This window comes from Hypanus sabinus, chromosome 31 (genome assembly GCF_030144855.1).
Source record: "Hypanus sabinus isolate sHypSab1 chromosome 31, sHypSab1.hap1, whole genome shotgun sequence".
NCBI lineage: Eukaryota > Metazoa > Chordata > Chondrichthyes > Myliobatiformes > Dasyatidae > Hypanus > Hypanus sabinus.
In genome coordinates this window covers 23898569-23959516 of record NC_082736.1, presented here as the reverse complement: position 1 = coordinate 23959516, position 60948 = coordinate 23898569, and the positions used below count along the sequence as shown (strand labels likewise).

The 60948-nt window shown below is 51.5% G+C and overlaps 2 protein-coding genes across 4 annotated transcripts; one reads left to right on the top strand and one right to left on the bottom strand.

Moving 5' to 3' along the window:
• Positions 1 to 422: 422 nt before the first annotated feature.
• LOC132383962 (tetratricopeptide repeat protein 9C-like) lies at positions 423 to 27574 on the top strand. Of its 3 annotated transcripts, XM_059955179.1 has the most exons (5): positions 7524 to 7578; positions 8045 to 8101; positions 16387 to 16642; positions 20423 to 20605; positions 27113 to 27574. In XM_059955179.1, the coding sequence occupies exons 1-5, from the start codon at positions 7567 to 7569 to the stop codon at positions 27208 to 27210; spliced, it is 606 nt and encodes a 201-aa protein (XP_059811162.1). In that variant the 5' UTR covers positions 7524 to 7566; the 3' UTR covers positions 27211 to 27574. The 3 variants fall into 3 exon arrangements, with proteins under 3 accessions (XP_059811164.1, XP_059811163.1, XP_059811162.1); XM_059955181.1 differs by lacking the exons at positions 7524 to 7578; positions 8045 to 8101 and adding an exon at positions 423 to 449; XM_059955180.1 differs by lacking the exon at positions 8045 to 8101 and having other exon boundaries at positions 7359 to 7578.
• Positions 27575 to 28752: 1178 nt separating this feature from the next.
• LOC132383704 (uncharacterized) lies at positions 28753 to 43135 on the bottom strand. The gene is made up of 5 exons (XM_059954894.1): positions 42677 to 43135; positions 41499 to 41642; positions 34989 to 35328; positions 34483 to 34734; positions 28753 to 29998 (listed from the first exon to the last, which is right to left on the bottom strand). The coding sequence occupies exons 1-5, from the start codon at positions 43133 to 43135 to the stop codon at positions 28887 to 28889; spliced, it is 2307 nt and encodes a 768-aa protein (XP_059810877.1). The 3' UTR covers positions 28753 to 28886.
• Between the last annotated feature and the right edge of the window lie 17813 nt (positions 43136 to 60948).

Genomic DNA, 60948 nt, shown 5'->3' with positions numbered 1-60948 from the left:
CCATTTCTCACACCGTTCTCTGTAAACTTCAGAGACTGCTGTGCGTGAAAATCCCAGAAGGTCAGCAGTTTCTGAGATACTCAAACCACCCCATCTGGCACCGACAATCGTTCCACGGTCAAAGCTACTCAGATCATTTCTTCCCCCCCCCCCCATTCCGACGTTTGATCTGAACAACCAAACCTCTTGACCACGCCTGCATGCCTTGATGCATTAAGTAGCTGCCTCGTGATTGGCCGATTAGATATTTGCACTAACGAGCAGGTGTACCTGACACAGCGGTGGGGGGGGGGGGGGGGCCACTGCACGGTCATTAGAAGAAATTCGAGCCGCGAAGTCTCCCTCGGCTCCAGTGATGGCTGCGTCTCCCTTTCTTTGCAGATACTAAGCAGCTGAGATGCTGGCCTCGTGTTGGAGCAAAGCCAGGCAGATCATGAATGATCACAAGGGTACGTAGCATCCAAGAGCAGTTACTTCCCTCCCCCCCCCCACCACTGACCAGCAACCACACCCATTAAATCATCACTCTCGGCGGCCCCTGGGCACCCTCTATCCCCACCGCCGTGGACTGTCACTTCACACTTGCACTCCGCGCCTCATAACTACACTGTCACCGTCCCGCCGTGCTTTCTGAAGTCTGGCTGCTACCTAGAAGAATTCCTCGTGCCAAGAATCACTGTATAGCAGTTTCTGTCAGTCATCTTCTGTTTGGGCTCCCCTGCAGCCAGCATCGCTAAATGTACTTACCTTCAGTCTCTGTGTATATAAGCTCATTTTATATACCACACTCAACCGTTACTTGTACGTTGCCTTTATATTTATTGTGGGTTTTTTTTATGCCATTTCAGTGTAGGGCCCTCAGATTATTAACTGTATTTAACGGCATGTATAAAATGGCTTCTCCGTAGAGTGATGATGAAATGTCTTCTTTGTGGGTAACTAATGCTCTGTTTAGTTGGAATGTTTGGGTTATAATAACGGAACAACGTGTGGGAACCTGGAGTGAGCGCGCGGGGTTTTCGGGGAGGAGAACCGAGGAAGGAGGACGTGCCGGACGCGCTCTGGTTGACCACCGAGGTTGGTCCCGGGCGCCGGGTCGAGGAGGCCGGAGAGGATCGAATGGTGGACCGAAGACTTCGAAATTGAGCTCCAGTGGTGGTGCACAAACTGATTGAACGTTTTGAGTTTTGACGCCTTTTCTCTTTATATTGTATCGCTATTGATTACCTAGTTCCAGTGAGATACATAAAGTGTACTCTGTAAACGTACATGGTGTGCGGTCGGATATTGTGTGCGCGAGTTTGTACCAGGGTGCATTTCACAGCACCAATGCATACGGGAGACACGGTTTGGCGGGTGGACGGATTTTCCCTTATATAGACAATAGACAGTAGGTGCAGGAGTAGGCCATTCGGCCCTTCTAGCCAGCACCGCCATTCACTGTGATCATGGCTGATCATCCACAATCAGTACCCCGTTCCTACCCTCTCCCCATATCCCTTGACCCCGCTATCTATAAGAACTCTATCTAACTCTCTCTTGAATGCATCCAGAGACTTAGCCTCCACTGCCTTCTGGGGCAGAGCATTCCGCATATCCACCACTCTCTGGGTGAAAAAGTTTTTCCACATCTCTGTTCTAAATGGCCTACCCCTTATTCTTAAACTGTGGCCTCTAGTTCTGGACTCACCCATCAGCGGGAACATGCTTCCTGCCTCCAGCGTGTCCAATCCCTTAATAATCTTATATGTTTCAACCAGATCCCCTCTCATCCTTCTAAATTCAAGTGTACAAAAGCCCAGTCACTCCAATCTTTCAACATATGACAGTCCCACCATTCCGGGAATTAACCTTGTGAACCTACGCTGCACTCCCTCAATAGCAAGAATGTCCTTCCTCAAATTTGGAGACCAAAATTGCGCACAATACTCCAGGTGGGGTCTCACCAGGGCCCTGTACAGCTGCAGAAGGACCTCTTTACTCCTATACTCAATTCCTCTTGTTATAAAAGCCAGCATGCCATTAGCTTTTTTCACCGCCTGTTGTACCTGCATGCTTGCTTTCATTGACTGATGTACAAGAACACCTAGATTTCGTTGTACTTTCCCTTTTCCTAACTTGACTCCACTTAGATAGTAATCTGCCTTCCTGTTCTTGCCACCAAAGTGGATAACCTCACATTTATCTACATTAAACTGCATCTGCCGTACATTTGCCCACTCACCCAACCTGTCCAAGTCACCCTGCATTCTCATAACATCCTCCTGACATTTCACACTGCCACCCAGCTTTGTGTCATCAGCAAGTTTGCTAATGTTACTTTTAATCCCTTCATCTGAATCATTAATAAATATTGTAAACAGCTGCAGTCCCAACACCGAACCTTGCGGTACCCCACTGGTCACAGCCTGCCATTCCAAAAGGGACCCGTTAATCGCTACTCTTTGTTTCCTTAGACATACATAAGCCGATAGCGTGGGCGTTACATCAGAATCAGGTTTTATATCACCGGCATACGTTGTGAAATTTGTTGATTTTGCGGCAACAAACAGTGAAATAAATACTCCCAAAGCAAAAATTTAAAAGTAGGGTTCACGGGATCAACGTCCATTCAGGAATCGGATGGCAGAGGGGAAGAAGCTGTCCCTGAATCGTTGAGTGTGTGCCTTCAGGCTCCTGTACCTCCTCCCTGATGGCAGAGGGGAAGAAGCTGTCCCTGAATCGTTGAGTGTGTGCCTTCAGGCTCCTGTACCTCCTCCCTGATGGCAGAGGGGAAGAAGCTGTCCCTGAATCGTTGAGTGTGTGCCTTCAGGCTCCTGTACCTCCTCCCTGATGGCAGAGGGGAAGAAGCTGTTCCTGAATCGTTGAGTGTGTGCCTTCAGGCTCCTGCACCTCCTCCCTGATGGCAGAGGGGAAGAAGCTGTCCCTGAATGGTTGAGTGTGTGCCTTCAGGCTCCTGTACCTCCTCCCTGATGGCAGAGGGGAAGAAGCTGTCCCTGAATCGTTGAGTGTGTGTCTTCAGGCTCCTGTACCTCCTCCCTGATGGCAGAGGGGAAGAAGCTGTTCCTGAATCGTTGAGTGTGTGCCTTCAGGCTCCTGCACCTCCTCCCTGATGGCAGAGGGGAAGAAGCTGTCCCTGAATCGTTGAGTGTGTGTCTTCAGGCTCCTGTACCTCCTCCCTGATGGCAGAGGGGAAGAAGCTGTTCCTGAATCACTGAGTGTGTGTCTTCAGGCTCCTGTACCTCCTCCCTGATGGCAGAGGGGAAGAAGCTGTTCCTGAATCACTGAGTGTGTGTCTTCAGGCTCCTGTACCTCCTCCTTGATGGCAGAGGGGAAGAAGCTGTTCCTGAATCATTGAGTGTGTGTCTTCAGGCTCCTGTACCTCCTCCCTGATGGCAGAGGGGAAGAAGCTGTCCCTGAATCATTGAGTGTGTGTCTTCAGGCTCCTGTACCTCCTCCCTGATGGTAACAGTGAGAAGAGGGTGGTGGGGGTCCTTAATGATGGACGCCGCCTTTTTGAGGCATTGAGTCTTGAAGGTGTCCTGGATACTACGGAGGTTGGTACCCATGATGGAGCTGGCTGAGTTTACAACTCTCTACAGCTCACTTTGATCCTGTGCCCGTACCAGGCGGTGATGTCGTTCGAATGCTCTCTGTGGTACATCTGTAGAAACTTCTGAGTGTTTGTCGTCGTACCAAATTTCCCCAAACTCCTAATGAAATATAGTTGCTGCCATGCCTCCTTTATACCCGTATCGATATGTTGGGACCAGGTTAGACCCTCAGGGATGTTGACACCCTGGGACTTGAAATTCCTCACTCACTCCACTTCTGATCCCTCTGTGAGGACTGGTGTTTCCCTTCCTGAAGTCCGCAGTCAGTTCTTTGGTCTTACTGACGTTGAGTGCAGGGCTCAACCAGCTGGTACACCTCGCTCTTGTACGCCCTCGCATCATCACCTCTGAGATTCTGCCAGCAGTGGTTGTATCGGCAACAAATCTATGGATGACATTTGAGCTGAGCCTAGCCACACGGTCATGGGTGTAGAGAGAGTAGAGCAGTGGGCTAAGCACACACTCCTGAGGTGCGCCAGTGTTGATCGTCAGCGAGGCGGAGATGTTATCTTCAATCCGCACAGACTGGTCTTCCGGTTAGGATCGAGTTGCAGAGTTAGGTACAGACCAGGGTTCTGGAGACTTTTGATCAGAACTGTGGGAATGATGGTATTAAACACTGAGCTGCAGTCAATAAACAGTAGTTGCATTGCCCATGTGATCCAGGGCCAAGTGGAGAGCCAATGAGACAGCGTCCGCCGTAGACCTACTGTGGCGATAGCCAAATTGCGGTGGGTCCAGGTGCTCGCTGAGACAGGAGTTAATTCTATCCATGACCAATCTCTCAAAGCACTTCATCACCGTAGATGTGAGTGCTACTGGACGCTAGTCATTAAGGCAGCTTACCCTGCTGTTCTTGGGGCACTGGTGTAATAGCTGTCCTTTTGAAGCAGGTGGGAACTATCGACTGTAGCAAGAAGAAATTGAAAATGTCTTTGAACACATCCGCCAGCTGGTCGGCACAAGTTTTCAGAGCCTTGGGCCTGTCATCTGGCGAGGGTTCACCCTCCCGAAAGACAGCCTGACGCCGGTCTCCGAGACAGAGATCACAGCTGTAGTTTTATTCTCCCTCTCAAAGCGAGCGTGAAAGGCATTGATCTCGCCTGGGAGCCATTCTTGATCTTGGGTCTTACTTTGCAGGAAGTAATGGCCTGCAAACACTCCCAGAGCTGGCGTGCATCCGATGTCGCCCTCCTCCCTCTCCAGGAATCGTTTCTTGTCTCTTGAAACAGCCCTCCGCGAGTTATACAAAATGCTGGCCAGGCAGCATCTCCGGAAAAGATTACAGTCGACGTTTCAGGCCGAGACCTTTCAGCAATCATCCTTTTTCTCTTGTTGGTGATTGGATCTCCGCAAGTCATACCTGGTTTTCCTGTACAGACCCAGACTGCCAGACTTTAAAGGCCACAGATCTATAGTCCTCAGCAGTCTAGGAACCTCCTGGTTCACCCACGGCTTTTGATTTGGGTGTGTACAGTATGTTGTTGTGGGCACACGCTCACCCACGTAGGTTTTAATGAAATCAAATGCAGAGTAACAATCAGTTCATTCTCCTTCACACTTGAGTGCCGAGGAATGACAACAAGTAATCTTGAATCCCGAATTGCTCGAGGGATTGATTTTAAGAGCAGGGAGAGGGACTGTGTGTGGTTCTGGTCTTCTTACTTGAGGAAACCTCTGGAGGCAGTGCGGAGGGAGAATGTCAGGTTGACTGCAGAGATATCCCTTCACTAGGACAGGACCTTGGCCCAAAATGTCGACTGGTTATTCCACCATAGACGCTGCCTGACCTGCTGAATTCCTCCAGCGTTTTGTGTATGTTACCGAAGATTTTTAGCATCTGTAGAATATCTTGTGTTGACTACTCTGGGGATGAGGGGAGACGGCCCTTTGACCGCTGGTGGGATCGCTCTGCTGCGGAGAGGAGATTGTGCCTTTTGATTGCTGGTGGGATCGCTCTGCTATGGAGAGGGGAGACTGCATCTTGATCGCTGGTGGGAACACTCTGCTGCGGAGAGGAGATTGTGCCTTTTGATTGCTGGTGGGATCGCTCTGCTATGGAGAGGCTGCCTGTCACTGTGCTCGGAGAACGTTACCCAGGTTTTCTGTGTTTTGGATGTGGACTTGGACTGTAGACTTTTTTTTCAGTCTTTTAGTTTTTTTTACATTCTATGTTTTTCACCTGATCTTTCTTGCTTTTTGTGTGTGGGGGTAGAGAATTTGGGGGGTGGGGGGGTCTGATGTGCTTGTTTTATTTTGTGGAGGGGGATTTAGGGGTTGATGACCGTGCTGCCTTTCATTACTCTCTTGGTTTCATGACTATCTGGAGAAGGAGGATTTCAGAGTCGTATGCTTCTGATAGTAAGTGAATCTTTGAAACTTTGAGGGGGTTAGCCTATGAGGAGAGATTGAGCCATCTGGGAGGATAGTTGCTGGAATTCAGAAGAATGTGTAGATACCTGATGGAAATATTAAATTATGAAAGAGATAGATAATTTAGAGGCAGGAAAGTTGTTTCGACAGGATGGTGAAACTAGAACTAGGCGACGTAGCCTCTCGATTCAAGGGGAATAGATTTAGGATGGAGATAAAGAGAAACAGTAGAGGTTACCTCATTAAATATATCAATAAGTCGGAATCAGGTTTAATATCACTGGCATGTGTCGTAAGATTTGTTGTCTTTGCGGCCGCAGTACAGTGCAATACATGCTAATAGAATAAAAGGCTGGATTACAGCAAGTATGTGAAATAGTTAAATAAGTAGTGAAAAAATAGAAATAAAAAATTAGTGAGGTAGTGTTCATGGGTCCAATGTCCATTCAGAAATCGGATGGCAGAGGGGAAGAAGCTGTTCCTGAATCGTTGAGTGTGTGTCTTCAGGCCCCTATACCTCCTCCCTGATGGTAAAAATGAGAAGAGGGCATGTCCTAGATGGTGGGGGTCCTTAACAATGGATGCCACCTTTCTGGGGCACCGCTCCTTGAAGATGTCCTGAATACTACGGAGGCTGACTGAGATTTCGATGGAACTTACTTAAATACTGTGCAGTGGTTCCCCCCCCCCCATACCAGACGGTGATGCAGCCAGTCAAAATGCTCTCCATCTGTAGAAATTTGCACGTCTTTGGTGAGATACCAAATCACCTAATGAATCACCTGTCGTGCCTTCTTTGTGTCTACATCGATACATTGGGCCTAGGATAGATCCTCAGAGATATTGACAGCCAGGAACCTGAAATTGCTCACCCTGTCCTCTGAGGGGTAAAAACACAAAATGCTGGCAGAACTCAGCAGGCCAGACAGCATCTATGGGAGGAGGTAGTGACGACGTTTCGGGCCGAAACGTCGTCACTACCTTCTCTCATAGATGCTGTCTGGCCCGCTGAGTTCTGCCAGCATTTTGTGCTTTTATTTATTTCCAGCATCTGCAGATTCACTCGTGTTGCCTCTGAGGGGTAAGTTTTTTTTTACTCAGAGTGGTGGATGCCTGGAACGTGCTGCCTGGTATGGTGGTAGAGGCAAATACCCTGGACATTCTCTCTTCTCCCTTCCGCCACCGGGAAGGAGATACAGGAGCCTGAAATCACGTCAAGGACAACTTCTACCCCGTTGTTATCAGAGTGTTGAACGCTTAAGTTAGACTCTGGACCTCAGAATCTACGTCTTTATAATTTTGTACTTTATCATTTACCTGCTCTGCACTGCCTCTGCAGCTGTTGCACTTTAATTCTGCACTGTTACTGTTTTACCACGTACCACCTCAACACGCCGTGTTTGATCTGCACGAAAAGAAGGCGAGACAAACTTTGCTATCACAATCAACCAATAGCAAGTTCCCTTCGGTCCCCGCGTCACGTGATGGGGGAGGCCCGGGAACCTCCGGCTCGGCTTCGGCGGCCGCGGGACGCTTGCGCTTCCGGGTCGGGGTTGCGTGCCGGAAGCTGCTGAGAGCCATGGCAACGCAGGTGAGGGGGAACGGGAGCGGGGCCCCGGGGAGGGCAGGGCAGGGCGTGGGAAAGGGCCGGAGGGCCGACCCGGGTATTTCAGGCCGCTCCGGGCAATGCCCCCGTGTGTGTGTGTCTGTGTGCGCCTGCGTGCCGGACCGTTCCCAATTATGGAGGCTGCACCCACTCAACATGTTGGGTGGAGCAGGGTGCTAACAGTCAGAGAGAAGTAGAGCACAGAAACAGGCCCTTCAGCCCGTCTAGTCCGTGCTAAATCCAGTTAAGCTGCCCACCCCCATCGCCCTCCAGACCCCTGCCATCAGTGGCATGCAAAAGTTTGGGCACCCCCGGCCAAAATTTCTGATACTGTGAATAGCTAAGCGAATAAAAGATGTCCTGACTTCCAAAAGGCATAAGGTTAAAAATGACACATTTCTTTAATATTATAAGTAAGGAAGCATTTTTTTTTAATTTCCATCTTTTACAGTTTCAAAGTAACAAAAAAGGAAAGGGGCCTGAAGCAAATGTTTGGGCAGCCTGCACGGTCAGTACTTAGTAACACCCCCTTTGGCAAGTATCACAGCCTGTAAACGCTTTCTGTAGCCAGCTAAGAGTCCTTCAATTCTTCTTTGGGGGATTTTCGCCCACTCTTCCTTGCAAAAGGCTTCTGGTTCTGTGAGATTCTTGGGCCATCTTGCATGCACTGCTCTTCTGAGGTCTAACCACAGATTTTCAATGATGTTTAGGTGAGGGCCATAGCAAAACCTTCAGCTTGCACCTCTTGAGGTAGTCTATTGTGGATTTTGAGGTGTGTTTAGGATCATTATTCTGTTGTAGAAGGCATCCTCTTTTCATCTTCAGCTTTTTTTTTTACAGACAGTGTGATGTTTGCTTCCAGAATTTGCTAGTACTTAATTGAATTCATTCTTCCCTCCACCAGTGAAATGTTCCCCGTGCCACCGGCTGCAACACGAGCCCAAAGCATGATCGATCCACCCCCGTGCTTAACAGTTGGGGAGATGTTCTCTTCATGAAATTCTGCACCTTTTTTTCTCTAAACATACCTTTGCTCATTGCAGCCAAAAAGTTCTATTTTAACTTAACAGGGCTTGTTTAGATATTCCTTTGCAAACTTCTGACACTGGATTTTGTGGTGAGGACGCAGGAAAGGTTTTCTTTTGATGACTCTTCCATGAAGGTCATATTTGTGCAGGTGTTGCTGCACAGTAGAACAGTGCACCACCACTCCCGAGTCTGCTAAACCTTCCTGAAGGTCTTTTGCAGGCAAACAGGGGTTTTGATTTGCCTTTTTAGCAATCCTACGAGCAGTTCTCTCGGAAAGTTTTCTTGGTCTTCCAGACCTCAACTTGACCTCCACCATTCCTGTTTACTGCCATTTTTTAATTACATTATGAACTGAGGAAACGGCTACCTGAAAATGCTTTGCTATCTTCTTACAGCCTTTTCCTGCTTTGTGGGCATCATTCATTTTAATCTTCAGAGTGCTGGGCAGCTGCTTAGAGGAGCCCATGGCTGCTGATTGTTGGGACAAGGTTTGAGGAGTCAGGGTATTTGAAATTTGCATCACCTGGCCTTTCCTAACAATGACTGTGAACAAGCCATAGCCCAAACAAGCTAATTAAGCTCTGAGACCTTGGTAAAATTTATCTGAGAGCTCAAATCTCTTGGGATGCCCAAACTTCTGCATGGTGCTTCTTTCCCTTTTTTTCACTCTAAAATTGTACAAAACAAAAATAATACACTAATCTTGTTTAAAATGTTGAAAATAATATTTCATTTTTAATTTAATGACTTTTGGAGATCAGTTCATCTTCTACTCACTTAACTATTCACAGTAAAATAAATTTTGACCAGGGGTGCCCAAACTTTTGCATGCCACTGTATCTGAACTTCACTTAAGCACTGAAATCGAGCTTGCTTGCACTTCTTGTGCTGGCTGCTCGTTCCCATCCCCTGAGTGAAGAGGTTTCCCCTCATGTTCTCTTTAAACTTCTCCCCTTTCATCCTTAACCACGACCTCTGGTTGTAGTCCCATCCAACCTCAGTGGAAAAAGCCTGCTTGCATTTACCCTATCTATACCCCTCATAATTTTGTATACCTCTATCAAATCTCCTCTCAATCTTCTACATTCCAAGGAATAGTCCTAACCTATTCAATCTTTCCCTATAACTCAGGTCCTCCAGACCCAGCATCATCCTGTAAAATTTCTCTGTACTCTTTCAACCTTGTTTACCTCTTTCCTGTAGGTAGGTGACCAAAACTGCACTCAATACTCCAAATTAGGCCTCACCAAAGCCTTGTCCAACTTCAACATAACATCCCATCTCCTGTACTCAGTACTTTGATTTATGAAGGCCAATGGGCCAAAACCTCTACTTACGACCCTAGCCACCTGTCTTTGGATATTATTGATGCTTACATCACGGGTGGGGCAGAGTTTGGCACTACTGAAGGGACATTCTCAGGCTGGGATCTGCAGCTGGGGTTGCGGGAGGCTCCGCTGGGGAATTTTTGGGAGATCCCTGATCGGCATAATTTATAAAGTGTCAAGACTTGAACCCCCTCGGCACAGAAGGCCAAATGGGTCGGTTCATTGCCACGTGCACAGGTACGCCCTAGACGTGAGTGCAGTCGTAAAACTTATTTGCAGCTGCACCACGGGCTCATAGCCTCAGGTACACCACATGCCCAAGGAAGCCGTAAGCATGAATAAGTGCAATTTTCACAGGGAAGAATAAACACAGTTACTTCCATGTTTGTCCTGTCACTATTCTGAGGTACTGATTACGGTTGTGCCAGTTTAAGGACTGAATGGTTGAAGGGATGTGGTAGTTTATGTATCACTTATTGAAATAAAGCATGGAATAGCCCTTTCCCGGCCCTTTGAGCTGGGCTGCCCAGCAGCCCCTGATTTAACTCTAGCCTAATCACAAGACAATTTACAGTGATCAATTACCGGTATGTCTTTGAACTGTAGGAAGAAACCCTCACCATAAAGCATAGGAGCAGATTGAGGCCATTCAGCCCATCGAGTCTGCTCCACCATTCCATCATTGGCTTATCCTGGATCCCTCCCAACACACACCTGCCTTCTCGCCATATCCTTTGATTCCCTGTCCGATCAAATTTTCGCCTTAAGTATACCCTCAGACTTGGCCTCCACTGTAGTCTGTGGCATGGCACACTCTAGCTAAAAAGATTCCTTCTTACCTCTGTTCAAAAGGGTCACCCCTCAGTTTTGAGGCTGTGCCCTCTCCACATAGGAAACATCTTCTCCACATCTGCCCTGTCTAGTCCTTTCAACATTCGGTAGGTTTCAATGAGATTCCCCCGCATTCTTCTAAATTCCAGTGAGTCCAGGCCCAAAGCTGCCAAACACTCCACATATGTTAACCCCTTCATTCCTGGAATCATCCTTGTGAACCTCCTCTGGACTCTCTCCAATGACAACACATCCTTTCTGAGATATGGGGCCTAAAACAATTGACAATACTCCAAGTGCTGCCTGACTAGTGTCTTATTTAACTGCATTGCAGTTGGGGTTTCTAAATGACAATCAACTGTAATTCAATTCAATTATAAAGCCTCAGCATTTTCTCCTTGCTTTTATATTCTACTCCCCTTGAAATAAATGCCAACATTGCATTTGCCTTCTTTACCACAGACTCAACCTGTAAATTAACCCTCTGGGAGTCTTGCACGAGGACTCCTAAGTCCCTCTGCACCTCTGATGTCTGAACCTTCTCCCCGTTTAGATAATGTCATGGTTTCTCGTGCCCCACAAACGACCAGGAGACGCAGAAGATTCTTCAAAAAGTATTAAACTTTAATTTGCAAATCAAAGCTGAGACTGTCAGTGAGTTAGTCGCTGATTGCCCACCGATCCTTGTACATAGCATTTTTTTATAGCAATCTCCTGGTTTAGTTGCATTAGCATATCCAATCGGTCTATATCACACGTACATCCACCTCTATTGTTTCTACCCATTGACTTAATCATGTTCTAATCTACATCTCTTAGCTACCTCTCATTAACACACCATTGTCTTCTACATTCTTAAGATTTCATTCTCCTACTAAATTGGATACATGCATAGCAAATAGCAAGTTCAAAGCTGACTACATAGTTTTGGTTACACAGCAAACAATGCAACTTTTATACTCCAATAATAACAGTCTGCACTATTGTTCCTTTTATCAAAATGCATCATCATACATTTCCCAACACTGTTCATCTGCCACATTTTTGCCCATTCTTCCAATTTCTCTAAGTCCTGCTGCAATCGCATTGTTTCCTCAGCACCACCTACCCTCCACCTATCTTCATGTCATTCGCAAACTTTGCCACAAAGCTATTAATTCCATTATCTAAATCATTGACGAGCGATGTGAAAAGTAGCGGTCCCAATACTGACCCCTGAGGAACGTCACTAGTCACTGGCAGCCAACTAGAAAAGGCTCCTTTATTCCCACTCACTGCCTCCTGCCTGTCAGCCATTCCTCTCTCCATGCCGGTATCTTTCCTGTAACGCCACAGGATTTTATCTTGTTAAGCAGCCTCATGTGTGGCACTTAATCAAACACCTTCTGAAAATCCAAGTAAATGGCATCCATTGCCTCTCCTTCGTCCACCCTGCTTGTCGCTTCCTCGAAGGGCTCTAACCGATTCATCAGGCAAGATTTCCCTTCACACAAACCATGCTAACTTTGACTTATTTTATCATTAGCCTCCGAGTACCTCGAAACCTCATCCCTAATGATAGACTCCAACACCTTCCCAACCACCGTCACAGGGAGAACGTACGAACTCCTTACAGGCAGTGGCGGGAATTGAACCCAGTTTGCCTGTACTGTGAAGTGTTGTGCTAACCACTACGCTATCGTGTTGTTCCTGAACCTGGTGGTATGGGACTTCAAGCTTCTGAACCTCGTGCCCGACGGGATCTGTGAGAAGGTGGCCTGGCCCGGATGGTGGGGGTATTTGGTAATGGGTATTGCCTTATTGAGGCAGAACCTCTTGTAGATATGACTGATGGTGGGGAGGGGGGGATGTGCTCGGGATACACTGGCAGAGCCCCCTACTCTCTACAGCTCCTTGTGTTCCAGTGCACTCAGATTCAAGTACTGGCTGTCTGTTGGATAGTTTTGATGTAGTGGGCTGAATGGCGGGATCCCCTTCCCCTGAAAGAGTCACCGCGATTATGATCGCAAGCTAGATGAAGAGCTGTCTGGAGTAGACGGGGTATTGGAATTGGTTTATTATTGTCACGAGTACTGAGATTCTGGGTGACATCCCTTCCAAAGGAAGCGTAAGGTGCTCCTTCCCTCCGCGAGCCTGCGGTCACCCTGGGGCAAGGTGGCAGGGTGGAGAAACGTTTCTACCAAAGGAGGCGTAAGGTGCTCCTTCCCTCTGCTAGCCTGCAGGTCACCCTGGGGCAAGGTGTAGCACCTGCTTAGCCCCCGATCAGGGTCACGTGAAGTCACTGGAGCAGGTGGTGATGGTCGTACGAGCAGCCGGTGCAGATGACGGGCCCTGGTTCTGTGACCACTGACACCAGCAGACAATCTCTGAAGAGTATTGATAATGGCTGGGGGGGAATCACCCGTCTTGTGAAGACACTGCCCAGAAGTAGTCAACGGCAAACCACTTCTGCGGAGAAATTTGCCAAGAGCAATCTTGGTCACGGAGAGACCACGATACGACACGGCGCATACTGATGATGTAATATGACACAGCTCATAGTGATGACAATGATATTTTACTGAGATGCTGTGAAAAGCAGGTTATGAAGGGTTCATACAGATCAGATCGTTACACAGTGCACTGAGGTAGAACAAGTGAAACAGACTTAAATAAAAGCACAAAATCCTGGCAGGCCAGATAGCATCTATGGGAGGAAGTAGGGACGATGTTTCGGGCCGAAACCCTTCATCAGGGTTAAAAAATTGAGGTAGTTTTACACGGGCTGAATGTCCATTTAGGAATCGGATGGCAGAGGGGAAGAAGCTGTTCCTGAATTGCTGAGTGTGTGCCTTCAGGCTTCTGTTCCTCCCCACTGATGGTAACAGTGAGAAAAGGGCATGTCATGGGTGCTGGGGGTCCTCAATAATGGATGCTGTCTTTCTGAGACACTGCTCCCTAAAGATGTCCTGGGTACTTTGTCACTTCCTCGAAGGGCTCTTGGCATGCTGTCTGGCCTGCTGAGATCTTGCCAGCGTTTTGTGTTTTTATTTATTTCCAGCATCTGCAGATTCACTCGTGTTGCCTTTGAAACAGACGTAGATGTACTGTGGAGAGCAGTGACTATTTCATTAGGAGTTTGAAGAGATTTGGCATGTCAACAAATACACTCAAAAACTTCTGTAGATGTACCGTGGAGAGCATTCTGACAGGCTGCATCACTGTCTGGTATGGAGGGGCTACTGCAAAGGTCTGAAAGAAGCTGCAGAGGGCTGTAAATCTAGTCAGCTCCATCTTGCCTACAAAGTACCCAGGACGTCTTCAAGAGGCGGTGTCTCAGAAAGACAGCGTTCATTATTAAGGATCCCCAGCACCCAGGACATGCCCTTTTCTCACTGTTACCATCAGGGAGGAGGTACAGGAGCCTGAAGGCACACACTCAACGATTCAGGAACAGCTTCTTCCCCTCTGCCATCAGGGAGGAGGTACAGTAGCCTGAAGACACACTCAATGATTCAGGAACAGCTTCTTCCCCTCTGCCGTCAGGGAGGGAGTACAGGAGCCTGAAGACATACACTCAGCGATTCAGGAACAGCTTCTTCCCCTCTGCCATCAGGGAGGAGGTACAGTAGCCTGAAGACACACTCAATGATTCAGGAACAGCTTCTTCCCCTCTGCCGTCAGGGAGGGAGTACAGGAGCCTGAAGACATACACTCAACGATTCAGCAACAGCTTCTTCCCCTCTGCCATCAGGGAGGAGGTACAGGAGCCTGAAGACACACACTCAACGATTCAGCAACAGCTTCTTCCCCTCTGCCCTCAGGGAGGGGGTACTGGAGCCTGAAGACACACGCTCAACGATTCAGGAACAGCTTCTTCCCCTCTGCCATCAGGGAGGGGGTACAGGAGCCTGAAGACACACACTCAACGATTCAGGAACAGCTTCTTCCCCTCTGCCATCAGGGAGAGGGTACAGGAGCCTGAAGACACACACTCAACGATTCAGCAACAGCTTCTTCCCCTCTGCCCTCAGGGAGGGGGTACAGGAGCCTGAAGACACACACTCAACGATTCAGGAACAGCTTCTTCCCCTCTGCCATCAGGGAGGAGGTACAGGAGCCTGAAGACACACACTCAACGATTCAGGAACAGCTTCTTCCCCTCTGCCATCAGGGAGGGGGTACAGGCGCCTGAAGACACACACTCAACGATTCAGGAACAGCTTCTTCCCCTCTGCCATCCGATTCCTAAATGGACATTGAACCCATGAACACTACCTCAGTTTTTAGTATATATTATTTCTGTTTTTGCACAGTTTTTAAAATATTCAATATACATACACTGTATTTGATTTATTTATTTTTATTCTCTTCTATATTATGCACTGCATTGAACTGCTTCCTCCAGGTTAACAAATGTGACATGCTGGTGATAATAAACCTGATTCTGATTCTGAAACAGCCACAGAGAAAGTGCAGAGCAGATAAACGAAGTACAGGATCATAACGAGGTGGACTGTGAGATGAACAGTCGAATTGCACGAAAGCTGCATTCAGGAGTCTGACAATGGTGTGGTAGAATCTTCTTTGAGTTAGGTGTGCGCGCTTTCAGGCTTTTGTATCTTCTCCCCGATTTGGGGGGGTGGGAGGAGAAGGGAGAATGCCCTGGGGGGGGGGGCCAGGCAGTGGAGAGGTGTAGATGGAGTCCGCGGAGGGGCGGCTGGCTTCTGTGACGCGCTCAGCCACTGTGCTTTCTCCGGTGCATCAATGGGCACTGGTGCGGGTTGACAGGGACACGCCAGATTTTGTTAGCCTCCCGAGGAAGTGCTGAGCTTCCTTCGCTGTGACGTCTACGTGGTCGGCCCTTCAGTCCCAGGGACTTGAACTGCACCGAGCTGCGATGCGCCCGGATAGAAAGCCGGGCACTGGGGTTGGTTCTTGTCTGCGTGGAGCCCCGTGCTCCGCATTCTTACGATGACTCTGCGTGCAGAAGGGCTGGAGGTAACGCTGAGGCTTTGTAAGGTACTTGGGAGTATTCGTGAGCAGTTTTAGGCCCCTTGCCTGAGAAAGGATGTGCTGATATTGGAGAGAGTTCAGAACATTTTCACAAAAATGACTCTGGGATTGAAAAGCTTGTCGTATGTTGAGCTTTTGGGCCTGAACTCGCTGAAATTAAGTAGAATGAGGTTTGGGGGGGGGGGGGGGTTCTCATTGAAAACTTATCAAGTTGTGAATGCCTCGATAGAGTGGAGAGGATGTTTCCTAAGGTGGGGAGTCTAAGACCAGAGGACACAGCCTCAGAATAGAGGGGTGTCCTTTTAGAACGGAGACGAGGAGGAATTCCTTTAGCCAGAGAGAGTTGAATCTGAGGAGTTCGTTGCTGCAGGTGGCTGTGGAGACAGAGTCATTAGGTATATTTAAGGCAAAGATTGGTAGACTTTTGATCAGTGCGGCCGTGAAGGGATATGGGAAGGCAGGAGATTGGGGCTGAGAGTTGATGGGCCAAATGGCTTGGTTGTGATTCTGTGTCTCAATGGTCTAACGATCATTTAGATGGGGGGTGGTGTTGGGTCAGGATATGCCCGGGAGCGCCCCTCACCTGTCTCTGCCATTCCTCCTGCCCCAGGGTGAGCCGGAGGGTGAGTTCCAAGCCCGGCTGCAGCAAGCCGTCCGCTACAAGTCCGAGGGCAACCAATACTACAAGCAGAAGAGGGTTCGGGAGGCCATCAGCAGGTACCACTGGGCCCTCATGCACCTGAGGGGGCTGGACCCCCAGGAGCCCTCACCGGCGCAGGCCTTTGGGGCCGAGAAGGGCAAGCTCACGGCCGAGGAGACCGAGCTGCTCCACACCATCGAGTGCGACTGCTACAACAATCTGGCTGGTAAGCTGGCGTTCCCCCCCCTCCAGCTGCTGCTGGCGCTGACCCGACGGGCTGAATGGCCTGGTCTGTGCCAATCATGTGGCAGCAACTGATTACATTAAAGCATGCCGACACAGTCAAGAGGTTCAGTTGTTGTTCAGACCAAACATCAGAACAGGGAAGAAATCTACAGCCCACTCTTCATCGAGCCTTGTTACAACGCTCAGAGTGTTTTTTATTTCAAAGGAAAAGGTTTATTGATTACAATATTGTGCAGAAAAGGCAGTAATTTATCTGTGTTCCATTCTGCCTCATTAGCTTTAGAGAGGGTGCAGAGGAGAGTCGCCTGGATTAGGGAGCATGTCTTATAAGGACAAGTTGTGTGAGCGAGGGCTTTTCTCTCTGGAGTGAAGGAGGATGAGAGGTGACTTGATAGAGGTGTCCAATTAGAAGTCTTTGGGCAGAAATGGCTAATACCAGGGGCATAATTTTAAGATGATAGGAGGAAGGTATGGCGGGGGGTGGGTGGGGAAATGTCAGAGATATGTATTGTGCCCAGAGTGGTGGGTCCACGTCCTGGCAGGGTTGGTGGTAGAGGGAGATACACTAGAGACATTTAACAGGATCCTAGATTTAGGGCATGGATGATAGAAAAGTGGAGGGCTTTGTAGGGGGAGGGTTAGATTGATCTTGGAGTAGGTTAAAAGGTCGGCACAACATTGTGGGCCGAAAGGCCTGTACTATTCTCTTTTATTTACGTTCCTCGTGTTATTGGATCTGAAACTTGTACTGTTAACATCTCGGTGTGCAAAGCACCGTTGCCAAATGTTCAAGGCGTTTGCCGCCCAGGACTTTGATCTCCAGTGCTCGTGGGACCTCAGACTGCGGTCCTTCCTCATCGTGGCCACGCCGAGCCTCAGTGCGTCCTCCTGCAGCCTAGAACGTGTCGGCAGCGCTGGGGGACCAGATTCCTGACGGACCAAAAGGACCTCCTACACCAAGCCGACGATCTCCCAGCAGCACTTTATGGCTGTCTCATAAATGAATCCTTTCCCCGATCTCCTTAGTGTTTGAATGTGCTCCTGTGAATTTCCTCTGGATATGAAATCCACTTTATCATCACAAGATTACCCCATAACGTCAATTTGTTGAAGTTGTACAAGACAGAGAAACATAGAAAACCAAAGCTGTGCCGAACATGTTGCCTTAGAAATTACCTCGGGTTACCCATTGCCCTCTACTTTTCTAAGCTCCACATACCTATCCAGGAGTCTCTTAAAAGACCCTATCGTATCCACCTCCACCACCATTGCCAGCAGCCCATTCCACGCACTCACCACTCTCTACGTTAAAAAAAAACTAACCCTGGCATGTCCTCTGTACCTACTTCCAAGCACCTTAAAACTGTTCCCCTTCATGTTAGCCATTTCAGTCCTGGGAAAAAGACGCTGGTGAGGCCTAATTTGGAGTATTGTGTGCAGGGCTGGTTACCTCCCTACAGGTAAAGAGTACAGAGAAAATTTGCAAGGTTGTTGCCGGCTCTTGAGGAACTGAGTTACAGGGAAAGGTTGAATAGGTTAGGACTTTATTCCCTGGAGCAGAGGAGATTTGATAGATTTGTGAGGGCTACCTAGATAGGATAAACGCAAGCAGGCTTTTTCCATTGAGGTGAGGTGTGGGGAGGTCTAGAGGTCACTGCAGCACCTACCCCCATGTGTCCCACGTGTGGGCGAGCCTTCAGGGCCCGGATTGGCCTCAGCAGTCACCTCCGGACCCACAGTCACAAACCCTCCGCCTGACAGAAGTCGCGGTCGTCTTCGACTCCGAAGGACAAACAACAACAGAGGTCATGGGTTAAGGGTGAAAGGTGAAATGTTTATGGGGGACACTAGGGGGGCGCAAGTGTGGAAAAAGCAGACAGACAGACATACTTTATTGATCCCGAGGGAAATTGGGTTTCATTACAGCCGCACCAACCAAGAATAGTGTAGAAATACAGCAATATAAAACCATAAATAATAATAGGTAAATAATGCCAAGTGGAAATTAGTCCAGGACCAGCCTATTGGCTCAGGGTGTCTAACACTCCGAGGGAGGAGTTGTAAAGTTTGATGGCCACAGGCAGTAATGACTTCCTATGACGCTCAGTGTTACATCTCGGTGGAATGAGTCTCTGGCTGAATGTACTCCTGTGCCTAACCAGTACATTATGGAGTGGATGGGAGACATTGTCCAAGTTGGCATGCAACTTGGACAGCACCCTCTTTTCAGACACCACCGTCAGAGAGTCCAGTTCCACCCCCACAACATCAATGGCCTCGCGAATGAGTTTATTGATTCTGTTGGTGTCTGCTACATATAATAGTTAAGTTAAAATAAGTAGTGCAAGGACAAAAACTTTTTGAAAAAAAGTAGTGAGGTAGTGTCTATGGGTTCAGTGTCCATTTGGAAATGGCTTCATGGGTGTCTTCATGTTTAGCTGAGTTCCTACATGATAGAGTCGGCCATTTGAGTCTCTGTGGTTGCTTTGCACCCCTCGTATCTTGTTCTCAGCAACGTCTACGTTCTCTCCCCGAGACTCGGTGCACCGGTAGCACGTGTGTGTGCACGTTTGCACATTCTCCCTGTGACCGTGTGGGTTTCAAAATCAAAGCAGGGTTATTGTACATGTGACCACACAACGCTTTGAGATTAATCTCAAAGAAGTACAAATAGAATTTCTGAATTTTATTGCAAAATTTCATTATGCAATTCATAATGTTCTAAATTCCATATTTATGAACTCTATTATAATATGCTTCCCGGGTCTCCCCCGGGTGCTCCACCCTCCCACATGGGGTGATGCATGGGGTCAGTGGGCTTATTGGTTGCTGATAACCCCACCCACCTGTTTGAGTGAGGGGGTAAGGAGGTGGATCACAGTCAGTCAGCATAACTCAATGGGCCAAAGGGCCTGTTCCCCCTTTGCATCAAATCCAGCCTGGGTTAGGAGACCGATCCCCGCGCAGGGGCAGCAGTTGTACGCCGCACAGGCAAAACACCAGCAGGCCAGTCAGCGTCTGTGGAGGGGAATAAACAGTCGACGTTTTGATGAGACCCTCCATTGGGATTGAAAAGGAAGGGGACAGCAGCCAGAGTAAGGTAGTTGGAGGAGGAGGGGGGCAAGTACCAGCTGGCAGGTCATAGAGTTGTACAGTGCTGATACATACAGGCCCTTTGGCCCATCTCTGCCATGCTGAACCACTTAACCTGCCTACTCCCATCGTCCTGCACCGGGACCATCGCCCTCCACACCCCTGCCATCCAAACTTCCTCAAACGTTGAAATCGAGCTCGCACACACCACTTGTGCTGGCAGCTTGTTCCACACTCTCACCACCCTCTGAGTGAAGAAGTTCCCCCTCAAATTGCCCTTGGATAGGTGAGAGCTGAGACCAGGTGTGGGGGAAGGTGAAGTCAGAAGCTGGGAGGTGATTGGGGGAAGAGGCAGAGGGCTGAAGATGGAGAAATGTGATAGGAGAGGAGAGTGGACCATGGGAGAAAGGGAAGGAGACGGGACACCGGAGGGAGAAATTACCCAAAGTTAATAAAATCAATCTGAGAGGCCTGGTGGCAGTGGGGGAGGCCGAGGAACGCCATGTCGGAATGGAGATGGGTGTCCACTGGGAATCCCAGGCAGTGAACAGAGCAAAAGAACGGAACAATAATCGTGTGCTCCTCCCTCTCGTGGGGGCGTCTAGCGGATCAGGGGCGACGCAGTTTGATTACTGCCTCTTTCTGTTTCTCTCCCTCAACCCAACAGCCTGCCTGCTCCTGTCGGAGAAGGTGAACTACGAGCGTGTGAGGGATTACTGCCTGAGGGTGTTGCAGCGTCAGGGGGACAACAGCAAGGCCCTGTACCGGGCAGGGGTGGCCCTCTACCACATCGGCGACTACGAGCAAGCCCTGAGCCACCTCAACAAGGCCGCCAAGATCTGCCCCAACGGTAAGCTGGCCTGGCCCCCCGCGTCCGACCAGTGGGCTGCCTCGGGGACCCCTGCTCTTGGTGATTTTTATACATGACTTGGATGAGGAAGTGGAGGGATGGGATTAGTAAGTTTGCAGGTGTCGTGGATAGTGTGGAGGGCTGTCGGAGGTTACAGCGGGACATCGATAGGATGCAAAACTGGGCTGAGAAGAGGCAGATGGAGTTCAACCCAGTTAAGTGTGCGGTGGTTCATTTTGGTAGGTCAAATATGATGGCAGAATGTTTCTTGGCAGTGTGGAGGATCAGAGGGATCTTGGGGTCCGAGTCCATAGGACGCTCAAAGCAGCTGCGCAGGTTGACCCTGTGGTTAAGAAGGCGAACGGTGTATTGGCCTTCATCAATCGTGGAATTGAATTTAGGAGCTGAGAGGTAATGTTGCATCTATATAGGACCCTGGTCAGACCCCACTTGGAGTACTGTGCTCAGTTCTGGTCGCCTCACTACAGGAAGGATGAGGAAGCCATAGAAAGGGTGCAGAGGAGATTTACAAGGATAAATAAACACGTACAAACAAGCCGGATGAACTCAGCAGGTCGGGCAGCATCCATTGAAAGGAGCAGTCAACGTTTCGGGCCGAGACCCTTCATCAGGACACAAGGATTTACAAGGATGTTGCCTGGATTGGGGAGCACGCCTTATGACAATAGGTTGAGTGAACTCTGCCTTTTCTTCTTGGAGCAACAGAGGATGAGAGGTGACCTGATAGAGGTGTACAAGATGACGAGAGGCATTGATCGTGTGGATAGTCAGAGGCTTTTTCCCAGGGCTGAAATGCCACAAGAGGACACAGGTTTAAGGTGCTGGGGAGTAGGTGCAGAGGAGATGTCAGGGGTAAGTTTTTTACTCCAGAGAGTGGTGAGTGAGTGGAATGGGCTGCCGGCAACGGTGGTGGAGGTGGATACGAGAGGGTCTTTTAAGAGACTCCTGGATATGTAGCTGGAGCTTTAAAAAATAGAGGGCCATAGGTAACCCTAGGTAATTGCTAAAGTAAGTACATGTTCAGCACAACTTTGTGGGCCGAAGGGCCTGTATTGTGCTGTAGGTTTTCTATGTTTCTATTTCTGGCCAGGGTGCAGAGTTTGGGGGGGGGGGGGGTGTTGGGAATTCTGGTCCCACCAGAAGCCTCCTCTGTGGCAGCAACGTAATATGACAGTTAACGTAACATTATTACAGTGGCATCAACCCGGGTCCCATTCCAGGAGTTTGTACCATCCTCCCCCGTGACCGTGTGGGAAGGGGTTTTCTCCGGGTGCGTCTGTTTCCTCCCACAGTCCAAAGGCGTACAGGTTAGTAGGTTAATTGGTCATATGGGTGGTGCAGGCTCGTTCAAAGGTGCATCTGTTACCAAAGTATGCGTGCACGATACAACTCTGAGATTTGTCTTCTCCAGATAGCCACAAAACGAAGAAATACTTGGAACCTCAACCCCCCCCCCGCACAAAAATTGAACATAACGCGCCAAGCATCCACGAGAACATCAAAACCTCCCAAACTCCCTCCCCTCGGACAAAAAAAAGCTAACGAGCCACACGGTCAGGAGAATCGTAAGCCACACGACTGGGAAAAGTCCCCAGCCCGCAGTCCGATCAATTAACCACTGGACCTCGGAGATATCATCGTGGTCCCGTTAACCGTGCCGTTTCTCTAAACGTAAATGCATACAGCGCCAGGGTGTGACCTGAGTCTCGCTGCCTTGAGAGTCAGTACTGGAGAAAGGGGCTTGCCTGGAGAGAGGCGGATGGCAAGCTGCCCCCAGGAATTCCCTGCAAACGCAGCCCTAAGGAGTGTCGAAGGACAAATAGCATTGGACATCAGAATTGAACCCGGGCAGCTGCTGTCCCAGTTGCTGTCCATTAGGAACAGAATTAGGCCGTTCAGCCCATCAAGTCTGCTGCACCATTCCATTTTGGCTGATTTATTATCCCACTCAATCCCTTCCTTCTCCCCATAACCTTCGACAGCTCTACTAATCATGGACTTACCAAGCTCCGCTTTAAATATACTTGGTGACTTGGTCCCCCCCCCCCACCCCCACAACCGACTGTGGCAACAAACTCCATGGGTTCTCCGAATTCCTTTGGCGGCTGGGCTGGTTGCCGAGTGTGGCAAAATGCTTGCAGGCGTCTCGGCTCCAACCGAGAAGTCATCAACAGTACGCCGTTGAGAAACTCCTCTTCATCTCTGTCCTATAGAAGCGATGCTTGCATTCTGACGCTGTGTCCTCCCCCACTATAGGGAACATGAGATATACCCTGCCCCCAATCTTCTAAACTCCAGCGAGCACAGGCCCAGAGCTGCTATCAAATGTCGCTCGTGCATTTCACCCTTTCATCCCCAGGGTCATTCTCACAAGCCTGCCTCTCCGATGCCAGCACACAGAAACGTAGAAATCTCCAGCACATTACAGGCCCTTCGGCCCACAATGTTGTGCCGACCATGTATAGAAACTGTCTAGAAGTTTCCTACCGCAAGCCCTTTATTTCTCTTAGTTCCATGTCTCTTAAAACATTGTGTATTGTATCCATCTCTCCCAGCGTCACGGAACATACATTCCACGCACCCACCACCCTCTTGTGAAGAACATACCCCTGACATTCCCTCTGTACCTACTCCTAAGCACCTTAAAACTATGCCCCCTCATGTTAGCCCTGGGAAAAAGCCTCTGACTCATCATCTTGTACCCCTCTATCAGGTCCCCTCATCCTCCGTCGCTCCAAGGAGAAAAGGCCGAGTTCACTCAACCTATTCTCATAAGGCATGCTCCCCAATCCCGGCAACATCCTTGTAAATCTCCTCTGCACCCTTTCTATGGCTTCCACATCCTTCCTGTAGTGAGGTCACCAGAACTGAGCACTGTACTCCAAGTGGGGTCTGACCAAGGTCTTATATAGCCGTAACATTACCTCTCGGCTCTTGAAACTCAATCCTATGGTTGATGAAGGCCAATACACCATTTGCCTTCTTAACAACACTGTCAACCTGCGCGGCAGCTTTAAGCCTCCTATGGACTCGGACCCCAAGATCCCTCTGATCCTCCACGCTGCCAACAGTCTCACCATTAATATTATTCTCTCTTCAAATTGGACCTACTTGTTACGTACCCCGTAACTGGGTGTCTTACCAGCAAAGATAGAAGTGTCCATTGGAGTCTGGTGATACTATTTTCAACAATATTTATTAGCAAAAATATACAAAATAATATCAATGCGAATATGCAGAGAATATACGTTAGCAATACTAAACCTAAGAGTGCGGGTATAATAATAATCACTAATGAAACAAGCTCTATCTAGGGGATAATGAATTGTCAGATGGAAATATAAAGTTCAGTTCAGTTCATGTAGGTTGCGGTAGTTGTTTGTCGCTGTGTTTCAATTGTTGGAGAGAGAGAAAGATTGAGAAAACGTGCGAACAGTAACAGCTATTATCTTGCTAACCTTCCTTTACGATTTTGATCCGTCGATGTGTCGTTGTTATGGCCATTCACGTATGACCCCTCCGTCCTTTAGCTAGACCGTTCTTCCGTGGTGGACTCGTCACCCAGACAAGGGTGGACATACACACAAGCCCCCACCGGTCTCGCTACAAAACACTCTGAGTTAAAAATTACCAACCCTTTGTTCAGTCTCCGGTCTCCCACACTGTCTCGTGTGGTTCTGATGCTCACTAGCGTCTCTCCTGGTGCGTCTGAGGGGTGTTACCCCAGACCTCACTTTTATCCCCACTCACGGGGTCTCAGGTGTCAATCAGGTTGGGATGATGTAACCCATCAAACCAGCCCACTCTGGTTGCCCCCTGAGGGGTTTCAATGAATAGAACAGTACCAAGTAAACAATCCTTCTCCAAAAGACAATAGCAGTAATCAATGGTTCCGCTCCTCTTTTGCCGGTTGTGTCTCTCTCTCATTAACTTTCATGAGCTGTTATCAATAACACCTGCCCTGGCAGATTTCCTTTATCTCTCTTACTTCCTTGTTCCCAGCATCGAAATAGTAGTAATTTGCGATTCTCCAAAAGGGGGAGGGGGCATGGGCGACTCTGCACCCTTCTGCCCATCAGAGTTATTCATCCTTCGTAACATACTAAAATGACACTTACCTGGGTTGAACTCCATCTGCCACTTCTCAGCCCAGTTCTGCACCTTTATCGGTGTCCCGTTGTAACCTCTGACAGCCCTCCAGCCTATCCATAAAAACCCTCAACTCTTGTGTCATCTTGCAGACCTACCAACCTACCCTTCTACTTCCTCATGCAGGTCATTTATAAAAATCACAATGAGTAAGGGGTCCCAGAAAAAATCCCTGCAGAACAGAGATACAGATGTGGGGGACAGAGAGATTCAGACTGGGAGAGGGAAGAGATTGATTGGGACGGAGGAGGGGGAGAGGGAGGGATTCAGATGGAGGAGAGGGAGATTCGGACGGAGGAGGGAGATTCGGACGGAGGAGAGGGAGATTCAGACGGAGAAGAGGGATTCGGACGGAGGAGAGGGAGATTTGGACAGAGGAGAGGGGTATTCGGACGGAAGAGAGGGGGATTCGGACGGAGGAGAGGGGGATTCGGACGGAGGAGGGAGATTCGGACGGAGGAATGAGAGGGAGATTCGGACGGAGGAGAGGGGGATTCGGAGAGAGGAGAGGGGGATTCAGACGGAGGAGAGGGGGATTCGGACGGAGGAGAGGGGGATTCGGACGGAGGAGGGGGGATTCGGACGGAGGAGGGGGAGATTCGGATGGAGGAGGGGGAGATTCGGACGGAGGAGGGAGATTCAGACGGAGGAATGAGAGGGAGGTTCGGACGGAGGAGAGGGGGATTCGGACGGAGGAGAGGGGGATTCGGACGGAGGAGAGGGAGATTCGGACGGAGGAGGGGTATTCAGACGGAGGAATGAGAGGGAGGTTCGGACGGAGGAGAGGGGGATTCGGACGGAGGAGAGGGGGATTCGGACGGAGGAGAGGGGGATTCGGATGGAGGAGAGGGAGATTCGGACGGAGGAGGGGTATTCAGGCGGAGGAATGAGAGGGAGGTTCGGACGGAGGAGAGGGGGATTCGGACGGAGGAGAGGGGGATTCGGACGGAGGAGAGGGGGATTCGGACGTAGGAGAGGGGGATTCGGACGGAGGAGAGGGAGATTCGGACGGAGGAGGGGTATTCGGACGGAGGAGAGGGGGATTCGGACGGAGGAGAGGGGGATTCGGACGGAGGAGAGGGAGATTCGGACGGAGGAGAGGGGGATTCGGACGGAGGAGGGGGGGATTCGGACGGAGGAGGGGGAGATTCGGACAGAGGAGGGGGAGATTCGGACAGAGGAGGGGGAGATTCGGACGGAGGAGGGGGGGATTCAGACGGAGGAGGGGGGATTCGGACGGAGGAGAGGGAGATTCGGACGGAGGAATGAGAGGGAGATTCGGACGGAGGAATGAGAGGGAGATTCGGACGGAGGAATGAGAGGGAGATTCGGACGGAGGAGAGGGGGATTCGGAGAGAGGAGAGGGGGATTCGGACGGAGGAGAGGGGGATTCGGACGGAGGAGAGGGGGATTCGGACGGAGGAGGGGGGATTCGGACGGAGGAGGGGGAGATTCGGACGGAGGAGGGGGAGATTCGGACGGAGGAGGGAGATTCAGACGGAGGAATGAGAGGGAGGTTCGGACGGAGGAGAGGGGGATTCAGACGGAGGAGAGGGGGATTCGGACGGAGGAGAGGGGGATTCGGACGGAGGAGAGGGAGATTCGGACGGAGGAGAGGGAGATTCGGACGGAGGAGGGGGGATTCGGACGGAGGAGGGGGAGATTCGGACGGAGGAGGGGGAGATTCGGACGGAGGAGGGGGAGATTCGGACGGAGGAGGGGGGATTCGGACGGAGGAGGGGGGATTTGGACGGAGGAGAGGGAGATTCGGACGGAGGAGGGAGATTCGGACGGAGGAATGAGAGGGAGATTCGGACGGAGGAGAGGGGGATTCGGAGAGAGGAGAGGGGGATTCGGACGGAGGAGAGGGGGATTCGGACGGAGGAGAGGGGGATTCGGACAGAGGAGGGGGGATTCGGACGGAGGAGGGGGAGATTCGGACGGAGGAGGGAGATTCAGACGGAGGAATGAGAGGGAGGTTCGGACGGAGGAGAGGGGGATTCGGAGAGAGGACGGGGATTCGGACGGAGGAGGGGTATTCGGACAGAGGAGAGGGAGATTCGGACGGAGGAGGGAGATTCGGATGGAGGAGGGAGATTCAAACGGAGGAATGAGAGGGAGATTCAGACGGAGAAGGGAGTGAGGGAGATTCGGACGGAGGAGAGGGGGATTCGGACAGAGGAGGGAAAGGGAGATTCAGACGGAGGAATGAGGGAGATTCAGACGTTGGGTGAGAGGGAGATTCGGATGGAGGAGGGAGAGGGATGACGATTGAATTGTGAGGCCACAGCTCTGCCCGGCTGGAGGATGATGGTCCACCCCTTTTTCTGGCTGCAGATGCGAACGTGAGACGGTTCATCCAGCAGGCGGAGCAGCACCTGAGCCGGTATCACCAGAAGGAGAGGTCGATGTACAAGAGCATGTTCGGCAAATGACGGCGGAGCCCGGAACTCCGGGGGTGCCTCGCGAGCTTTGGTGAGCTTGTGACCCACGGACAGTCCCGCCACAGTACCGGCCTGAGGAGGAAGATTCACGAGTGCCTGAAGGCCCCTCACCGGAGTCCGCGCTACCGCGGAAGTCTGCTCTGTAATGTAACCTTCCAACTTCATCTGGAACTTTCTAACAGTCAGAATCGTGTTTGATATGTTTTTATTCCTTTACGGAGTCATCCTATTCCTGCCACCCACCCCCAAGTGAGTGATTACACTCAGTGGACACTTTAGCAAAGTAGCCACTGAGTGAACGGACCTTCTGTACGGCCTGAGACACAATCTGGTGGATAAAGCAGTTTTTATAGTAGCCATGGGCTTGCCTCCACCGTTTCATCGGGTGCTGCTAGGTACTGGAAGGGTTTTAGTAAGATCTGGCTTGGGGCTCTGAATGGGTGACTATCCTACAAAAGGCCGTTAGACGACGAGATCATTTGGCAACGCAAGCAGAGACAATTTATTTGTTATTGCACGTAGATTATCCAGGCCCGATCTGGGCCTCTCAAAGTTTCACACACACAATGCTGGTGGAACACAGCAGGCCAGGCAGCGTCTATAGGGAGAAGCTCTGTCGACGTTTCGGGCCGAGACCCTTCGTCAGGACTCACTGAAAGGAAAGATATCTTTCGGTTAGTCCTGACGGAGGGGAAACGATGGAGACGATGTGACGTTTATTCATTCATGGGAGGTGGTCTTCACATACTGAGCTGGGAGGGGGTGGCGGTGAGGAGCCTTCGAGCTCCTGAAGGTGTGGGTACGCTGTAAAGGAGAGAGCTCGGTGATCTGACCCCGCGCAGCGCTCGGCGCATGGGGCTTGACGGCTTTCCAGGAAGCGGCGCTCCCACACTGGCCCGCGTCCTTCCAGCTGGTGGGTCTGGAGGCCCCGGTTAGTTACCGCAGAAGGTACAGACCTGGCGCTGGAGAGGACTGGGGCTGTGCGCCTCTCCCCCAGCCGAATATCCCCGCCAAGTGTGCCGATCCCACCCCTCTTCCCGCGACACAGGAGACGGGAGACGTGCCCAGGTGGTCTTTGGTCAATAATTTTATTTATTCCAACTCTACAGTCTAGCATCCAAAAATATTGCAGCCCAGCAGGAGGACAACTTAAATAATTATCTGAAACTAACACGCCTCCTCGCCAGTCCGGCACTCTAAGGCACTAGGTACAGGTCTTTGTCGGGCTCCCCCCGCCACCTTCTCCTTCCCCCCCGGGGACATTCACAGTTTTGGCTTTGTCTCAGTGAATCTTCATTTCTGAGGGGGTGGGAATGAAAGCCAAGCGGCTCATCGTCTGGTGTGTGTGGAAGAAACGGCCCCAGAAGGTCACCTCTTGAGATGGGCAGGGAGGGGGAGGGGAGAATGGCCTCAGAGAGTCACCTCAATGGATGAGGGGTGGGGGGGGGGGGGAGGAAAATAGAGGGATATTGAACCAGCCGTGATAGCAGACTGAATGGGCCAAATGGCCTACTTCTGATCATATCTTATAGAAGAGGGGGAGGGTGGATTGGCCCCAGAGGGATTGGATGAGGGGCAGGGGGGAAGGGAAGGTGGTGATCCTGAGGGGTTGGGGAAGGAAAAGATGAGGCAGGGGGAGTGGCCCCAGTAGGTGAGGGAGACGCCCCTCATTTGGGAGTGCTGTTGACCTTGAGGGACCAAGGTCTGATGGACAACTGCACTCTCTTCCTGAGCTCCTTGAAGGACCTGGAGCGGTGGAACCGGGTCTCGGAGACCGGGCTGGTCCGGGGCAGGGTCTCGGCCCCACGCAACCAGCCAGCTCCCTCCTCCCCCAGTGAGGAAGGGAGGGAGTCGGAGGGCGAGGACCTCTGGCGTCGGCTCAGGAAGGCCTGGGCCTGGCCCAGGAAGCCGGCCCTCTTCACCCTGTTGGGGGCTGGGATCTCCAACACCGATGTCCACTTCTGCTTCCTCCGGGCCGGCCCGGGCCCCAGTGAGGCCTCGGGCGCCTGAGGCAACGCCGAGCTCAGGTTCATCTCCGAGTTGGAGCGGGAGGCCGACCTCCTCCTGGAGCCCAGCCGCTTGAAGAGGTCGATGCGCTGGCCCCCATGCTCCGGGGCGTCCCGCTCGCCAGCGGCCGGGCACCTCACCAGCTCGTGGTGCAGGTGTTTGCCGCGGTAGAGCGGGGCGTCGGGGGCCGGCGAGCCAGCGGGCTCGGGGGTAACCGGGGAGCGCCCGTCCTGCGATGGCGGCCGCTCGGGGGCCTGGCAGCTGGTGGAGATCCGCCTCCTCGCCCCTTTCCAGGCTCCGGCCGGGCCCTGGCCGCAGACCGACGACAGCGACAGGCTCTTGGGGTAGGAGGCCAGCGGGGGCCTCCTGGGTCCCGGCTGCTCGCAGCGGGAGCGGAGCACCAGGCCGCAGATGTACCTGTCCAGCCTCTCTCTGCTGGCCAGCAGGACGGGTTCGGCCCCGGCCCCGGCCCCGAGCTCCGGCCCCGCTCCCTCCCCCTCTCCGCCGGGCTCCCTGGGGCGGCCGGACGAGGCGGTGAAGAGCGGGCTCTGCAGGGCCACCGCATGCAGCGGGCTCGGGTAGTGGTAGACCTCGCTGCCGTGTCTGGACACCAGGTCGCAGCGGAACTTCGGGTCGGGCCGCGCACCGTGGCCCGGGGAGGAGGGAGAGATGGAGGAGGTGAGGGAGACGGAGGTGGTGGAGGAGGAGGCCGCCGGGCAGCTGGAGGAGAGTCTGCTGGAGCTGCAGTAGCGGGGCAGGAAGGTGAGCTCGCCTGGAGGGAGAGAGAGAGAGATGGGGGTGAGTTTTAGATCCCCTCAATTCCGATCCAGCACTCCTGTTGCCCCACTTGGTGCCTCTGTCCTCTCGGCATCCCCATTCCTCCCACCCCCTCCCAGGACCCCCAGACTTTAAACGACTGGCTGGGATGAAGTTTGGTAAAAGTGTTCAAGAAAGTTTTGTAAACTATTATGTTGGGAATAGAGAAGAGTGTGATACTGGATCTCCTGTTTGGGAACGAGACAGGGCAGTTAAGAAGCTTGGGTAGGGGACTGCTGAATCTAGTGATCATAATGTCATTACATTCAAATAATTCCGGAGGAGGATAGGTCTTGTCGGGTTGAGATTCTAAATCGGAGAAAGACCAATTTGATGGTATCAGAAGGGATCTGGCAAGGCTTTTTCTGGCACAGGCATAGCGAGGAGGCCTTCAAAAGTGAAAAGCTTGTACGTACCTGTCAGAATAAAAGGTAAAGATAACAGGTGCGGGGAAACTTGGTTTTTGAGCGATATTGAGCAAAAACAAAAGGAGGTGCATAGTAGGTAGAGGCAGGCAGGAAAAATCAGGTGCTTGTTGAGTTTAAGAAAGGCAAGAGAGTACTGACAAAATTTAGGAGGGATAAAAGAAGGCATGAGGCTGCCCTAGCAGACAACATGAAGAATTCCTTGGGCTTCCACAGATATGCTAACAGCAGAAGAACAGGAAGGGTTAAAATTGGATTTCTAGAAGACCAGAGTGGTCATCTGTGTGTGGAGTCAAAAGAGAAGGAGGGAGATCTGAAATGGATTATTTTTTGCATTTGTGTTTACTGGAAGGTGGATAATGAGTCTGTGGAAGCGAGGCAATGCACATGGACCCAACACAGATTAGCAAGGAGGAAGTACTTGCTGGCTTGAGGCAAATTAGGGTGGATAAATCTCCAGGGGCTGACGAGGTGTCCCCTTGGACCCTGTGGCTCTCTTGGTAAAACATGAAATCCAGTTCTTAGAAAGAGTTGACATGGGATCGGAAGAGGTAGAATCCTTGTGAGTAGAGTTAAGAAAGTGCAAGGAATGAAAGAACTTGATGTAAGTTATATAGAGGCCCCCGAACAGTAGCCAGGACGTGGGCTACAAATTACAACAGGAGACAGTAAAGGCATGTCAGAAGGGCAATATTACAATAGTCATGGGGGAATTCCATATGCAGGGGGATTGGGAAAATCAGGTTGGTGCTGGATCCCGAGGGAATTTGTAGAATGCCTACGGGGTAGCTTTTTAGAGAAGCCTGTGGTTGAGCCCACCAGGGGAAAGGCAATACTGGAGTGGGTGTTGTGTAATGAACCAGTTTTGATTAGGGAGCTTAAGGTAAAGGAGCCCTTAGGAGACAGTGATCATAATACGTTAGAATTCACCCAGCAGTTTGAAAGGGAGGTGCTAGAGTCAGATGTACCAGTATTACAGTGGAATAAGGGGAATTACAGAGGCACGAGAGAGAAGCTGAGCAAGTTGAAAGGGGACACTAGCAGGGATGACGGCAAAACAGCGATGGCTGGAGTTTTCTGGGGGTAACTCGGAAGGTGCAGGATAGATACGTCCCAAGGATGAAGTACTGTAATCTAAAGGGGGGAATGGCTGAGGGAAGTCAAAGCCAGCATAAAAGCAAAAGAGAGGGTATTTAATAGAGCAAACGTTAGTAGAAAGATGAGTGGGAAGCTTTTAAACACCAATAGAAGGCAACTAAACAGCCATAAGGACAGAAAAGATAAAAACATGCAGGTAAATGGGACAATATCAAAGAGAATACCAAAAGATTTTTCAGATACATAAAGCATAAAAGAGAGGCGAGGGTAAAAATCAGGGTGCTGGAGAGATAGTAATGTGAGACAAAGAAGTTGAGAAGTTGTACAGACCTAATAAATATTTGTTGTCTGTCTTCACTGCGGAAGACACTAGCAGTGTGAGAGGGCAGAGGCGTGCGCAGTTGCTATTACTAAGGAGAAGGTGGTGGGGAAGGTATATAAGTCACCCTGGAGCAAGTGGACTGCACCCCAGGGTTCTGAAAGGGATGGCTGAGGAGACTGTGGGTACCTTAGTAACGATCACTAGATTCTGGAAGGGTTCCAGAGGACTGGAAAATTACAAACGTCAACCCACTCTTTAAGAAGGGAGAAGAAAGGAAATTATAGAGCAGTTAGATTATAGACCATCTTCAGCGGTTGGGAAGATGTTGGAGTCGATTGTTAAGGAAGTAGTTCTGGGGTATTTGGAGGCACGTGATAAAACAGGCCAAGGTCAGCATGGTTTCCTCAAGGGAAAATCTTGCCTGACAAATCTGTTGGAATTCTTTGAAGAGATAACAGGCACGATAGACAAAGGAGAGTTGGTGAATGTTGCGTACTTGGATTTTCAGAAGGCCTTTGACAAGGTGCCACACGTGAGGCTGCTTGACGAGCTATGAGCCCGTGGCATTACAGGAAAGATCCTAGCGCTGATTGTTCCGAGGCACAGTGAGACTTAAGGGGAACTTTTCTGCTTGGCTGCCAGTGACTAGTGGTGCTCCGCGAGGGTGGGCGTTGAGATAAAACTCTGAATGCCAGTGATTTCGACAATGGAATCGATGGTTTTGTGGCCAGGCTTGCCGACGATATGAAGATGCGGAGGGGCAGGTAGTGTCGAGGAAGCAGGGCGTCTGCAGGAGGAGCACAGTGTCAGGAAGTTTATGGTCGTGCACTTTGGTCGAAGGATAAAGGTGTGGGCTATTTTCTAATTGGGGAGAACATTCAGAAATCAGGTGCAAAGGGGCTTGGGAGTCCCCTAAAGGAGGACTCCCTAAAGGGTAACTTACGGGTTGAGTCGGTGGTGAGGAAGCAAAACGCGGCGTTGGCATTCATTTCGAGAGGACTGGAATATAAAAGCAGGATGTAATGCCAAGTCTTTGAGGCATTAATCGGACTGCACTTTTTTGGGCACCTTTTTTAAGAAAGGATGTGCTGGCATTGGAGAGGGTCCAGAGGAGGTTCACGAGAATCGTCTAGGAATGACTGGGAGGCAAGTACAGGAATTGCAGTCTCCCTCGCGGAGGAATCCAAGACGCCCTTAGGTGCTCGGGGATTGGAAGATAGCTAACGTGCGTTCATCATTTCAGAAAGCCTCTAATAATAAGTCAGGACATTTTAGAACAATGCGCCTGACATCAGATAGTGGGTAAGTATTCTAAAGGATATATAAATGTTTTGATAGATGCACTTCTGCCCCGGCACCCTTTGCGCATGGCAGGTCATGCCTAACCGATCTGAAAGACTTCTTCGTGGAGGTGACCAGGAAAGCTGACGAAGGCAAGGCACTGGATGTTGTCCACACGGAATTTAGCGAAGCCTTTGACAAGGTCTCACGTGGGAGCTTGGTCAAAAAGGTCCAGTCGCCGGGCGTTCAGGATGAAGCAGTAAATTGGATTAGACATCGGTTTTGTGGGAGAAGCCAGGGAGTGGTAGTAGACGGTTGCCTCTCTGACTGGAGGCCAGTGACTGGCGGAGTGCTGCAGGGGTCGGTGATGGGTCCGTTGTTGTTTGTCATCTGGATGATAACGTGGTTAACTGCATCAGTAAATTTGTGGAGGTGTAGTGGGCAGCGAGGAAGACTATCGGAGCTCCCAGAGGGATCTGGACCGGCTGGAAAACCAGCCTGAAAAGTGGCAGATGGAAGTTAATGCAGACAAGTGTGAGGTGTTACACTTTGGGAGGACACAGTGAGCAGTAAACACTGGGGAGCGCTGTAGAACTGGGAATCTGGGAATACAGGTCCATAATTCCTTGAAAGTCACGCCACAGGTAGATACAGCCGTAAAGAAAGCTTATGGCACATTGGCCTTCTTAAGTATTGAGTACAGGAGATGGGATGTTATGCTGAAGTTGTACAAGACGTTGGTGGGGCCTCATTTCGAGTATTGAGTGCAGTTTTGGTCACCGACCTACAGGAAAAATTTCAACAAGGTTGAAAGAAGAGAGAAAATTTACAAGGATGTTGCCAAGACTTGAATTCTAAGGAAAGGCTGAATAGGTCAGGACTTTATTCCCTGCAGCGCAGGGGATACGGGGAGATTAGGTAGAGGGGTATAGATAGGGTAAATGCAAGCAGGCTTTTTCCACCAAGGTTGGGTGAGACTAGAACTAGAGGTCATGGGTTAAGGGTGAAAGGTGATAAGTTTAAGGGGAACATGAGGGGAAACTTCTTCACTCAGAGGGTGGTGAGAGTGGATTTGAGTTCATTTTGAACATTTAAGAGAAGCTTGGGTAAGTACATGGTTGGGAGGGGTGTGGTTCAGGAGCAGTTTGAGTGGGTCAGGCAGAACAGTCTGGCATGGGCTGAAGGGCCTGTCTGGGCTGTAGAACTTTACGAGCCTTGTCTCTGCCCTCCCCACCCCAACACCAGTGTCCCCTTGTCATCCTGTCCCATCCCCACCGTCCACCCGTGCCCCCAGCCCGCCCTGCGGCTCCCTACCTGCTGACACCGGCCTCTGGGAGGCCCTTCCCCTCCGGACGACCCTGCCCCAGATGCAGGCCTCGCCCTCGAGGGCCCGCTGCGTGCCGGGCTCCAGGTGCGGCGCCCCGTCTTCGGTGGAGCGAGGCCGGCGGCGGCCCACCTGCGGGCCTGACTGCACGCTCCACAGCGAGCTGGAGGGGCACTCGCTGTACACTGAGGTGCAGGAGGTGGAGAGTGAGCACGAGGCGCTGTCGGTCACGTCGTAGAAACCTGCGGCAAGCGGGGGTGGAGACAGGTCACGGTGGGCAGGCCCGCCTGGTCCTTCAACCAGCACCCTCTAATCTTCTCCCTTCCTCTTCTCTTTCCCCTTCTTCCAACTACTCCCCCCACCTCCCCTCCACCCCCAATTCCTCCCCTCCCTCCCCTACTTTCCTCTGTTCCTCCCCCACCCCATCCCCTTCCTCTCCCTCTCCTGGCCTTTCCCGTCTCTCCACCCCCCCCCCCCCCCCGGCACCCCCTCTCACCCGAGCTGGGCCTGGAGTCCGTGTCACCACTGTCCTGGCCCCTCTCGACCAACTGGGTCACGGCTCCGTGCTGCCCCTCCAGCTCCTGATGCTCCGCGGTTCCCAGTTCGCTGGAGACACCGCCAGTGTCTCTTCTCCACTGCTCCCCGCCCAGTTCCTCGGGCAGGGGAGACTCGGGGGGAGGCGGGCTGCAGCGCCCCACCACCCCGGACAGTCCATCCCCAGCGGCGGGGTGTGGCCGTGCGCGGTGCTCCCGGCCGCCGACCGGCTCCAGCACACCCAGATGCTTGACATCTTGCGCGGGAGCTTGCGCCAGTTCACCCGTGGCCAGCTGCAGAGGCTGTCGAAGTAAACCAGAGCTCCCGTCAGCGTGTAAACCGGCGGCAGAACGAGCGCGGCGCCCCGACACGGCTTCGAGTGGTTTACGCTCGCGTTCAGGAAGGCCTGAGGTGGCCTCATCGGCATACATGGATCAGTACCTTGATGTCTGAATCTTCTGAGTGCCTCCTCCTTCCCACTATCCTTGCAGGCTCCTCCTCCTTCAGACCTTATGCCTCCTCCACCTCTCCCCTCGCTGCTTCTTTCACCATCCCATCTTCCCCTTAACCCAGTCTTACCCGTCACCTGCCAACTTGTGCTCCTTCCCCACCCCCCATCTTCTCATTCTGGCTTCTTCCCTCCCCTCCCTTCCTTTCCGGTCCTGATGAAGGGTCTCGGTGGTCCAAAACGGCGACTGTGTTTATGCTGTAGATGCTGCCTGACCTGCTGAGTTTCTCCAGCGTTTCTTGTGTGTGTTACTCTGGATTTCCAGTGTCTGCATAATCTCCTGTGTTTATCCCTGTCCCTCCATATTCCTTGCACAGTTATCTGGCTCTCTAAAAGTTTTCGTCTAATTCCCAGACCAATCCACACACCGACCATTCTCTGTTTAAAAAAAAAACTTGCCCCTTACAACAAGATCTGTGGCCTCCTCGTGTGCCAAGACGAGGCCCCCCTCAGGGAGGAGGAGCAACACCTCCAACCTGATGGTATGATCATCGATTTCTCCTTCTGGTAAAAAAAACCAGCACCCCCCCCCCCCCCTCCTACTTCTCACCTGCCTGTGTCCTCCTCTCTGGTCGGCTCACTACAGGAAGGACGTTGAAGCTTCGGGGAGGGGGCAGAAGAGGTTTACCAGGACGCTGCCTGGTTTACAGGGTAAGTGCTATCATGAGAGGCTGGGCAAACCTGGGTTGTTTTCTCCGGAGTGTCGGAGGCTGAGGGGAGATCTGACGGAGGTTTACAAGATGATGAGAGGCATCGATAGAGTGGACAGGGAGTATCCGTTTCCCAGGGTTGGGAAGTCTAACATCAGAGGGTAGCATTGAAGGTGAGAGGGGGAAGTTTTTTACTCGGAGAGTGGGGGTTGCCTGGTACGCTGGTAGAGGCTTTTGAGAGACGTTTGGATCGGCACATGGACATGAGGAAGATGGAGGATGTGGACATGGTGTAGGTAGGAGGGACTGGTTCAGCACAGGCACTGTGGGCCGAATGGCCTGTTCGTGTGCTGTGCTCTTCCAAAACCTGATAGAGCCACAGACCGAGTGGACAGTCAGCTCCTTTAACCAGGAATGAAATAGCTAACGCGAGATGGCATCATTTTAAGGTGATTGGAGGGAAGTGCTGGGGGGGGGGAATCAGAGGGTGTTTTTTTTTACATAGTGGCCACAATATGACTCGCTCAGTCTTGGACTCAATACCCTGACTTAACGAAGGCTAGCTCGTCTATCTAGTTACGTACACACTGTCCGGGAGCAACAGACCCAGAGATCCAACCACATCTAGACTGCTCAGAGTCCTGCCGTTAACTCCTTACTTTCTCCTTTCATTTGTCACCCCTCCCCCCAAAGCGCAAACCCCAAGCTCATCTGAATTAAACTCCATCCACCATTCCTCTGCCCATAAGGCCAGCCAGCGCCTTTTACCCCAGGGTGGAAATGGCCAATACTGGGTGTAATTTTAAGGTGATTGGGTTAGCGGTGGTTTTTGTCTACACAGAGAGTGGTGGGTGCGTGGAACGCACTCCCAGGGGTGGCGATAGAGGCTGGTACTTCAGGGAGATTTAAGAAACTCTTGGTGCACGGATGATAGAAACATGGAAGGTTATGTTGGAGGGAAGGTTAGATTGATTTTGGAGTAGGTTAGAGGGTTAGCACAACATTGTGGGCTGAAAGGCCTGCACCATTCTATATCTGTAACTAATCTACCATCCGGCTGTATCCTCTGACAAGCTCTTCGCTGTCCACAACTGCACCAGTCTTTATAAAACATACTGATCTGTAAATTTACTAAACCACCCGAAACTTCACCTGTTTGTTCCCCTCCACTGGCCCAGCAGAGTTCCTCCAGCATCTACCTCATCCGCCTATTTCCGTTTTCACAAAGGGGGGAACACCGCTCGTTATAGATGCCCAGCCCCCTCCACCACTCCCTGTCTCCTGGGGGCAAAACAATCGGTCTCCTCTAGTCCGGGAAGCCTGGAGCCAGAGCTCCCGGTTCTGTGACCACTGACGCCAGGCTGACAATCTCTGAAGAGTACTGGGGACACCCGCCTTGTCAAGACACTGTCTAGGAGGTGGCAGTGACAAACCACTTTGGTAGAAAAGTTTGCCAGGAACCAATCGTGGTCTGGAAAGTCCAAGATTTGGAGAAGGTGTTTCTCGACCATTTTTATCCTGTGGACCAATATTATTAAGCAAAGGGTCTGTGGATCCCCTGGTCTAGAGGCTGGTGAATCCTACCTGCTGCCTTCGGAGTACGTCCAGGACATCAAACTCTCCCACCCAAGATCCAATAACTTTGTTTTCACAGACCTGCGTTCAGATCCCTTACAAGGACTACAGTGCAATCACCAGAGTTGGCGGAGTGGAGTGAGTTTGGGTTGGGAGCTGCATTGCGTCCCCACCCTGAAACATAGCTGGCTGGTCAGTCTGAGGACGGAAGCCTCACCAGCTCCGTGACTAGTGGCAAACGTGATTGTGCCCAGCCAGCTCGAGTGAGGCACTGGCCAGATATATATTGGTTTGAAAGGCTGGGCACTCTACCCCACGTGGGAGGCGAGAGAGAGGGGAACATGCTGGGGAGACGTGACTGATACAGGGAGAGCTTCACCGTCCAAAACCTCTGCACAGATTCGCTTTATGTTGGGAATTAGTGTCTGCAAGCCACACTGCAGAAGCCCGTTGAAGACTAGCCCGCCCCGATGGCTGAATGGCCTTCTCCCGCACTGGACTGCCACCACGCCCATCTGAGAGTCGGGTTATTCGACCATGGCTGGGCCGAGCTCTCAGCCTCACTGGCGCTGGACTCTGCACCCTGCTCCAGCTCGCAGATCCGGGCGCGGTCGGAGTCTGCCACGCCTGGCATCCGCACAGCTGATAAGGAGCAGGGATGGGCACGGTTCCAGAGGCAGCCGGGCGGGGGCCTCTCTCAATGCTTCCAAACACGGGAGGCAGGGGAATGGGGAGCCCTGGGCAGGAGGGGGAATGTGGGGGAGGGAAGAGAGTAGGGGGAGGGAATGTGTGGGGGACAGAGAGTAGAGAGGGAACGATTAAGGAGAGAGAGGGAATGTGTGCAGGGGTGGGGGACGTGTGGGGAGAGGGAATGTGTGGGTGAGAAAGGGAAAATGGGATTGAGAGAATGCGTAGGGAGAGGGGGAGAATGTTGGCGAGGGAAAACAGGAACGTGTGGGTTTGAAGGATGTGGGGAGAGTGGGAGGGACTGTGGGCGAGGAGGAGAGAGAGAGAGAACTGGCTCGGTTTCTGTGCTCAGGTGAGAGCAGAGATCAGCTCCGGCCGCTCCCAATGCCAGGTACCCATTGTTCCGGGCGACGGCTGAACTCTGCCTGGCCCCACTCCCCCCTTATCTGATCCCGGGGGCCGACTGCAGAAGAGGCAGCCTCTGGGCAGGCGGAGCTGGGAATCTCCGATACTCCACTGCTCAAGAGCACTTTAGCCCCACCCTATTCCTAAGGAGGGAGGACAAAGTCCAGTTGACGCCAGACTCCGGCAGACTCTAGAAATCCAGGGCCACACGCTCACAGAAACGCGGGAGGAACTCGACAGGCCAGGCAGCATCGGTGGGGGCATGGCTGTGCAGATGGCTTCACGGCACCGGTGACCCGGGGTTCGATTCCCATCGCTGCCCGCGAGGAGTTTGTGCGTTCTCCCCCGGGTTCTCCAGTTGGTCTTTGGTCATTGTACATTGTCCCGCGATTTAGGCTAAATCGGGGGTTTGCTGGACTACAGATCAAATAAAAAACTATCTGTTAGGGAGGGTACTCCCCATGCAATCCTGTCCTACAATAGGGCTCTCCTTACCGACACCAGTTGGCAGACCACCAACCTGACCCCAACCCTACTGTCCACCCCCCGAGGCACCGACCCAAAGCAAAACACTGCAGACGCTGCAAAGCGGAGACAAAGACGAAACGTTTTTAGCCAATCCCTACCCTGTCCCCTTGAGCTGTCCCACCCTCCCGCACCCTACCCTGCGGCCCGACACCAACGTCTTCAATCTCCTCCCCAGTTCCGCCAGCTCTCTCCCCCACAGAGGCTACCTGACCGGCGGGGTGCTCCCACCACTCCCCAGGTTTTATTTCAGATGTCCAGCAGCTGCGGGGTTCTTTGCTGAGGTTCCGTAACTGGGAACATCGGCCGGAGCTCAGAGACCTGGACCCTGGATCGGGATGTGATGCTGCAGACTAGTGAGTGAGAGGAGCTGAGCGAGGTGGACAAAGAGATGAAAGGAGGGAGAGGGACGGATGGTGGGGAGGAAGATGAGGGTGGAGAGGGGAGGGGCAGAGGGAAGGAAGGAGAGACACACAGGGATGGAGATGGAGGGAGAGGTGTTGCCTCAGTACCAACATTCACACCCCCCACACTGCGGTGTCTCTGAAGACAGGCACGCCCCCCTCCTCCCTGAGGCACCAATCCAAGTGAACCGGGAGGTCCCAGTTCATCACAAAGCCTAATTCCTATTTACACTCTCAGGATCGCTGCAGATCAGACAGAATTTTTGACAAGTCGGTACCCGACAGGCAAACAATTAAGAGATTAATTCGGCAGAAACTCCGACAGGCGTGCTGCTCTGCGTCGTGTCATCAGGGGAGATTATCCCACAGGCCGAGGGGAAACCGCAAGCACGCTTCAGTCGCGCTGCCTGTGCCTGCTGGGGTTCAGTGGGTGGGGGAGGGGGCAGGGGATTGACGTGACCTGTCGTCTACAGACCCCGTCCGAGCATCGCCCGGGTCAAAGACGGGCTGCTTCCTTGGCCAATGAGATGTGAGGGTCCTTCAGCCCATCGAGCCTGTGCTGACCATCAACCATTCCCCTCAACCTTTCCACCCTTGAAACTGTAACGATGCCTATCTGAACGCCGCGCCCTGGTCTCGCTACCTGAAGCCTGGGACCGCGACCACGCTCCTGCCCCGGTGAGCTCGGTACCCAGGGACCCGTGAGGCTGGCTCGGATCACACCTCCACTAAATAGTCCGGGACTGAGAAACTCCCAAAGGCACCGGATGGTGGAATATAGCGTCTGAGCCTCTACTCGCTGGAATTCAGAAGAACGAGGAATGTTTCCGATGGTGGGAGTGTCTAAGACCAAAGGAGACAGCCTCAGAATGGAGGGGCGTCCAAGTAGGAAGGAGATGAGGAGGAATTTCCTCAGCCAGAGGGTAGGGTGGTGAATCTGTGGAATTCTTTGCCACAGGCGGCTCTGGAGGTGCAGTCTTTGGGGCAGCCCGGTAGCGTAGGGGAAGGCGTTAACGCTTTACAGCACTGACGTTCCTGGGTTCAATTCCCGTCGCTTTCCGTGAGGAGCCCGCACATCTTCCCTTATTTACGGCGCAAGTTTCCTCCCAGTGCTCCGGGTTCCCTCCCATCTACAGGCCAGGGTCAGGACATTGCGGGCGCGCGCACAGAGCGGGTTCCACGCGGCCCTTCGGCCCATCGAGTCTGTGCTGGATGGGCCCGCACCCGATCCCAAACTCAAAATAAGGACACACAAATCAGCACTGGGACCGTCTCACACCGCCCCCCCCCCCCCCCCCACCACCACCACACTGACACCCACTGTCAGGAATCTGAGCACCAACGGAGAACTGATTGTGGCGGGGTGGTGGGTCGGGAAACATGAGGTAGGGAGGTGTTAATGAGGAATTTGCTCTTGCATGGGATTTGCTGTGCACATTTATAAAGGTGATCACTTAGTTACCCCTCCAGGGGGGCAAATTACCCAAAACACACACACACACACACACACACAGTGCCAGCAGTCAGGATCGAACCCAGGACCATAGCAACTCCACCTGCTGCACCACAGCGCAAAGTGTCAAAGCGTAAAACACCGGGGCAGAATTAGGCCATTCGGCCCATCGAGTCTGCTCCGCCATTCCCACCGTGGCTGATTTATTACCCCTCTCGACCGCGTTCCCCTGCCTCCTCCCTCGGCGGATCGAGAACCTACCAACCTCCCCATTACATATACCCGGCGACTCGTCCTCCAGCGTTGTCTTGTGGCAGCAGGTTCCCCAACCCCTGTGCAGTTTACCCACAGGAAAGATGTAAACAAGGTTGACAGAGTACAGGGAAAATTGACAAGGATGTTGCCGGACCTGAGTTATAAGGAAAGATTGAACAGGTTAGGACTTTATTCCTTGAAATTTAGAAGATTGAGAGGAGATTTGATGCAGGTATACAATATTAGGGGGGTATAGGTAGGGTAAATGCATGCAGGCTTTACCCACTGAGGCTGGGTGGGCCTACAACCAGAGGTCATGGGTAAAGGGTGAAAGGTGAAAGGTTTAAGAGGAACATGAGGGGAAATTTCTTCACTTAGAGGGTGGGAACGAGCTGCCAGCACAAGTGGCGAATGCCAGCTCGATTTCAGTGCTTAGAAATTTGGGTAGGTACACGGATGGGAGGGCTGTGGTCCCAGTGCAGGTCGATGGGAGTGGGCAGTTTTAATGGCTCGGCACGGACTAGACGGGCCGAAGGGCCAGTTTCTGCGCTGTACTCCTCTACAACCCTGAGAAATCCCTCCTCATCTCTGATCTGAAGGTATGTTCTATCCCGAGGCTCGCTCCCTGGTCCTAGGTGTCCCGGTTTTATCTACATTGGCCGTGGGGAGTGGGGGGTGGGGGGTTGTTAAATGGCTGCCTCATAACTGCCGACTACACCTGTAGGTCCACACTTTCCCCCCTCTTGGTTGTCTCCCCCACAGCTGCGGAGCTTGACCGATCCCACCTCCCTCCTCCTAGGCGGGTAATTCTGACCCCCTCCCTCCATGCCATAGCTCAGCCCCGAGTGGGATTCGAACCCAGGACCTTCGGACTGAAGACACCAGCGCTGGCATCCGGGACAGAGACCCTGCGGAGCGAGGAGGTGGGAGCAAGGGGTTGGATTCCAGCCCCGCAGCTCAGGGTCCCGGCCGACTCCCAGGGTGGGCAAGTGCGGCCGTTCAGCCCTTCGAGCCCCGTGCCGGGGGATACCAAAACAGTCCGACCTAACTGCCGGAGGGATCCCACTCCACATCCTGCTTTGGACTTCGCACCAGGTGAAGATCCGGGCCGAGATGTCAACACATTCCCAGATGTTGTCTCAGCCCCCGCTTCTGCCTGACCCTTCCTCCCCCCCTCTCGCCTCTCACCTGCCGGGCACAGGCTCCTCCCGGAGGCGGCAGATCCCCCGGGACCTGCTTGCGATCGCCGCCGCCTTCCAGCCGCTCCTCCTGCAGCACCCTCCGTACGGTCTCCTCCTGCCTCTCCCTCAGTAGCCTCAGCTCCAGCAGGCCCGCCACGCTGGCCTCCAGCCTCTCCCCGATCCGGTTCCTGTCCAGCCCGGGCTTGGGGCCGCTTGCGCCAGCCTTCCTGGCCATGAGGAGCCGCCGATCGTCTGCCCCCGCCCCCTCCCGGGGGGAACAGGGTCTCCCTGCCGCCCCGCACGCCGCCTCTGCCCCGGCCGCCGTCACCGTCCCCCGGGGGACGCAGGCGCCGCGATTGTAGCGAGTCAGTATCACTGAGAAATGGAAACAATGTAACAGGCTGCCCGCCGCCTGTTGGCTGTCCCGGTCACGTGGGGCGGCCGGGGGCGGGGCCTCACCACCCATTCGATCCCGAGACCAGGAACCTTGCAATTGGCGCAGCAGAGTTTTTCAAATGAGGTCATTTCGTCACGGAGAGCGGTCACGCTTCAACACACAAACCTACATACACAGGCAGACGCACAACACACACACAGTTACACAGGCAGACACACACACACACACACACACACACACAGTTACACAGGCAGACACACACACACACACACACACACACACAGTTACACAGGCAGACACACACACACACACACACACACAAACCTACATACACAGGCAGACACACAACACACACACAGTTACACAGGCAGACGCACAACACACACACAGTTACACAGGCAGAGACACACACACACACACACACACACACAGTTACACAGGCAGACACACAACACACACACAGTTACACAGGCAGACGCACAACACACACACAGTTACACAGGCAGACACACACACACACACACAGTTACACAGGCAGACACACACACACACAGTTACACAGGCAGACACACACACACACACACACACACACACACACAGTTACACAGGCAGACGCACAACACACACACAGTTACACAGGCAGACACACACACACACACACACACTCACACACACACAGTTACACAGGCAGACACACACACACACACAGTTACACAGGCAGACACACAACACACACACAGTTACACAGGCAGAGACACACACACACACAGTTACACAGGCAGACACACAACACACACACAGTTACACAGGCAGACACACACACACACACACACAGTTACACAGGCAGACACACACACACACAGTTACACAGGCAGACACACACACACACACACACACACACACACACAGTTACACAGGCAGACACACAACACACACACAGTTACACAGGCAGACGCACAACACACACACAGTTACACAGGCAGACACACACACACACAGTTACACAGGCAGACACACACACACACAGTTACACAGGCAGACACACACACACACACACACACACACACACAGTTACACAGGCAGACGCACAACACACACACAGTTACACAGGCAGACACACACACACACACACACACTCACACACACACAGTTACACAGGCAGACACACACACACACACAGTTACACAGGCAGACACACACACACATGTTACACAGGCAGACACACACACACACACAGTTACACAGGCAGACACACAACACACACACAGTTACACAGGCAGACACACACACACATGTTACACAGGCAGACACACACACACACACAGTTACACAGGCAGACACACAACACACACACAGTTACACAGGCAGACACACACACACATGTTACACAGGCAGACACACACACACACACACAGTTACACAGGCAGACACACAACACACACAGTTACACAGGCAGACGCACAACACACACACAGTTACACAGGCAGACACACACACACACAGTTACACAGGCAGACACACACACACACACAGTTACACAGGCAGACACACACACACACACACACAGTTACACAGGCAGACACACACACACACACACACACACAGTTACACAGGCAGACACACACACACACACACAGTTACACAGGCAGACACACACACACACAGTTACACAGGCAGACACACAACACACACAGTTACACAGGCAGACACACAAACCCACACAGTTACACAGGCAGACACACACACACACACAGTTACACAGGCAGACACACACACACACACACACACACACAGTTACACAGGCAGACACACACACACACACACACACACACAGTTACACAGGCAGACACACAAACCCACACAGTTACACAGGCAGACACACAACACACACAGTTACCCAGGCAGACACACAAACCCACACAGTTACACAGGCAGACACACAAACCCACACAGTTACACAGGCAGATACACACACACACACACAGTTACACAGGCAGACGCACAACACACACACAGTTACACAGGCAGACACACACACACACAGTTACACAGGCAGACACACAACACACACACAGTTACACAGACACATAACACACAAACCCACATACACAGGCAGACACACACACACACACAGTTACACAGACACATAACACACAAACCCATATAGACACAGAGTTAGATAGGCAGACACACACACACAAAACACTTACACAGGCAGACACACACACACACAAAACGCTTACACAGGCAGACACACACACACACACACAGTTACACAGGCAGACGCACAACACACACACACACAGTTACACAGGCAGACACACACACACAGTTACACAGACACATAACACACAAACCCATATAGACACAGAGTTGGATAGGCAGACACACACACACACACACAGTTACTTAGGCAGACACACACACACACACACACACACACACACACAGTTACACAGGCAGACACACAAACCCATATAGACACAGAGTTAGATAGGCAGACACACACACACACAAAACACTTACACAGGCAGACACACACACACACACACAGTTACACAGGCAGACACACACACACACATAGTTACACAGGCAGACGCACAACACGCACCATTACACAGGCAGACACACAACACACACACACACACACACACACACACAGTTACACAGGCAGACACACACACACACAGTTACACAGACACATAACACACAAACCCATATAGACACAGAGTTGGATAGGCAGACACACACACACACACACAGTTACTTAGGCAGACACACACACACACACACACACACACACACACACACACAGTTACACAGGCAGACACACAAACCCATATAGACACAGAGTTAGATAGGCAGACACACACACACAAAACACTTACACAGGCAGACACACACACACACACACAAAATGCGTACACAGGCAGACACACACACACAGTTACACAGGCAGACGCACAACACACACACAGTTACACAGGCAGACACACAACACACATACACATAGTTACACAGGCAGACACACACACACACATAGTTACACAGGCAGACGCACAACACGCACCATTACACAGGCAGACACACAACACACACACACACAGTTACACAGGCAGACACACACACACACAGTTACACAGACACATAACACACAAACCCATATAGACACAGAGTTAGATAGGCAGACACACACACACAGTTACTCAGGCAGACACACACACACACACACACACACAGTTACACAGGCAGACACACACAAAACACTTACACAGGCACACACACACACACACACACAGTTACACAGGCAGACACACACACACAGAGTTACACAGGCAGACGTACAACACGCACCATTACACAGGCAGACACACAACACACACACACAGTTACACAGGCAGACACACACACACAGAGTTACACAGGCAGACACACACAAAACACTTACACAGGCACACACACACACACACACACAGTTACACAGGCAGACACACACACACAGAGTTACACAGGCAGACGTACAACACGCACCATTACACAGGCAGACACACAACACACACACACAGTTACACAGGCAGACACACACACACACACACACAGTTACACAGACACATAACACACAAACCCATATAGACACAGAGTTAGATAGGCAGACACACAACACACACACACACAGTTACTCAGGCAGACACACACACACACACACACACACACACACACACACACACAGTTACACAGGCAGACACACAAACCCATATAGACACAGAGTTACACAGGCAGACGCACAACACGCACCATTACACAGGCAGACACACAACACACACACAGTTACACAGACACATAACACACAAACCCATATAGACACAGAGTTAGATAGGCAGACACACACACACACACAGTTACACAGGCAGACACACACACACACACACACAGTTACATAGACACATAACACACAAACCCATATAGACACAGAGTTGGATAGGCAGACACACACACACACACACAGTTACTTAGGCAGACACACACACACACACACACACAGGCAGACACACAAACCCATATAGACACAGAGTTAGATAGGCAGACACACACACACAAAACACTTACACAGGCAGACACACACACACACACACAAAACACACAGGCAGACACACACACACACACAGTTACACAGGCAGACGCACAACACACACACAGTTACACAGGCAGAGACACAACACACATACACATAGTTACACAGGCAGACACACACACACATAGTTACACAGGCAGACGCACAACACGCACCGTTACACAGGCAGACACACAACACACACACACACACAGTTACACAGACACATAACACACAAACCCATATAGACACAGATTTAGATAGGCAGACACACACACACAGTTACACAGGCAGACACACACACACACACACACACACACACACACACACACACAGTTACACAGACACATAACACACAAACCCATATAGACACAGAGTTAGATAGGCAGACACACACACACACACACAGTTACTTAGGCAGACACACACACACACACACACACACACACAGTTACACAGGCAGACACACAACACACACACAGTTACACAGGCAGACGCACAACACACACACAGTTACACAGGCAGACACACACACACACACACAGTTACACAGGCAGACACACACACACACAGTTACACAGGCAGACACACACACACACACACACACACACACACACACAGTTACACAGGCAGACGCACAACACACACACAGTTACACAGGCAGACACACACACACACACACACACTCACACACACACAGTTACACAGGCAGACACACACACACACACAGTTACACAGGCAGACACACAACACACACACAGTTACACAGGCAGAGACACACACACACACACACACACACACAGTTACACAGGCAGACACACAACACACACACAGTTACACAGGCAGACACACACACACACACACAGTTACACAGGCAGACACACACACACACAGTTACACAGGCAGACACACACACACACACACACACACACACACACACAGTTACACAGGCAGACACACAACACACACACAGTTACACAGGCAGACGCACAACACACACACAGTTACACAGGCAGACACACACACACACACACAGTTACACAGGCAGACACACACACACACAGTTACACAGGCAGACACACACACACACACACACACACACACACACAGTTACACAGGCAGACGCACAACACACACACAGTTACACAGGCAGACACACACACACACACACTCACACACACACAGTTACACAGGCAGACACACACACACACACAGTTACACAGGCAGACACACACACACATGTTACACAGGCAGACACACACACACACACAGTTACACAGGCAGACACACAACACACACACAGTTACACAGGCAGACACACACACACATGTTACACAGGCAGACACACACACACACACAGTTACACAGGCAGACACACAACACACACACAGTTACACAGGCAGACACACACACACATGTTACACAGGCAGACACACACACACACACACAGTTACACAGGCAGACACACAACACACACAGTTACACAGGCAGACGCACAACACACACACAGTTACACAGGCAGACACACACACACACAGTTACACAGGCAGACACACACACACACACAGTTACACAGGCAGACACACACACACACACACACACACACAGTTACACAGGCAGACACACACACACACACACACACACACAGTTACACAGGCAGACACACACACACACACACAGTTACACAGGCAGACACACACACACACAGTTACACAGGCAGACACACAACACACACAGTTACACAGGCAGACACACAAACCCACACAGTTACACAGGCAGACACACACACACACACAGTTACACAGGCAGACACACACACACACACACACACACACAGTTACACAGGCAGACACACACACACACACACACACACAGTTACACAGGCAGACACACAACACACACAGTTACACAGGCAGACACACAAACCCACACAGTTACACAGGCAGACACACAACACACACAGTTACACAGGCAGACACACAAACCCACACAGTTACACAGGCAGACACACAAACCCACACAGTTACACAGGCAGATACACACACACACACACAGTTACACAGGCAGACGCACAACACACACACAGTTACACAGGCAGACACACACACACACAGTTACACAGGCAGACACACAACACACACACAGTTACACAGACACATAACACACAAACCCACATACACAGGCAGACACACACACACACACAGTTACACAGACACATAACACACAAACCCATATAGACACAGAGTTAGATAGGCAGACACACACACACAAAACACTTACACAGGCAGACACACACACACACAAAACGCTTACACAGGCAGACACACACACACACACACAGTTACACAGGCAGACGCACAACACACACACACACAGTTACACAGGCAGACACACACACACAGTTACACAGACACATAACACACAAACCCATATAGACACAGAGTTGGATAGGCAGACACACACACACACACACAGTTACTTAGGCAGACACACACACACACACACACACACACACACACAGTTACACAGGCAGACACACAAACCCATATAGACACAGAGTTAGATAGGCAGACACACACACACACAAAACACTTACACAGGCAGACACACACACACACACACAGTTACACAGGCAGACACACACACACACATAGTTACACAGGCAGACGCACAACACGCACCATTACACAGGCAGACACACAACACACACACACACACACACACACACACAGTTACACAGGCAGACACACACACACACAGTTACACAGACACATAACACACAAACCCATATAGACACAGAGTTGGATAGGCAGACACACACACACACACACAGTTACTTAGGCAGACACACACACACACACACACACACACACACACACACACAGTTACACAGGCAGACACACAAACCCATATAGACACAGAGTTAGATAGGCAGACACACACACACAAAACACTTACACAGGCAGACACACACACACACACACAAAATGCGTACACAGGCAGACACACACACACAGTTACACAGGCAGACGCACAACACACACACAGTTACACAGGCAGACACACAACACACATACACATAGTTACACAGGCAGACACACACACACACATAGTTACACAGGCAGACGCACAACACGCACCATTACACAGGCAGACACACAACACACACACACACAGTTACACAGGCAGACACACACACACACAGTTACACAGACACATAACACACAAACCCATATAGACACAGAGTTAGATAGGCAGACACACACACACAGTTACTCAGGCAGACACACACACACACACACACACACAGTTACACAGGCAGACACACAAACCCATATAGACACAGAGTTACATAGGCAGACACACACAAAACACTTACACAGGCACACACACACACACACACACAGTTACACAGGCAGACACACACACACAGAGTTACACAGGCAGACGTACAACACGCACCATTACACAGGCAGACACACAACACACACACACAGTTACACAGGCAGACACACACACACACACACACAGTTACACAGACACATAACACACAAACCCATATAGACACAGAGTTAGATAGGCAGACACACAACACACACACACACAGTTACTCAGGCAGACACACACACACACACACACACACACACACAGTTACACAGGCAGACACACAAACCCATATAGACACAGAGTTACACAGGCAGACGCACAACACGCACCATTACACAGGCAGACACACAACACACACACAGTTACACAGACACATAACACACAAACCCATATAGACACAGAGTTAGATAGGCAGACACACACACACACACAGTTACACAGGCAGACACACACACACACACACACAGTTACATAGACACATAACACACAAACCCATATAGACACAGAGTTGGATAGGCAGACACACACACACACACACAGTTACTTAGGCAGACACACACACACACACACACACAGGCAGACACACAAACCCATATAGACACAGAGTTAGATAGGCAGACACACACACACAAAACACTTACACAGGCAGACACACACACACACACACAAAACACACAGGCAGACACACACACACACACAGTTACACAGGCAGACGCACAACACACACACAGTTACACAGGCAGAGACACAACACACATACACATAGTTACACAGGCAGACACACACACACATAGTTACACAGGCAGACGCACAACACGCACCGTTACACAGGCAGACACACAACACACACACACACACAGTTACACAGACACATAACACACAAACCCATATAGACACAGATTTAGATAGGCAGACACACACACACAGTTACACAGGCAGACACACACACACACACACACACACACACACACACACACACACACACACACACAGTTACACAGACACATAACACACAAACCCATATAGACACAGAGTTAGATAGGCAGACACACACACACACACACAGTTACTTAGGCAGACACACACACACACACACACACACACACAGTTACACAGGCAGACACACAAACCCATATAGACACAGAGTTAGATAGGCAGACACACACACACAAAACACTTACACAGGCAGACACACACACACACACACACAAAACACTTACACAGGCAGACACACACACACACACACGCACACACACACAGTTACACAGGCAGACGCACAACACACACACAGTTACACAGGCAGACACACACACACACACACACACACACACACAGAGTTACACAGGCAGACACACAAACCCATACAGACACAGAGTTACATAGGCAGACACACACACACACACAGTTACACAGGCAGACACACAAACCCATATAGACACAGAGTTACATAGGCAGACACACACACACACACAAAACACTTACACAGGCAGACACACACACACAGTTACACAGACACACAACACACACACACACAGTTAGACAGGCAGACGCACAACGCACACACAGTTACACAGGCAGACACACAAACCCATATACACACAGAGTTACATAGGCAGACACACACACACAGTTACACAGACACACAGCACACACACACACACACATAAGACCATAAGATATAGGAACAGAAGAAGGTCATTTGGCCCATTGAGTCTGCTCCCGCAAACACACACAAATATACAGTTACACAGGCAAACACATACATACACACTCACCCACAGTTACACAGGCACATAATACACACTGAGTGCACAGGCAAACACACACACACACAGAGTCACACAGGCACAGAACTCCGACACACTGTTACTCAGGCTCACAGTACACACACACTGAGTGCACAGGCAAACATACACACAGTTATGCAGACCCACAGCGTGTGCACACACCCCCATCCAGACTCGAAACCCTTGGAACATCTAGATATAGGTTTGCTGCTTACTAACTACAGCTCGGCATTCAACACTATCAAACCCTCAGTTCTAAATCAACAGGCTCCAATACCTGGGCCTCTGTATCTCCCTCTGCCACTGGATCCTTGACTTCCTCAATGGGAGACCGGTGAGTCTAGGCAGATCGTGAAAAGAACGTTTCCTCCTCGCTGACGATCAACACAGGCGCACTGCTCCACTCTCTCCACACCCATGACTCCCTGGTCAGGCACAGCTCAGACGCCATCTGTGAAGACACAACCACTGTTGGCAGAATCTCAGATGGCGACGAGAGGGCGTACAGGAGTGAGATGTACCAGCTGGCTGAGTGGTGTCACGCGTGTGGACGTCGGCCAGCGAGAAAGAGTTTAAAAAGAAGACAGCTTTATAGAGCGGGCATCGGAGGAGCAGGCAACAGAATAGCGGGAGACAGAGTAGGAAGGCTTTGGCTCAATGGGGCTTCAGCAGTGACAGGTGTCGGGGGAGGTAGGTCGGCTGTGTAGACTACAGACAGGAAGCATGCTTGTGAGGCTGGTGTTCCGTGCTCAGTGTCAGATATGGGAGATCCTGGAGTCTCCCAGTGTTCCGTGCTCAGTGTCAGATATGGGAGATCCTGGAGTTCCCCAGCCTCCCGAACAGCCATATCTGCACCTGGTGTGTCGAGCTGCAGCTCCTGAGGGACCGAGTTAGTGAACTGGAGATGTGGCTCGATGACCTTCGTCAGTCAGGGAAAGTGAGGAGGTGATAGAGAGGAGCAATAGGCAGGTAGTTACACTGGGGCATCGGGAGACAGATAAGTGGGTAACAGTCAGGAGAGGGAAGGGAAAGAGGGAGATACTAGAGAATACCCCAGTGGCTCTCCCTCTTAACAATAAGAACTCCCGTTTGAGTACTGTTTGGGTGGGGGGGGGGACAGCCTACTTGGGGGAAGCAACAGAGTCCGGCCCTGTGGCTCAGAAGGGAAAAGGAGGGCAGTAGTGATAGGGGACTCTATAGTTAGGGGGTCAGACAGGCGATTCTGTGGACGCAGGTAAGAAACGCGGATGGTAGTTTGCCTCCCAGGTACCAGGGGCCAGGATGTTTCAGATCACGTCCAAGATATCCTGACGTGGGAGGGATACATATACACACATAGCAGTCAGAGGTCCCGGCACATATTGGTACCAATGACATAGGCAGAAAAAGGGAAGAGGTCCTGAAAAAAGACTACAGGGAGTTAGGAAGGAAGTTGAGAAGCAGGACCGCAAAGGTAGTAATCTCGGGATTACCACCTGTGCCATGCGACAGTGAGAATAGGAATAGAATGAGGTGGCTGAGGGATTGGAGCAGGGGGCAGGGATTCAGATTTCTGGATCACTGGGGCCTCTTCTGGGGCAATCATTACGAAAAGGACAGGTTGCACTTTAATCCCAGGGGGACCAATATCCTGCTGGGGAGATTTGCAAAGTCTACTGGGGAGAGTTTAAACGAGAAATGCCGGGGGTGGGAACCGAACTGAAGTGCCAGAGGAAAGGGGGGCTGGCTCACAAATAGAGAAAGGTCGGAGACAGTGTGTGAGGGAGGAGATAGAGAAGGGCCGTGCTCAGATGGACGGTTTGAAATGAGTCTTATTTTAATGCAAGGAGTATTGCGAACAAAGCGGATGAGCTCAGAGCATGGATCAGTACTTGGAGCTATGATGTGGTGGCCATGACAGAGAGTTGGACGGCTCAGGGGCAGGAATGGTTACTTCAAGTGCCAGGCATTAATTGTTTCAAAAAGGACAGGGAGGGAGGCAAAGGAGGTGGGGGCGTGGCACTGTTGATCAGAGATAGTGTCACGGCTGAAGAAAAGGAGGAAGACATGTAGGGATTGTCTTTGGAGTCTCTGTGGGTGGAAGTTGGGAACAGGAAGGGGTCAATAACTTTACTGGGTGTTTTTTATAGATCGCCCAATAGAAACAGGGACATCGAGAAGCAGATAGGGAAACAGATCCTGGAAAGGTGTAATAATAACAGCTGTTGTGATGGAAGATTTTAATTTCCCATATATTGATTGGCATCTCCCTGGAGTGAGGGGTTTAGATGGGGTGGAGTTTGTTAGGTGTGTTCAGGAATTTTTCTTGACACAATATGTAGATAAGCCTACAAGAGCAGAGGCTGTACTTGGTCTGGTATTGGGAAATGAACCTGGTCAGGTGTCAGATCTCTCAGCGGGTGAGTACTTTGGAGACAGTGATCACAATTCTAACTCCTTTACAATAGCATCGGAGAGGGACAGGAACAGACAAGTTAGAAAAGCGTTTAATTGGAGTAAGGGGAATTATGAGGCTGTCAGGCAGGAAATTGGAAGCATAAACAGATGTTCTCAGGGAAATGTACGGCAGAAATGTGGCAAATGTTCAGGGGGTATTTGTGTGAGATTCTGCGTAGATACGTTCCAATGAGACAGGGAAAGGATGGTAGGGTACAGGAACCATGGTGTGCAAAGGCTGTTGTAAATCTAGTCAAGAGGAAAAGAAGAGCTTATGAAAGGTTCAAAAAACTAGGTTCAAAAGTGATAGAGATCTAGAAGATTATAAGACTAATAGGAAGGAGCTTAAGAATGAAATTAGGAGAGCCAGAAGGGACCATGAGAAGGCCTTGGTGAACAGGATTAAGGAAAACTCCAAAGCATTCTACAAGTATGTAAAGAGCAAGAGGATAAGATGTAAGAGAATCAAGTGTGACAGTGGGGAAGTGTATATGGAACTGGAGGAGATAGCAGAGGTACTTAATGAATACTTTGCTTCAGTATTCACTACAGAAAAGGATCGTGGCGATTGTAGGGATGACTTTCAGCAGACTGAAAAGTTTGAGCATGTAGATATTAAGGAAGAGGATGTGCTGGAGCTTTTGGAAAGCATCAAGTTGGATAAGTCACCAAGACCGGATGAGATGTACCCCAGGCTACTGTGGGAGACGAGGGAGGAGATTGCTGAGCCTCTGGTGATGATCTTTGCATCATCAATGGGGATGGGGGAGGTTCCGGAGGATTGGAGGGTTGCGAATGTTCCTTTATTCAAGAAAGGGAGTAGAGATAGCCCAGGAAATTATAGACCAGTGAGTCTTACTTCAGTGGTTGGTGAGTTGATGGAGAAGATCCTGAGAGGCAGGATTTATGAACATTTGGAGAGGCATAATATCATCAGGAATAGTCAGCCTGGCCTTGTCAAAGGCAGGTCGTGCCTTATGAGCCTGATTGAATTCTCTGAGGATGTCACTAAACACATTGATGAAGGAAGAGCTGTAGATGTAGTGTGTATGGATTTCAGCAAGGCATTTGATAAGGTACCCCATGCAAGGCTTATTGAGAAAGTAAGGAGGCATGGGATCCAAGGGGACCTTGCTTTGTGGATCCAGGGCTGACTTGCCACAGAAAGTAAGGAGTGGTTGTAGACGGGTCATATTCTGCATGGAGGTCCATCACCAGTGGGGTGCTTCAGGGATCTGCTCTGAGACCCTCACTCTTTGTGATTTTTATAAATGACCTGGATGATGAAGTGGAGGGATGGGCTAGTAAATTTGCTGACGGCACAAAGGTTGGGGGTGTTGTGGATAGTGTGGAAGGCTGTCAGAGGTTACAGCGGGACATCGATTGGATGCAAAACTGGGCTGAGAAGTGGCAGATGGAGTTCAACCCAGATAAGTGTGAGGTGGTTCATTTTAGTAGGTCAAATATGATGGCAGAATATAGTATTAATGGTAAGACTCTTGGCAGTGTGGAGGATCAGAGGGATCTTGGGGTCCGAGTCCACAGGACACTGAAAGTTGCTACACAGGTTGCCCCTGTGGTTAAGAAGGCGTACGGTGTATTGGCCTTCATCAACCGTGGGATTGAGTTTAAGAGCCGAGAGGTAATGTTGCAGCTATATAGGACCCTGGTCAGACCCCACTTGGAGTACTGTGCTCAGTTCTGGTCGCCTCACTACAGGAAGGATGTGGAAACCATAGAAAGCGTGCAGAGGAGATTTACAAGGATGTTGCCTGGATTGGGGAGCATGCCTTATGAGAATAGGTTGAGTGAACTCTGCCTTTTTTACTTGGAGCGATGGATGAGAGGTGATCTGATGGAGGTGAACAAGATGATGAGAGGCATTGATCGTGTGGATAGTCAGAGGCTTTTTCCCAGGGTTGAAATGGCCAACATGAGAGGGCACAGGTTTAAGGCGCTGGGGAGCAGGTACAGAGGAGATGTCAGGGGTAAGTTTTTCACTCAGAGAGTGGTGAGTGCGTGGAATGGGCCTCCGGTGACAGTGGTGGAGGTGGATACGATAGGGTCTTTTAAGTGACTCCTGGGGACATGAGCTGAGAAAACTAGAGGGCTGTGGGTCATTGTCTGAAACCCTAGGTGGCACATGGGGCCTCCATTTCTGCCGGTCTCTCGCTCTGCTCTCACTTTTACCCAGTTCATGCCGACTTCTTTCAGTTCTGATTCCACAGATCTGGGCCTACCCCCACTTCGCTTTCCCTGCGGGGCCCAGCTTACTGCTACTTTTGCTAGTTGATCATTTGGCATTCTCATTACGTGGCCCAGCCATCTCCATCGTCTTCTTTTCACACAAACTGAGGTTGATTCCATGTTGCAAGATGCAAGCAAGTCTTGGTTTCTGATTTTCTCAGGCCAGAAGATCTTCTTGATACATCGTAGACATTTTGTCTGGAACATGTCAAGTTCAGGGACAGTTATCACCCCTCGACCATTAGGTCCCACACCACCAGGTTCAGGGACAGTTATCACCCCTCGAGCATCAGGTCCCACACCACCAGGTTCAGGGACAGTTATCACCCCTCAACCATCATGTCCCACACCACCAGATTCAGGGACAGTTATCACCCCTCGACCATCAGGTCCCACACCACCAGGTTCAGGGACAGTTATCACCCCTCAACCATCAGGTCCCACACCACCAGGTTCAGGGACAATTATCACCCCTCGACCGTCAGGTCCCACACCACCAGGTTTAGGGACAGTTATCACCCCTCGACCGTCAGGTCCCACACCACCAGGTTCAGGGACAGTTATCACCTCGACCGTCAGGTCCCACACCACCAGGTTCAGGGACAGTTATCACCTCGACCGTCAGGTCCCACACCACCAGGTTCAGGGACAGTTATCACCCCTCGACCGTCAGGTCCCACACCACCAGGTTCAGGGACAGTTATCACCCCTCGACCATCAGGTCCCACACCACCAGGTTCAGGGACAGTTATCACCCCTCGACCGTCAGGTCCCACACCACCAGGTTCAGGGACAGTTATCACCCCTCGACCATCAGGTCCCACACCACCAGGTTCAGGGACAGTTATCACCCCTCAACCATCAGGTCCCACGTCACCAGGTTCAGGGACAGTTATCACCCCTCAACCATCAGGTCCCACACCACCAGGTTCAGGGACCGTTATCACCCCTCGACCATCAGGTCCCACACCACCAGGTTCAGGGACAGTTATCACCCCTCGACCATCAGGTCCCACATCACCAGGTTCAGGGACCGTTATCACCCCTCGACCATCAGGTCCCACACCACCAGGTTCAGGGACAGTTATCACCCCTCAACCATCAGGTCCCACACCACCAGGTTCAGGGACTGTTATCACCCCTCGACCGTCAGGTCCCACACCACCAGGTTCAGGGACAGTTATCACCCCTCGACCATCAGGTCCCACACCACCAGGTTCAGGGACAGTTATCACCCCTCGACTGTCAGGTCCCACACCACCAGGTTCAGGGACAGTTATCACCCCTCGACCATCAGGTCCCACACCACCAGGTTCAGGGACTGTTATCACCCCTCGACCGTCAGGTCCCACACCACCAGGTTCAGGGACAGTTATCACCTCGACCGTCAGGTCCCACACCACCAGGTTCAGGGACAGTTATCACCTCGACCATCAGGTCCCACACCACCAGGTTCAGGGACAGTTATCACCCCTCGACCATCAGGTCCCACACCACCAGGTTCAGCGACAGTTATCACCCCTCAACCATCAGGTCCCACACCACCAGGTTCAGGGACAGTTATCACCCCTCGACCGTCAGGTCCCACACCACCAGGTTCAGGGACAGTTATCACCCCTCAACCATCAGGTCCCACACCACCAGGTTCAGGGACAGTTATCACCCCTCAACCATCAGGTCCCACGTCACCAGGTTCAGGGACAGTTATCACCCCTCAACCATCAGGTCCCACACCACCAGGTTCAGGGACCGTTATCACCCCTCGACCATCAGGTCCCACACCACCAGGTTCAGGGACAGTTATCACCCCTCAACCATCAGGTCCCACATCACCAGGTTCAGGGACCGTTATCACCCCTCGACCATCAGGTCCCACACCACCAGGTTCAGGGACAGTTATCACCCCTCAACCATCAGGTCCCACACCACCAGGTTCAGGGACAGTTATCACCCCTCAACTGTCAGGTCCCACACCACCAGGTTCAGGGACAGTTATCACCCCTCTACCATCAGGTCCCACACCACCAGGTTCAGGGACAGTTATCACCCCTCTACCATCAGGTCCCACACCACCAGGTTCAGGGACAGTTATCACCCCTCAACCATCAGGTCCCACACCACCAGGTTCAGGGACAGTTATCACCCCTCAACTGTCAGGTCCCACACCACCAGGTTCAGGGACAGTTATCACCCCTCGACCATCAGGTCCCACACCACCAGGTTCAGGGACAATCATCACCCCTCGACCATCAGGACCCACACCACCAGGTTCAGGGACAGTTATCACCCCTCAACCATCAGGTCCCACACCACCAGGTTCAGGGACAGTTATCACCCCTCAACCATCAGATCCCACACCACCAGGTTCAGGGACAGTTATCACCCCTCGACCATCAGGTCCCACACCACCAGGTTCAGGGACAGTTATCACCCCTTGACCATCAGGTTCCACACCACCAGGTTCAGGGACAGTTATCACCCCTCGACCATCAGGTTCCACACCACCAGGTTCAGGGACAGTTATCACCCCTCAACCATCAGTGTGGATAATTTCACTCACTTGAAATCTGAACTGGTTCCACAGCCTACAGACCCACTTTCAAGGACTATACAGTTGGTGTTCTGAGTATTATTTATTGAATATTAGGGTTTTTTTTTGTATTTTTACAGTCTTTGCATTGGCTGCTTGTTAGTCCGTGTTTACTTTCTGCCCGTTACGCCATTGACATGTACGGGACTAGTGAAGGTTCCCCCCCCCCCCCAATCTCTGTCCATCCTTCTTCCATAAAGAAGGAATCTTCACTGCTGTTTCTATATCAGTTTTGTCTGACCAGTCGGGGTTGTTGGCCCCGAAACTGGGGGACCGGTGGACCACTCTGTCTGACCTCTGCCCTTTGACCTGTTTGGCACGGGTGACCCTACCAAGAGCCAATGCACAAAGCCCTGACTCCAGCCGACTGAGCTCTCCAGGTCATTGAGAGACACAAGCCTCCGACATGACTGTGGTCCTTATGTCGGGGCCGGTGCTTTCCCCTGGTTCTGTCGAAGTTCTTTGTTCCACTGTGAATCCCCTCAGGGTCCGACTTTATTCTGTCCCTGGCAAGCAAGGTGAGGCCGTGAGAGTTCTTTCATCAGGATGAAGGCCCGCGACCCGCGCAGTCCGAGGGTTGCGTCGGGGTGGGGGTGGGGGGGCTTCCCGTGCTGTCCCTGGACTTCAACGCCAGAATTCCCTCCAGAGTTGACAGGAAGCTCAGAGACGCCGGCCCGCTACTGGGTCTGAGATCCCCTATCGGATCCCTCACCTCTGTCCCTCTGACCCTCAACGCAGGTGCCCTCCCCCCTCCCCACCCCCAGGGTTGTCTCCCAAGTCCCCTCCTCTACTCCCTTGACACCCAGTCTCGGCCCGATCAACATAAACGGGTCTGCAGTCGAGAGGGTGAAGAGTCTGAGGGTGAGGGTGTATCCCTCGGTAGACACATCACCGATTATCTCACCTGGTTTGTACACACCGGCTTCGTGGCTGAAAAAGTTCAATGTGGGCCCTGAAATCCTCAGGACTTTCCCGACTGACTGGGCACCGCCAAGAGAGGTGAGGACGAGCCCAGCGCATCCGTGGATGTGAGCTTCCCTCCACTGGGGGCATTTACAGCAGCTGGTGCGTAAAGAAGATCATCGGGGACACCAGTCACCCCCAACCGTAAACTATTTCAGCTGCCTCCGTCTGGCAAACGGTAACCGCTGCGTTAAAGCCGGGACCGACGGGCTCCGGGACACGGTACCGCAGCGTTAAACCGACGGGCTACGGGACACGGTACCGCAGCGTTAAAGCCGGGACCGACGGGCTCCGGGACACGGTACCGCAGAGTTAAAGCCGGGACCGACGGGCTCCGGGACACGGTACCGCAGAGTTAAAG

Excerpts from the sequence above, each read along its gene's own strand:
- LOC132383962 (XM_059955179.1), top strand. Across the intron at positions 8,102-16,386 it reads ATGTTTGGGCAGCCTGCACG|GGTGAGCCGGAGGGTGAGTT; the intron begins GTCAGTACTTAG and ends CTCCTGCCCCAG. Across the intron at positions 20,606-27,112 it reads CGCCAAGATCTGCCCCAACG|ATGCGAACGTGAGACGGTTC; the intron begins GTAAGCTGGCCT and ends TTCTGGCTGCAG.
- LOC132383704 (XM_059954894.1), bottom strand. The coding sequence starts at position 43,135 with ATGGGTGGTGAGGCCCCGCCCCCGGCCGCCCCACGTGACCGGGACAGC. Across the intron at positions 34,735-34,988 it reads GGACTCCAGGCCCAGCTCGG|GTTTCTACGACGTGACCGAC; the intron begins GTGAGAGGGGGT and ends CGCTTGCCGCAG. Across the intron at positions 29,999-34,482 it reads CCAGAGGCCGGTGTCAGCAG|GCGAGCTCACCTTCCTGCCC; the intron begins GTAGGGAGCCGC and ends CTCTCCCTCCAG.